At 44.5% G+C, this 71683-nt stretch overlaps 4 protein-coding genes across 6 annotated transcripts; 1 reads left to right on the forward strand and 3 right to left on the reverse strand.

Moving 5' to 3' along the window:
• The first annotated feature begins 12440 nt into the window (after positions 1-12440).
• LOC120711959 (transcription factor IBH1-like 1) lies at positions 12441-14388 on the forward strand. Of its 3 annotated transcripts, none has more exons than XM_039997636.1 (2): positions 12441-13353; positions 13884-14388. In XM_039997636.1, exon 1 carries the CDS (start codon positions 12670-12672, stop codon positions 13327-13329), a length of 660 nt encoding a protein of 219 aa, XP_039853570.1. In that variant the 5' UTR covers positions 12441-12669; the 3' UTR covers positions 13330-13353; positions 13884-14388. The 3 variants fall into 3 exon arrangements, with proteins under 3 accessions (XP_039853570.1, XP_039853571.1, XP_039853569.1); XM_039997637.1 differs by lacking the exon at positions 13884-14388 and adding an exon at positions 13459-13658; XM_039997635.1 differs by having other exon boundaries at positions 12447-13353; positions 13880-14388.
• Positions 14389-19119: 4731 nt separating this feature from the next.
• On the reverse strand, positions 19120-24077 carry LOC120639122 (tetraspanin-8-like). Its single transcript, XM_039915158.1, has 2 exons — positions 23565-24077; positions 19120-19612 (listed from the first exon to the last, which is right to left on the reverse strand). Exons 1-2 carry the CDS (start codon positions 24075-24077, stop codon positions 19307-19309), a joined length of 819 nt encoding a protein of 272 aa, XP_039771092.1. The 3' UTR covers positions 19120-19306.
• Positions 24078-25229: 1152 nt separating this feature from the next.
• On the reverse strand, positions 25230-27971 carry LOC120711960. Its single transcript, XM_039997638.1, has 3 exons — positions 27723-27971; positions 27424-27620; positions 25230-25737 (listed from the first exon to the last, which is right to left on the reverse strand). The coding sequence occupies exons 1-3, from the start codon at positions 27834-27836 to the stop codon at positions 25449-25451; spliced, it is 600 nt and encodes a 199-aa protein (XP_039853572.1). The 5' UTR covers positions 27837-27971; the 3' UTR covers positions 25230-25448.
• Positions 27972-40878: 12907 nt separating this feature from the next.
• Positions 40879-42270, reverse strand: LOC120711961 (xyloglucan endotransglycosylase/hydrolase protein 8-like). The gene is made up of 2 exons (XM_039997639.1): positions 41806-42270; positions 40879-41698 (listed from the first exon to the last, which is right to left on the reverse strand). Exons 1-2 carry the CDS (start codon positions 42106-42108, stop codon positions 41120-41122), a joined length of 882 nt encoding a protein of 293 aa, XP_039853573.1. The 5' UTR covers positions 42109-42270; the 3' UTR covers positions 40879-41119.
• Between the last annotated feature and the right edge of the window lie 29413 nt (positions 42271-71683).

Below are 71683 nucleotides of genomic sequence, written 5' to 3' on the forward strand. Positions count from 1 at the left end.
AGCTTGCATGTTTATGATAACCTTAGATTTCTTGTCTCCACTCTACGTTTGTTTTTGACTATCACACATTCAGGAGTAAGAAATATTCAACTTTCAGTTGTACTTGTTGAGCTCAACCGTGTTTTTTACTGTTTGTCTGACTCATTTGGATCATGGTGATGAAGTCATACGAACTTGACATGCCATCAGAGCCCTCACCTGCCTGGTTGCCTTGCTTTGCGGGACATCTGGCTGCCAAAAGCCGTGTTATGTGGATATTATGCTGCGCTGTACTGCCACCGAAGTTTACAGATCTGCAAGAGTTGATCGATGGCTAGCTAGTTGTTTACCCAGGAACCAAATTTGGCTTGGCTTCACTGAGGTGCTTGCTGCATTCAGAAAGTTCTTTTTTTTTCGGTCTCTATTATTTTGTCATTCGTAGAAACACTGTTACTTATTTACTAACGGGAATAGGATAGATACCCATAACTTTTTCTTTCACGCGCGAACCATCAGGTTGAAAGTTAAAGATTCTACCTAACCAACAGGTTGAAAGTTGAAGATTCTGGAACGTGCAGGCAGCACAGAAGTTCTCGAGAAGCGCTGCTCCGTCCAGCAGCCGAGTAACTAGGGTGCAGTACATGGCGCCGTACCCTGAGTTCATGAGGGCACAGTGGTGGCACATGGATGCATGTTCGCATGCGCCCCCTGCCCTGATATCTTGGTGCCTGTTACTTATTCAGATTTGCATGTACAGTCTCTTTGGTTTTTACCTTTTAGTGTCTCAGAGAAAGAATCAGGGCTCAGGACTTGGATTGTCCTGGAAGTTTCATTAGGGCACTTATTAGAAGGATTTTTTTCTTTGATTTTCTAAGAACAACCTCAATAAAAGTGTCATGAGCATTAAATTTGCTGACATAACAAAAGAGAGAGAAATGAGGGTGTCATAAAATGTGAAAATGAGTGTCAGCATCATGATATCCTTCCATCTCGGTTACCTACTTCACAATTTTGGTAACTGTACGATGATACTCCTCACTGAGATGGGTCTAAATTGCATCATCTGTTTTTTCTACAAGCAAAAATCCCCTTGGCTCATGTGTGGCCCTGACTCACTTGCATTTGAACTTTGGAGAGCATCATCCCCATCAGGCCATTACTTCCAAATAGCACTGGTCTGCCTAAGACACACTGGCACGATCACACACTAAACAACTACAGCTTTGTAAGACGACCGGAGATCAGATCCGGTTGACCGGCGATCACCGTGACCCAGAGGTCAAATGACCTGTACGCTGCCGAGCTTAGCGGCCGCTGCCGCCTGGTCCAGTCCCCAAGCTCTCATGCAGCAGGTGGCGACCACAAGCCCATGATGGTGGGCCACGGGTTCATTCGACACGCCCAGCACGAGTACAACACGACGGCGGTCGGCGGCGAACCGCGGCGAGTGATGTCGTCGTCATCGTCGATCGAGCTCCTGGGGCCGGCCGGGCCGGGGCGCTACTAGCTGATACTTTTCCTTCCTTCCTATGCGGCCGGCAGACGCTTGCCGTCGCGATCGGCGGGGCACGGGCTCCGAGAGGAATGATGGCGCGTCGTGCTCGGCTGCTCGCCGTCGTCACGCATGCATGGTCCAGACCAGAGGTCCAGGGGTCCAGGGCCCTGGCCGTCCGTCCTATGCGTTTACACATGGAGGCCGGCATGGCCCTTTCTTTCTCGTTCTCTCAGCTCTCACGGACGGACGACGCCACAGCCCACAGGTAGTGGTGGCACATGCCTGACGATGATGGGACTTGGGAGGAGCCGGGCACCTGCGGCTGCAAACCATGTCAGGCGTGGCTTTCAGAATTCAGATGGAGGCCGGTGGACCGGCTGCATCGGGCTGGTGTCAGGGAATTGCGCCGGCTTTGGTGTGGGCAATCAACAGTGTCTGCATGAACTCAAAGTCTGAAACTCGACTGATGCTGCGACAGGTTGAAGAGGTTCAGAGCAAGGAACAGTATGAGAGGCTCCAGCACCCATACGGCAAACGTGGATCGGAATTCGTCTCGCCGATGATTCGAGATTCAGTTTGTGACTTGTGAATGAATGTCGCCGATCGCGTTGGACGTGGCGAGAAACCGCATGAATAGCCGACAACTTCCCACAAAAACACAGGGCTACTGCTCCATGTTCACGTACTTCTTCTCAGTGTTTACCAGATAGATGGTCCCGTCCGGTGATATATATAGTATGTATGTAGTGCCTCGTGATGCTCGAGACAAGTAGCAACATGCTGGGATTTGATCATAACACATCGTAGATACGACGAAAGGAAACAAAATAATTGAAATGGGTAGCAACGTTTGGACCTTCCTCGGATCCCTCTGCCTGCGGCAATGTTCTCTCTCTTCTCCCAGGATTCAGAGGAAGCAAGCTCCAGTCGCATCGCATTCAGCGGGCGCATAGCGTCTTTGTGCACCTGCTGCAAAGCCGTTATCAATCTGCAGACAGGTTGCAGACACAGGAGGAAACAAGAAGATGATGGCTCACCAATCCTACAGCAGCGCTAGCTGCTGCGAGGGTGAGTGGCCGGAGTGACACAAGAGTAAGGCTAATAATTTAGCTCATTGCTGACTGCAAGACTCTTTGCAGCTCATCTCTCAGCTCATTTGTATATTGATTTAGCTCCCCGCCATTAATATATGGCCCACTTGTCTATCTCATAAACTTTCTTGGTTCTTGTGTCAAAGCTGGCTGTAAACTTACAACCCACTTCCTCTCTCTCCTCTTCTCTTTCCTCCACGTCATCATTTAGCCTGCTTTTAGCCCACCATAATATTTGCTCTAAAGGGTGTAGGCAAATAGAGCTCTCGGGCCGTGATATGGCTAGGTGTGTGTCTTGTTGGAATTTGTGCTAGGCCCAAATGAATATTTCACAAATTTCATATTAAATCTCAAAGGCCTCATGTGAGCATGAGGAAGTGAAGGAGTGGTGCAAGCCTTTGATCCCAGCCATAAGGCTATTCTTGCCTCTCCAAGCTATGTGTGTGGGAGAGAAAAAAAGTTCCACATGCACGCGCTTGCCTCACCAGGTCGGGCTGGGGCGAAGGGTTCGGGCACGCGACATCCGCTTGAATGGTCCGTCGAAATCCGGCTTCTCGCCTTGCGGGGGGGAGGGGGCTGCTTTTGCTGTTTTATTTTTGGTTACTTGGCCATTAAGTTTACTAGATATAAAAAGTCTAATCAGTTTCCTAATTTGATCTCCTATATATACAATTTATCTGCCTTCACCAAAATTAATCCAATCTGAGTTAGGGTTTTGCCTCTTCTCGCTGCTGCGCCGCCACAGTAGTCTTCTCCATCCCGAGCGCCGACGTGCACCGGCAAAATGTTCACGTGACTGCTCAAGATCTTTACGGCTCGTCCTCCATCAAAGTCCGGCGCTGCGGCGTATCGTCTTCTTCAACGCCGTTTGCTGCGCTTCATCAGCAACACCATCGTCACTCCTTCCACTTCGCTAGCGGTCACTCAACATCTCCATGTGCAAATGCTCAGTACGTGCGCTGTGATCGGATTCTTTCTTTAATCATGTTTTCTGAGATCATGGTCCCACTGTGTCTTGTTACTAGCTTTGCAATGATGTGGTGGTGAACCTCTCATTCGTCTTCAGTGCTCTGAACCGTGCGGGAAGGTTTTCCATCACACGGCTCACCAGCTTGAACCTTATACTTATGTAAGAACAGGCAATTGTCTAATTATTCAACATGTGTGTGTTCTCGCTGATGCTGCAAATGTGAGGCTTCTGGTTCGGTTCCGTGCAGTGCGCAACAGAGAGTCAGTGAACGTTAAAAGTTTATTTGCAAGAAAATAGAGGGCTTAATTGGGTTTTGTGTGTAGGATTTCTGAATATGCTGAGTTCCAACAAATATATAATTTCTCAACTGTTGGTTAGGCATATGTTATCTGCTAATGTATGCTTGCCATACATAAGAGCATAAATAAGGTTATACACTACATGCATGCATTTCAGGAGATGGTTTATCTCCGTTTCTTATCTCGGATTGTAAAGAGGCTCCAAAGAACCCAAGGCACTATTGATTATATTGTGTTTGCAGAATTAGTTGTGTAATGCAATATATAGTCGGTTAATGCAATAATAATAATAATAATAATAATAATAATAATAATAATAATAATAATAATACTAATAATAATAATAATAATAAGAAGAAGAAGAAGAACATGGTGAAAAGTTATATATGCAATGCTTAAACAATGAAAAAATTATAATAATTTTTAGATATGAAATACGTAATATGCAAAACTTAAGTTTGATTGCGTTGGTAAAAATAACAGATTCAAAATCACATGAAATATTTAGATACATACAAATGAAGAGAAATATTATGGGGTGATTGCATTCTTACCCTCTCACTCCAAATTGCAATTGTAATTTTACCCATTTTTGTCCGCTTTATGATTTTACCCTACGTTTTAAAATTGAAGACTGAGTTTGCCCCTACTCCGTGAACAACATGTAACAGTGTCAAATAAACTGAGAATAGAACAATTTTCCCTTATGAATATGACCCTAGTTTTATGAGAACACAATGCTTTTACCCCTGTTCGACATTAAATATTTGGACCACATTCCAACATATCTAAAAAGAAATTTGCCAACCAATAGCTTACTTTTAAAATCCAAACAAAGCAAAATTTGCTGACAGAATATGTCCTTTGCTAAAAAAATATTTTTGCCCGAGGATATTGCAAAACCATGTATATTTGCTAATTGTAGTTAATAGAATAATATTTTCAACTCAAAACATTTCAATCTGGACAAGTATACTCTTACTCTTCATTATCCATGATTTTGGTAAGAAAAATAAGGTAGAAGAACAAAAGCAAGATTATCCCACGCAGTTCTGGTGAGTAGACGGGGCAGCACCGCAGCACCACCGGGCGCGAGGGAACAAGCACCGCAGAGCATAGCAGCGGGCATCCCTAGATGCTGCACGCGCATCGCCGTGGCTGCAGCACGGCGGCGGGGAGAAAAACTAAGAAACGAAAAAAATGGACCATGGCTCACTGAGGTCACCGGTGGAATCCTGCCACCTCGAGCACCATCACACATGCGCCCCTGACGATGCACTTGCGCCAACGCCGCTCACCTTGTGCCTCTGCAGTGCGCCCCGCGCCTCGCACCTTCAACACTTGGTACCCACGGGCAGGGAGGGTAGCCGGGCTGACTTAGATGTCAACCTCCGAAAAAGGAGGGTTGGAGTTCGAATCCCGGACGACGCACCTCGCTGGGACCGGGAGTGAGGGCGTCGCCGTCCGGGCGAATCATAGAGAGAAGCTGGTTTTCCGCTTAAGCTTCCAAAGAATCTAGGGGCTAACCCAGCCTCTGGCCTTCGAACACTGTGGTGCCTAGGGATGAGGGGCATTCTTATCTTTTCGCTAGGATTTTCTCTTTTTTTCCTAATTTGTTTATTCTGTGTGCAACTAACACATTTAAGAATAGGGGTAAACCGAGTCTTCAATTTTTTTCAAAAAAATAGAGATAAAATTACAAAGCGAATGAAAATGAGTGCAAAATCACAATTACAGTTCGAAGCAAGGGCAAGAACACATTAACCCCAAACATTATATGAAAATAGCAGCACATGATATGACAAATTTTCCATTTGAACTCATATATACCCCAATGGTCGTCCAAAGTTTCAGATACAGGGGTCCAAAGGGAAAACTCTTCATTTTTCTTATCTTTTTTATTTGTCCATTTCTATAACTATTATCACCGTTTGGTTCTAACCATAAATTAATTGTGATAGTGATTATCAATTCTTCACCTGATTATGATAATCTGGATTTCCACACAGGTAATGTCGATTACAAATCCGACGGTGGAAATGCTCTAGGTCGAACCGACTCTTATTGTATCTATGTGCTAGTGATTCTTGGTTGGTCAACACTTAACACAACATCTGTTTGAAACAATACCAAGGGAATAAGTTGGATGCAGTGCCATCTATTCTATAAACCATACACATGTGCTGATTCATCACATTCCGGGCATGGTCTTCCCAGTTTTCTATCGCTAAATCCTGGTTTGCCGCTAAGACTCAAACTGTAGAAGCATGGATAAGAACAACAGCAAGCGGACAGAGGTGACAAGCCTCTCTCCATGTTTCAAGGAGGGTCAGCATGCATGAGACTGAGCTTGGAAACTAAACAAAAGCTACCTGGCCATTGCTACCTTGGATAACACCAAGGTTACCTTTTTGAAATCAGAAGCAGGCATGTGCGTACTGCTTACTCACTGAGAGCAAAGCATGCTTGGATGCAGATGCAGTCAAATGCAATCCGCCACTCCAAGTCCAAGTGGACAGGTCTGATAGGCATGACCAATCTCTTTTGCATCTGCACCCAAACTAGGGGTATGGAAAGAACCTAGTAGGGCTTCCCAAGGTGCTCTTTACATCTCAATCATCTAGGATGACATGCCTTTTTTCAAGAGAGATCTGAGGTGAACAGCATGTGCTAAATTTTTCTGGACGAGAGGTTTCATTAGGTGAACAGCATGTGCTAAATTAAAATAAAATTAGAAAATATCGATCTAAACAACGGTTTAAATGAAAAAGGTAATCTTAGCCTTTTGAAATAGATGGCATGTGATGCAGGGGTTAACAAAGGTAGGATCAGGCAACTTAAAAACAAACCCTAGATTCCCAGGAGCCCAAAACCAAGAAAAGTGAGCAATTTGACAGACTGATCCTGTCAAGTTGCACCCAAATTTTGGGCAGCCGTGGGAGGCCGCATGGGTCCCTGTGACAGACGGGCTGCCCTTCAGATCTCTAATAATTCTTGAAAGGAGCGATGCGTGGCTTTGGCTGGGCAGGAGGAGCCCATCCATGTGTCCGCATGCCACGGGCACCTGAATAGCGGCATGTGGTTTCCAGGGGACAGCCTCGCCAAAGCATGGTACAAACAGTACTCGCCAGCGCCCCCATTGACAAATGTGTGTTGCTCTCAGTGCTTCAAGGGGCCACCTTCCAGTGCACCTGGCACTTGATTTTGATGCTAATATAGTTGGGATCCTGTGCTACCATATAGTGTGAGGAGAGGAAGTTGCTACTCCCTCTCATAGCTATTAATGCTATATATGTGATGTTGGAGTACTGGATCATGGCTTGTGGTTGATAAAAAAACCATTTGGATTATTTGCATTGTGTTTTTGTTATGACCTTTTGTTTGACAAAGTTATCAAGAAACTCCTACAATGTAGGTTCATTGCAGAGGGACACTTGAACATTGGACAGAAAACCAGTAAATGTCGAATGCTGATCTTGGTGTGCGTGCCATCCTCCAAGTACACCTAAACGAATAATATGGATATGGATGCCGAATGCAGAAAACAAGTGAGTTAACAATATATCCTCTCAAAAACTGTCCAAATGGGACTAATATCCTGGGCCACATGATAAAAAATTGTGAAGAACAATAATAACTCGCGATCACTTGAAATAAAACACACTAGGTAAATATCTGATGTCATGTAGTGTATGAAGCTGCTCCACGCCAGAATTTGAGCTGCTATGTGCTAACTTTATGTAAATTAGATATATTAGAGGCCAAGAATATAGATGGATATGAAAAAGGCGAAATAGGCTTTTGGTCCCTCATCTTTGCCCCGAGAGTCAAGTTGGTCCCTTAACTTTTATTTTTAGGTCAAACTCATCCTTTATATTGATATAGCTCTTCATGGTAACACAAGACCGATGTGAAAATTCATTCTTTTTCGCCCTTGGCTGCTTCTTCCAATACTCAATTTCCATTGCTGTGTCGTTATGACTAATCAAAGATAGAACACAATAGATGTATTATTCTCTTTCCCTGCTCTCTGTATCCCATATGTGCTGGAGTGCCCTTTTGTATCTAATTTGATCTACGTTATACAAGAACAACATGCAAATTGAGGAAGGAACTAAATAGCCAAGGGTAAAGCGGACTTTTGGCATTAGTCTTATATACTATTATAGAGCATCACATTAGTATAAGGATAAATTTGACCAAAAAACAAAAATTGAGGGACTAAATTGGACTTCCAAAAAGTTGAAATACGGACTTGACCCTTAGTGTAAAGTTGATAGACCAAAACACATATTTTGCCGATAAAAAACTCATCGACATTGGAGTTGTCTCCGGTCCTACGAAGCATGTTTGATAACTGAGGCCCACTAGGTTGAACAGAACTATACTTCGACTATGGAATAAGCACTTCATGCATGTCTCCCATGTTATTTTGTTTATTATAGTACAGTTTCACAGGAAGAGGTTACATATCCCTATCGAAATAGGTACTATCATCTTGCAATATTCGAACACGAGTTTTCGGAACAGAAACCGTGTGTGTACACGTCCAGAAATTCAATGCAATGTGATGACGATACTGTTCTTCCAACTTGATTTGAGAGAATTATAAATTTTAAAGAAAAGAATATATCTGTCTAAAGGAACTAGATTGGTTATGGGTACTTATCAAAAGGACGACTGGCGGCATATACATACTATGGGTCGGTCCAGTGATTCTGTTTGTAGTAGTGATCAAGCCTAGACTACTAGAGTTGATATGGACATATTAATTTACACAAATATGCCACAAAAATTCTGCCGGGCTCAAATTTGTCCACAAATGTAATGTAGCTAATTTATTCAATTAGGAGCTGACCTTCGCTAACTAGGAGATAACCCCAAGGCATTAATGAGGGACATGTGAGTCTTTTCTTATCCCCTTGACTTGTTCTGAAAATTCACGATCTCTTGTATTTGTGGATGTACAGCACATGCTTTTGTGCAGTGGCGAATCTAGCAAACACATCTAGAGGGGGCTCATCTCCCTTCTCATCTTCTTCCTCCCCTTCTTTTCTTCTTCTTCTCCCCTTCTTCTTCATAATTTCTTCCTAAAAATGAAAGGGGGGCTTAGGGGGGGTATCCATTGATGTTGGGGAGGTAGAGGGGGCTTGATCCCCCCTAGCCCCCCCTTTGGATCCGCCCCTGCTTTTGTGCTTACTAGTTATTGTACCTAGCTCTGACTTGGAAGCAAAAATATTCATACACTTCTCAGCACACCATATTTTTTTCCTCGTAATTAAACTACAAGCTTCAAAAATATGTTGCACGCAATAAGATTAAACTAAACTAAATTGCTCTTAGTAAACACAAGAACTAAATTTAGTATATATGGAGAACCAAAGATCAAGTTAGCCACTTTATTCATTTTATTTTTGAAATTGCAAGGAAACTACACGCGTACACAGACATCCACGAGTGTGCTGCGAAAACACATCTACCAATTTTGACTGCTCAAAGAACTCAATAGTTTACGGAAAATGACCATGCTTTTGAAGCTTCCTTCAAGAGCATATTTTTCATAAAATTAGCTGCACATTTAGTTTTTTGCTCCCTACAAGACGAGTACACCCAGAAAAATTGAAGATTTTTTTTCGTTTTTATGGAATTTTATGTAATATATACCAACAAAAATCCGGATGGAATTCACATGTAGCTTTTATGGGATTAGTAACCCCCATGTGGCTACCATGTGAGTGCCCTTCTTGAGTTTTGGCGCTAAGAGGAAGGGGGATGGTGTGGAAGAAAAGGCACTGCATGGTGGGCTCTGCCATATGCCCCCACAGCCACAAGCTATCATGCTTCCATGTTACTGTCTCGCTGCCGCTGCACTCAAATGCCCAGCCAACACAAAGTCAAGAGAGCCTCTTGCTAATGGAGATACACATGCAAGGCTGCTACAGCAAGAATCATACGATCCACATGCATACTACTCTTGCAGACTTCAACACTGTTTTTGCATAATGTATTTACTATCGTGGAATTTGAAGTTTTACTTATGTTTAGATTTAGTATGTTCACTGATAAGAAATATAAGGAATTGAAGTTGGTTTATAAACAGTGTTGCATGAATAACTTCTTGTACATATACATGTTGTCTATTCTACTCACGGTGTGTGTTGAACGCAACAGCAGAGCGCCGCCCAATCCGATCAGTCCATGAAAATTCCGCTTCCATAAAAACAAAAAACTTTATTTGATATAATTATATATGATATTTTTTTGCGGGTAAAATTATATATGATATTTACTTTAACTGGAACAAAAGTGGCAATGTCACGTGAATAATTTGCTATAATCATGAAAGCTGCACGTGTTTGTTTACAGAACTGAATATGTTCCGTGATCATTCTAGTAATGGGAAGTAGAATCTCCAGTTACATATTTGGATTGCATGATGTGCAATATGGAGGCAAACAAAAAGAAGGGAAAGGTATACACGGATCGAGCTGTACAGGAACAATACTAATGGATGGTCAATTCACTTTATTTCTAAATTATCACACTTTTGGTCAAAAAAGTATTCAAGAACTTAAAGTATGCCCTCTCGATGCACTCCGCAATTTTAGTACAATGATTTTCAAGTCTTCTCCTATCATTCTTTCTTAATTGCTCGTTGTGCTTTGATGCAAAGACTCAACTTTTCTTTTCGTGAACCTGCATTAATGCAATGACACAACTTGTATGATATGTTTCACTACTAGAAAAATAACATTTTGTCACGCACGTTAGTACCAGACACAATTTGGTCCGGTACAAAAGCTACTACGGAGCCATTTTAGTATCGAGTGTCCGTATCAAAACACCACCCAGTATTAAAAGCCACCTTTTAGTATCGGTCGGTGTCTTGACCCGACATTAAAATAACTCGGCCATTTAGTGTTGGTTGATAATTCCATGCGATACTAAAGGGTGACATTTAGTAGCGGATGATATTTTTTACATGATACTAAATGATATTCTATAGGTTAATTCAAAATGAATGCTGCATCTCTCCCACTTATATGTGGTGTTTATATGGAATGGTAAGAGAGGCTCGCGCAATGCTTGAGGTCATGGGTTTGAGTCCCACAAAACGTGCACGTTCATTTACATGTGAAAAAAAATCACGTGACTTCGGATGTACACGTGTGCGAGCCACCTGAGAGTCTGAAAAAAAATTCTTCATTTTTATAATGTAAAACATTTAAGCACCGGTTGGTATTATCAGCCGGTACTAAATATCTTATTAAATACAGATTGCACGTTAGTAGACCAAGCAGTACCAGTTGCCACGTGTACTAAGTGGGTTTCTCACCTAGTACTAGAAGTCAGTTATCTAGCTGTGTGTGCATCGTAACGATACCAAGTATAAAAGCCGCAACTACAATATGCTGAAATTAACGTTACAATAATCGTCTAAAGTTGATAATGATCCTTTAATTTTATATGGAAATACATTGCTACTTTGATCCAGGAAAAAAAGAATCGCCTAATAAAAGGCTTGCTTAGTCAGTTTGCTTTGGCGAATGGACACGTCCTCCGTTTCTCCGGAAACAATATTTAGCATTGATTTGTGAGGACTATTTGGATGTTATTACGGTCCAAGTGGGGCTGGTCCAGCATGTGCAGGCATGTGCATGGTCTGCAGCCCATCCCCTTCCCTCTTCCCAAGTCCCAACCCTCTTCTAACATGCTGTCCCCTCCAGAAAGTGTACTCTTTCTCCTCTTCTTTTCCTTTTCCCATACCATCTTTCATATTCACACCTTTTGTTTCTTACTCACTAAGTTTATTTAATAGTGAATATAAAAACTTGGAAAAAAAATGCACACTCCAGTGGAAGTTACATAACTGCTTTTGACGGTTAAAAAGACCGTTCGAGATGGGGGGTCCCTCTATCTGTCTAAGATATTTTTCTCTTTGTGCATACCATTATTATTTTTACTTTGTTGAAACAGAATACACACTGACTTATGAAAATAATTACTACCCCAATCAAAAGTTCTGTAATGAAAAGGATGAGCATATTATCCAAGACTGGTATTTTGAAAGGTCTCATCCTACGATACTTTAAGAATCTAATTTTTATTCTCTACCAGGTTTAAAAATCAAAGCATTCATATTTGTAATCACCTGAAAGTAATATTTACCTAATTAATAATTTATTTCATACAAATAACTCATTATCTGATCATGTAAGTAAGTACAACATCTAGGCCTTGTTTAGTTGCCTTCAAAATTCCAAAACTTTACAAGATTCCCCATCACATCAAATGTTTCAATGCATGCATGAAGTATTAAATGTAGCTAAATAAAATAACTAATTACACAGTTTGTCTATAATTTGCGAAACGAATCTTTTGAGCCTAATTAACCAATGACGGGATAATAATTACCAAATACAAATGAAAGTGCTATAGTACTTTACGTCCAAAAGTATTCGCATCTAAATAGGGCCCTAGTCGAATTTACTCATTGTTGAGGCAGATAAAAAAAAGGAAACAGTACAATGCGTATGTCCCAATTAACAGGGCTCTTTCTTTTACTAAATCCAAATGGATGGTTCAAACAAGAACAATATACCCTGCACGCTGCACAATGAATAGCAGCTGAGCAAGGCCACATGCAACTTTCTTGGGCACACATAGCTACCTGCTTTATATTCACATAAACCCCTCTCCCCTTGCAGCTCCTACAACAACACAAACCCATCACCTTCCTCCTCTCCTCTTCATCTCCTTCCATTTCCTTCCAAAAAACAATCGAGCAAGCAAGGGAAGCTAGCTAATTTCTTGTTCCTTGCGTGGGGGACACCAATGCATGCCCCGAGGAAGTTCAGGAAGGCCTTCATGGCGCAGCTCCTGGTGAGCCTGCGGGCGGCCGGCCAGGCGTCCAAGTCCATGGGCCTCCGGGAGCGCCGCGATGCCGTGCGGCTCTCCTCCGACGTGGCCATGGCGCTGGCGTCCGCCCGCGCGGCGCCGCGCACGTGGGCGCGCGCCCTCGTCGCCAGGCACGCGGCGGAGCGGCGCAACGAGGCGCTCATGCGCCGCATCATGGGCGGCGCCGGCTACGAGATGGCCGCGGCCGCGGCCGCGGCGAGGAGCAGGAAGGAGGCGCGGAGCAGGAGGATCGTGCGGAGGTCGCGCCGCGTGTGCAGCGGCAGCGCCGGGAGGAAGAGGAGGAGCTTGCTGGCGGCGGCGGCGGCGGCGGCGGCGGCAGCGAGCGGTGGGGCCGGCAGATGCAGCGCAATGGCGGCGGCGGCAGCGAGCGGTGGGGCCGGCAGATGCAGCGCAATGGCGGCGGCCAAGAGGATGGTGAAGGCGAGGCTGCAGGTGCTGAGGAGCCTGGTGCCCGGAGGGGAGGCGCTGCGGGGCCTCTCCCTGCTGAGCGAGACGCTGGACTACGTCGTGTGCCTGAAGACACAGGTGGAGCTCATGCAATGCCTGTGCAAAGGATCCTGTCCCAACCTGGGTTGATGAGGCCAGTGATCTCATCTCAGGGTAAGTGGCTTTCGTGTTATCTTTTGTCTTCTTGTAATTGCTTTGTATGGTGTTTGATCTAGTTTAACCTATATGTAAGTTCTTGATTCCTTTATTCATTTTTAGGTTTGGCGCACCTGAAAGTTTTCGAGCTATTCAGGATTTTTAATTGGAGTTGAATTTAACTGAGAGTTACTAATAATTCGTACTGTACCCTGTACCCTCCTGTCAGTGACTGAAACGTCTCTCTTCTTTTACACTAGTGTGATGCTGCATCTGTGGTACACTCCATAAGGCATTGCTCTGAACATTTAGCTCTCCTTCCACTTCCATCTCATACAACTTTTTCTTTCGAAAATAGAAAAGTTAATGCCTTTGCTTTCCAATGGAAATGAATGATATTATATGCAACTTCAAGATACTACATATTAATTTTCATAGATGCATCTTTTTAATTTTACTCTGAATACGGAAGAACATCGCCATGACAAACAATTTCCCAAAAATACTCACTTGTCATTCAGTAACATTTTACTGTTCATGGCAGGCAGCAGCAACTGCGAGACTGCACATCTGCAGACCTGCATGAGAGGTGTGGGAGGATTCAATGAAAATCCTCTACCACCAGACTGCTCATGCATGCACAAAAAGCAAGGACCGCAACTGAAGCCGTCTGGATGGGAGAGCTCCAATCAGGGATGATGTCTCAGGGACCCAACTTACTATAGCCAGCTACTAGTACGAGTGGTACTACCGGTGTAACTATTGTGCAAGTACATGTCAGGGCCAAGATGGGCCTTGGTTTTAATAGGTGCATCTCCTAGCTGAGAGCTGTTAGGACGAACAAAGCCATTGTCCATTTTGTGAAAGAAGTTTTGGTGTTTAAGTAACTACCATTTTTTCCCTTTTCGGTGATCGAAAAATCTGTTCGTCGAGTCTTCAATCTTGATGAAATGGGGATCTTTATGAAGGCTTTGTTTCTGTATGTTGGCATATGACACGATATCAGTGGTCTGTATGTACTGAAAATAAAAAAGACGGTGTTGGCCAAGCTAATTTATTGTCTTCCTTTATAACATGACCAGGCACGAGAGTACGAGTCGCGTAAACAGATTGTTGAATTGTAGCCTTTAGTGACATACTGACATGTCACTACCCTAAACAACTAATGTCATGTATAAGGTGGCGTAGTTACCTTCTTAATGAAAAACGTGCTCAGGCACGGTCGCGAAAAAAAATGGCGTAGTTACATCCTTCTCATTTCAGTATGATAACGTAGCTAAGGAGCTAAATTTGCAGCTTTGGCTTAATGTTTTGTGAGACCGACTTCAGATTGCCCGGATAAGCTATTCTAGTCAGCCTAGAACTAGGAATAAGCACTTAAGCAGTGCCCTATGTCTTTAAGCTTCGTTTATTCTCACTGCTGGCTTTTCAGGTTCAGAAAACTGTGCGACACTGAAATCCAGTTTAACATTGGGATCAAGAAAACAAGCAAGACACATAGTGTAAAATAGTTGTGTATTAATTATGAATACTTTCAGTAGGCGTATGAAAAGGTTGAACCCAATTATGACAATTGTAACTGTCTTGCATCTAGAGACCTAGGATTCGACAGCACTATTGCAACTTATTTGTACACACCACTGAGATTCTGAGCAATGATTCAATCCAACGAACAGTCACTAGTACCCCCAGTCTATACTTCCTATTTCGTGCAGTGATATTGCCAACAGAACACTGAGCAGGTTTGGTTTTGAGTAGCAAATCCTTTTTTGGAAATGCACAATCAAATGCCCAAGAACAATTCAGGACACTATGTTTAAGAACAATTCACGACACCGACATTTCTATGAATCAGCTGTAACAAACTCAATAGTTTACTTCAGCAACTTATTTGTCAGAACGATAATACTGAAATTGTTGAATAGAAACTGTCAAGACTATGCAAATTGCCTAAAGGAGTTGTTGCCGCCAGACCTCCACAAGTTTTTGATGAGTTCAAAAGGTTGTGCCTTCTGGGACCTAGTAGCAGAGTGTAAGGAACACGGCCCCATTAGACCAAAGTTTTCTTGTTCAAATGTCTAGTTGTGCACTTGATTTCCACATTATTATTTGGGTTTTTTGGATCTAAGCCATTACAATTCTTCAAGTTTGGAGAAATGCCATTATAATTCGGGTATTAGGAGAGATGCCATTACAATTTTTGGTCTCTCTGATCTGTGCCATTTTCTACTATAGAAGGAACTCGGGTCCACTGTCAGGCCCGTATACGAGCAGAGCAAGCCACGGCGTTAACTCTCCGTGCCGCCCGTTTGCTTTCCTCAGCCTCTCACCTCTCCCTGTCTGTTTCCCACTGGCGCCAAATCAAGCACCGCCGTAGCCATCGCCGGAGGCCCGGCCACCGCAGCCGCGACGGCGAGCTGCGGATCTGCGGCCGGACACTGTGCTCCTCGAAGGCGGTGCGGAGGTGGCCGACGAGCACGTCCAGGCTGCACCACGCCTACTTGAGCGGGCACGGGCACGGGCACGGGCACGGCGCCGGCGGGGACGGGTGGCCGAAGAAGGGGCACCCGGCGCGTGCACCTTCGAACTGGTCCAGGTAGGGGAGGAATTCGAGCACTGCGCGCCGCTGCACCCAGCCAGCTCCAGCGGCGGCCGGTGGTTGCGCAGGTCTCCCCGAACGTCTGCGACTCGTACCGGCTCGGCCGCGCCGCCGCCGCCCCCGGGTTGTCCGCTGCGGTCGCCACGCCGGCCATCTCCATGGCTCGCTCGCCGCCTGTCCACGCAGGCCAACCCAAATCTGCACCAGGCAGCTAGAAGAAGCTCGACCGGTGGAAATGGACGGGAGGTGGCCAGCAAATGAGCGAGCTTGAGGAGAGTGGTGGGGAAGAAGATGTGGCACTCGCACACTTCCTTCCATTTTCCCTCTCTTATCCAAAACTCGGCTCCTCCTCTAACTACTGTCACCTCACTCGTGTGTCCTTCTCACTCCACCAGCGACCACCCGCCCACAAGTCCGGCGATGGGCAAGGTGGCGCGGTGGTTCCGCAGCTTCCTGGGCATGGAGCAGACCAAAGACCAGAGGCGCCAGCGGCAGGACCAGCTGCCGCTGCCCCCGCCGGCCAGGCGCCCGTCTTGGCCGGCAACGCGGCGGTCGCGCGCGTGGCCGAGGCCGCGTGGCTCAGGTCCGCGGTCGAAGATCCCCTACCATCTCCTTCTATCAAAGCAGACGCCGCAGATCTGCAGCTCGCTGTCGCAGCTGTAGGACCTCCTCCGGCGATGGCTGCGGCGGTGCTTGATTTGGCGCCGGTGGTGAACAGAGAGGGAGAAGTGAGCGGCGAGTAAGAGAGCTGTCGACCGTCGGAGCTGAGGAAAGCAACCGGCGGCACGGAGAGTTAACGCCGCGGCCTTCTATGCCTGTATACGGGCCTAGCAGTGGGCCCAAGCTCCTTCCATACGTAGAAAATGGCACAGATCAGAGAGACCAAAAATTGTAATGGCATCTCTCCTAATACCCGAATTGTAATGGCATTTCTCCAAACTTGAAGAATTGTAATGGCTTAGATAAAAAAACCCTTATTATTTCGTGCAAATACTTTGTGGAAAGCTTTACTCATGTCATGCTAGTTTCATGATTTTGTGATCCACCTTAGTATTTTCAAGTGGTGTCTTCATTGATATCATACGAATTAGATCATGATTCATGAAGCCAACTTTCTTGGCTGTTAACTTTTCCCTTTGAGCTATATTTTTTTTGCAAGACCTTTTTAGGTGATTTGATTCCAAAAGGGAGGGGAAGAAACGTCGAGTGAATCAAGTCAACATATGGGGAGAAGTTGCAAATATACGGGAGAAATAAACAAAAGGGGTAATCATGAATGTAGGGGGAGGCCAAATCAAGAATGGATGGCGGTAAGCATCCAAGTAAGTGTAAGTGGTTTAATTTATCAATTCTTGTAAATTTATACTTGTTTTGATTGTGTTGTCATCAATCACCAAAAAGGAGGAGATTGTAAGGAACATCGCCCAATTAGGCCATAGTTTGTGATTTTGATGATTGAACACAAACATGATCATGGGACTAACAAGTGCATCAAGTGAACCATATTAGGTCCCAAGAATGAAGTACAAAGCCCTAGCAAAGCAAGAAAAGAAGAAATAGCCCAAAGAAGTGTCGCTGTCTAGTTATTTTTGGTAGAGTTTTAGTTGTTCGCAGCTACTAACTTAAGTTGTAAATCCTTCCTGTAGTGTTGCTTATCCACTTTGGACCTTCCTTCTTATTAATATAATCGGGAGCTCTCTTGCTTGATTTGTTTAAAAAAATAATGGAAACTGTCAATTGCCTATATATCTGTTCCACAATACATAGCCACACATGGATTACTGGCTCATCTCGATTGGGCCTTGGCACTTTTTTAAAAAATTAGAAAACTCCAAGAGAAACTCCTAAAGCACAAAGGCGCGTCACCCAGGGTTCGAACCTTGGCGAGAGCACTCCACCGTGAGCACCTTTGGCGGCTTTGGCTCTTTAGTCCTTGGCATTTTTCTAATTAAAAAAATGAATTTTTTTACAGACTCTCATGCCCGTCCTAATCCTTACTCTGGTAAGTAGACAATTATTTAACACCCTAAACAATGAACTAAAACCAGCAGAGCATATTCGTGAAGGTGTACGTTCTGAAATATGGATTAATGTGCCTTCACATAATCAGATGCACTATACGAGGGAGCATATGTGCAATATCTTATCCATCCAAAGTTTGCACAACTGTGCATTTTTTTAGATTATGGAAAAAGTTCTAATCTTGATTATTCACGCGAGAATGACTACAACCAAAAGAGTTACAAGAGTTCTTAAACTCTAAACCTCAATAAGAGATTTCACAAACACAAGAAAAACAGCTATAAAACAAGGAAAGAAAATAAGAAGACTAAGCTTCAATCTTCTTCTTCGTCCCCGCTTCAACCTTGAAATGTATTCACGCAGCATAACTCCACATCTTTCGTTTGCTTAGAAAATTGATGTCCAGATTATCTATTGCTCATTAAATCTTTCGCATAAATCTCCACCTAGCGTATGCATGCGGGGAGATATTGACATCGCCTCCAGAGAGGTAATGACATCAAGAAACGTCACCAATGTTGACACCAGAGTAATGCCGACAACCGTGCATATTTCAAGATTTGTGAGAGTACACAGCTGGGTAAGAAAACTGTTGGTTGGTCTAAATCATTCATCAGAAAAGCTGGATTTGGCTATTGTTATATTTAAATTGGTAAGGAAGAGGAATAATAGGTCATAATCTGAAGCTAGACCTTACTGTTCCTCTTTGAAGTTCAGAAACTGTGGGACACCAAATACTCAAGATTGGTCAAAGCAAAGCTATGAACGATAATCATTCACGTGTTGGCTCTGCAGGAAAGCATATACCTATATCCTCAGACCTCAGCACTTAGTAGGTTTATGAAAAGGATAGACCCTTTCTATTCACCAATTCCAGTTGGTCCTTTTAGTTGCTACTAGTGATCTAGGATTCCTAAGTCTCGTAGGTATTATAATGCCTGCAGAATATCCAACAAATTTTGGTTGTAACAAAAGCCTCGAAATTCCACAATCTTAATTCCAGTTATCATAGTCTGATCACAGTGTTATTTCCCTGCAAAGAAGTTTCATAGTAGTACTCTGTTTCTTGTTTTTTGGTGACCTACTCTGTTTCTGTCAATCAGAAATTTCAAGAAAAAAATTGTTACTTGAATAAATTGCATATCCAAAATCCATGGCTCCAATCCATGTTATTCTCACTTATATGATATAGACAATAACCCCACCATGAACCATGGCACATATGCTAACCGTTACATGGAAGACTCATCGAATAACATCTTCCATAAAACCATCAGAAGCAATTACATGGGAAACAAGAGAACACATATACATGGCACACATCTTCAGAAGATCCAACCTAGACTCCATCTACTTCCCAACCAGCGTGTACTTGTGCCGCCGGTTGTTCCGAAGCATGCAGCACCCAAGGGAGTAGACGACGATGAGGAGCATGATAAACGCAGCATTGATAATGGCAATCTTCTTCCAGCTGTTCTTGAGGTTCCCCAGAACGCCGGCCTTGCAAGACTGGCAGCCATAGCAGAGCTCCGACTGGTCATTTGACCAGGTATTGCAGTCAGGGTTGGACGAATTGCTGGGGCTAGCGGGCTTCGTCCAATAGGTCTCGTTCAGGTATGTGAAGTTGCATTCAGTTGGGGGCTTGCAGCATCCAGACTGCAAATTGAAGTTGAACAAGTTCAGTTCACATTGCCATTAAGCTCAAATCATCCTGATTTATTTACATTTCTTTGTTAAACTAAATGGGAACGAACCAAGTTTATTAAAATCTGAATGGAAACATGTTAATTTCATGATATATATCTGGAAAAGGATTCTAAGTTTTGCAAGAACACAAATGACCAGATTTTTTTGGCATATTCATGATTGCGGCTAAGTCAAAGTGTGTATACTTGACCCTTTTTTTTTGTAATGCACTGCAACTTGCAAATATGATAACTGTTTGTGAGAAAGCACATGTAGAGTGTAGACACATGCTCTTTCAAGTGCACATCTAAGACCAAATCAATATATGTAGATTGTAGAACTCACGGTTGCCAACTCGCTATCACCATCTTCTAATAGCAAGTTTGCATTAGTTTACAAGAGTTGTTAATGCTGATGAAAATCCTACGATGTGGATAGCTGGCTTGTCCTGGTCATCATCTAGCCATTGTGCACAAGACTTTGATGAAGTCTTGATGATAGCTAAATATCACATCGAGTGATGCCGGGGGAGAGGTTCTAACTTGGTTACTCTAGTTCCCGGTTCTATAAGACTAGCCACAGTGGTGGGCATCGGCTCCAAATCAGACTCGTGTTTCAGGCATCGAGGTTCAAACCGTGCAGTGGCCGACTCTCCCTCTCTCTCTCTCCTTTTACTGACACAAATATTCCTTTTACTCTCCCTCTCTCTCTCTCTCCTCAACGCACGGGTAAGCACCGGGGAGGGAAGGAGCCTCGATGGCAAAAAAAACTTTTACCCAAGCATCGGTGCTGCAGTGGTTGACTCGATGCCCCAACACTCTCTCCAGATTCAAGCATCGATGGAAGCCACCGCTGTGGCTAGTCTAACATCCTTGACATTTCTGTACATCTCAAATTAAATTTAGTGCTTTCATCATCTCGCACATACATTTGAAGGCAACATATTGTGATTTTCAAAGTTGTTTACTGATATTAAGGTCTATACTATCTGGACCATGGTTTTTCTCCATATAGGTTATCTTCACTGGGTCAAATGATTTCAGTTCACCTCTATTTAGTACCGGTTGCTATAAATCCGGTACTAATATCAATTTAGTACCGGTTCTACAGCACAGTACCCCCCGGAGCCATTTAGTACCGGTTTTTAACACCACCCGGTACTAAATTTCATCATTTAGTACCGGTTAGTGTTACAACCCGGTACTAAATAGCTCCTGGCCCCTCCAACTATTTAGTACCGGGCCATAACACCACCCGGTACTAAATGATGACATTTAGTACCGGGTGGTGTTATGGCCCGGTACTAAATGGTCATGGCTCGGTACTAAATGGTACATCCTGGTTACTTCAAAAGGATAACATTTTCAATGCACTCACATATGCTGTGTGGGTGAGATGGTAGATGATACTACACGCGAGGCCACAAGTCATGAGTTCGAACCCCGGCGCATGTGCATTTATTTATTTATGCATGTGCCCCGTAATAATGTAGCTATTTCTTGTAGTGCACTGGGTCAAATGATTTCAGTTCACCTAGAAATTAGGTGGACATTAACAATTAGACGATACAAGCAGGAGTACTAGAGTATTGAAGGAAATGGAAAAAATTGTGGGAGAAAAGTTGGAAGAATAAATTTAACAGTGTAACAGTTGTGTTCACAAAACTGAAAACAATACTGTGCATGTAAAGAAGGAAAAAACATAAATATCAGGTCCTGCATTCTTTCAAGGAAAAAACATGTAACTTTCTCGAGCAGGTCAAAAAAGACAACACGTAGTTTAGAAATATGAGATCATAGCTACAGCATAAAATAGTTCACCATGCTGTCACCAAGCTGCGTTTTGTCTACAATGGAGTAGCTTTCTTTCTGGTGTAAACAACACTTGATCAAAATAAGTAACTTTACCAATCCAATGGATCACTAGAACAGGTCAAGAAAGCATTTATTTTTCAAAAAAATATCTAAGAGCAGTTCAGGTAAGATGTCCTATTGACTCTAGGATCCATGCCTTAGGTAACATTGACATACGCAACTGAAGAACTTATTCCTTGCAGAACAAAATATCACAGAACAGTCCACAAAAGATTACAACCACAGCAACCAAAATTTTCTTCCATCAATGAAGTAGAGTAGCAACCTGTTCAAGAACTCAGCCTTAAAGCTACTTTTGCCATCTAGTGGACTCAAAACCACAGTTAGCATATCAGTAAAGCAGCCCATTGCTCCACCAGTGCAAAGTCAGAATTATGTGAACGATTAATCTATACCTATTTCTAAAACACGGAAGCAATCCTTCATACGTTCTGCCTTTGGTTCGTCCGTCTCGTGGTTCTGCCTTTAGTTCGTCCGTTCCCGTGGACACCGATAGGATCCCGCGCACCATAAGGCAAGTCGAGCCGGACTCGAACACCGCCCACGTGGATATAAAACGAGTCCACGCTTCCCTGCCTAGCCTTAATGAATCACCATTGCTGCCCATAGTAATCGCTGCCATCATCAATCGATACCCTCTCCTTTAAGAAGTCGACGCTAAGCTCTAATTGAGGTGACGAAGCTTCCCATCCAGCCCCATCTTCTCTCTCGCTCTGCTTCCACACAGCACAGACCAGCGACGAGCTCACTGGCCGCAACCGAAAAATAGTTTGATGCTGTTGGTGAGTGAGGATGCCGTCTTCGTGGAGGGATCAAGGTTTCAGGCTTTCAGCTCTACTCACCAGGGCAGTTGGCTAGAGACTAGAGAGGCGCATCCTACTCCGGATCATGTCAAATAAAAAATGAGCTAACCAGCCTCCTCTGCGTCATCATCGATTCATTTGCTCATCAATCGTTACTCGCAAGCACCACCGCGATCTTTGCTGCCGTCATGCTGTGTCACTCCATGCATAGATCCACGTGTGGCCTGCAAAGCTGTGCAAGCTGCCGGGCGCAATGCCATGCCCCTCGTTGCCACGTCGTTCTCCTATGCTGCATGTGCCTCTTCACATCGTCCGCTAGAAAAAAGGAGACCAAAGAGAGAGGAAAGATCCAGATCGATACGAGAGAAATCACGCACGGGAGAAGCCTGTCAGAGTAATAGGAGAGATTTTTTTTCATTGGCATTTTTATAGCCCCAGCCTTTCCCAAAGATATTTTTAACAAAAGGTCCTTTCAGTAGGCAATAAGGATGTGAAATAAAATACAAAATTACAATGCAGTCATTCCGATAGGGTTATACTCTATACACAATGTATCTTTCTGAAAAAAGCTCAAAATAGCATACAAACATTAAATTTGTGATTGATCCATGCGCATTTTTATGTGTGCTTGGTTTAATCTAAAAGTCCTGCCAATAAGATAGCTTCTTATTTGTATTTTTCATCCATCGGTTCACATATTGGGTCCCTATATGGAATTTCCAAATAACTTTGCTACATGAATCTATTCACACTTTTGTGGTGCATCGTTGGGTATCTCATTTCATTATCACATCTAAATTTGAACTAGAACTGACACATATTTCTTGCAGATGGCTTCTTCGAACGGATATGAGAAACACACTCAAATAAATGACCAAAGCACCACCACCAACACAAGTAATATTAATCAATTATCTTCTACAAATGTTTATTCCACCTCATATTCCAACTAAAAATGAATAATACTATTTTTCAGATGACGACAACATTAGCAATGATAGTGGGCCCATGATATCCGGTGACCAACCATCACTCACACATCCTAAAGAACATAAGAGGAAGCAAGAAAGAGACCGGTATGCAAAACTATCTGACCATGAAACAAAAAGTTAATAGTATTATATATGTCTATTATATTATTACCCGTAGGCATAGCAACGCACGGGCACTATGCTAGTCTAAGCATATTATAGCAAAAGGAATCCTTTTTTCATCCAAAAAGAAGTGGCAAAGCCAATTGCAAACCTGCACCGGCGAGAGGTGGTCGTTGACGAACTCGTCGAACGTCCGGTTTCTCTGCAGGCTCCGGCACACGCGGGCCTCCGCGAGGCAGCTCCTGATCCTTCCCCATGTGCGGCCGTCCTCCACCCTCCGCCGGAGCCAGCTGGAGTAGTCCCCGAGCCGGTACTCCTTGAACCCTCTCCCCGACACGGCCCGCCCGGCGCCGGCGTTGGTGACGGCGAGCGCGAAGGCGGCGAAGCAGAGCGCGGCGAGGATGAGCAGCGCCGCGAGGAGGAGGTAGAGCCAGAGGAGGAGCGAAACGCGGCAGCAGGCGCCCGCGATGCCGGCCGCGGAGACGACCACGATGGCCGCGCCGAGGATGAGCGCCGGCGCGCGGAGGAAGCGCTCGCAGTCGGTGGCCCCGCGGTGGCCGGGCGCGCCGGCGTAGATGCCCCCTGCGAGCACGGCCGCGCCGAGGAGGAGGGTGAGGACGTTGAAGGACGCGAAGACGGCGTTGCTGCAACGCGGCCGCGCCATTGGCGGTGGACGGTGGTGGATTCAGAGGAGAAGGGTGCGGAGAAGCAGGGGAGGGGACAGGGGAGGTAGTTATAGAGGAAGATGGAGGGAAAATGTTGAAGTGGGCAACGACCCAACGAGACCACCGGGTGTTCGCTAGGCTTCTGGGCCGTGTTCAAAGTTAATGGACGTCGAATGTTTCTATTCACAAAAAACTGGTAATGTGGGCTAAAAGCTAAAGCCCAATCTGACCTCTCGAAGCACAAACCAGCAAATCAGTCCCAGCAATTCAAGGAGCTAGCAGCTTCGGCCCAAACCATTCTCCTTTGAGGCCCCCTTCAGAATGGAAGAAAAGTAGAATAACTTTGGAGGATCCGATTCCTCTAGGAAAATTCCCCAGGAGAACCTTTGATAGAACATTGTGTCTCATGTGTTGTTTCTGTGTAGCCTTTTCTTATAATAATTTGATACACCCTAGGTTAGTAGGTATATGACCTTTTAATAATGGAATAGCATTTTCCTTTTTTTAAAAAAAAAAGTAATGCCAGAGTATCCTTGCTACTTTTGCCGTTACTTTTATAATTACATCACCACTGGGTCATCTCTCACGGTTTGCAAGGCCCCATTTGCCATAGTTTCGCAATCACAAGAATAACTCCGTTGCAGGTGATGTAACTTTTTCTGCCACTGATATGAATTTGTGAAGGTCCGTTACAGGATAAATTTCTTAGAACCAGGAGTGATACTTCGCGGTTGAGTTCATGAAATTAGCTAAATCTCAAAACATGCTGCCAAACACACGCACAGCTAAGTGGAGCCGCCAAGTGTTACGGCTTCACTTCCTCCGCGTTTCTGCTAGCTGTGTGCTGTCCAAAGATTTTTTTTTTCCAAGTGTTTCTGTCCTGCTATGCCACTGCAAGTCTGTAACTTGCTTCAGTTCAGCTCGGTATGACCCAGACTCAAAAGGACGAAAGCACTTCCTTTCGGTGGTGAATAAAGATCCATTGCAGTTGGTCCTTACATGTGTAATAGATGCCATTCAAATCGACGATTTAATGGACATTTAGTACCTCTACCATGCTGTGGAAACGATGAACATCAAAGTGATGTACAAGTACAACTGCAAGCCTGTATGTGTGACGCAAGGAACTCTGAGCATAAGAAAGCATGCCATGCACAACAGAAAAATAATACTGAAGGCTACCACATCTTCACAGAGAGTGAGAGAGAGCTCGTGAACCATACAATAACACTACCAAACTTTCACGCGTATTTGAGTACAGTTCTGGAGTCGTTCACACAGTGTAGAGCAACAACAGAGCTTCAGGCACAGGATATAGGAACAGATATATGGCGCTAGTGCACAGACAGAGCAACAAGATGCGAGCTCACTCAGGGCCCAGAAACACCCATGTCAAGGCCGTAATCCGTCATGCCCACCCCAACCTCGTTTTGGTGCTTCATGAACCCACCGGTTGCAGCTTTTGAGTAACTCCAATAGTAGACAAGGGACGCCACGAGGTTGATAAGCATCATCGCAGCAGCAGCTGCGAAGACCCCCTTGCGAAGGGTGGCACAGGACACCAAATCGTGCTTCATATAGTAACCTAAATATTTGGTGTGTTTTGCATTCCTCACTGATCCTCCTATGAGGCAAGCTTCCGCTATAAGGAATGTTGTCCTGGCAACCAGGAAAACACGACAATGAAAAGGGTTAAAAATTCATCCCAAATTGCACTTTCAGAACACATAATACCCAGCATCAACATGAATATTGACACGCAAAAGTTAGATCTGATCCATCCAGGAAATCCAGAACGTGGCAAATTGCCAAACCAAACTAAATAATGGAAATTCAATGTCCTCAGTTAAGGACTCAAGGGACTTAACGGGCTGGCTGGATGCAGACAAACTTGATTAAGGTAGATTTTGAAACTTTTGAGGTCAGGCAAAACCCTCAGATTCAGTTCCACTAGCTAAGCAGCTTGGGATATTAACAAACAATGGTCATTAATCAGCAGGCATCACCACCAATCTATGGCCCCACAAGAAAAGGATTGGGGCGTAAACGATATTTTGTTATGGAAAAGAATGCTCCTGAAAAATAGCGCATAACTTGACTGGAACTGAAATACCATAAAACAGGATCATGTTGATCTGGCTTGAGCGACAGAGATTATTAGAGTAAAAAAAAGACCACTGTTGTGAAGATTGGCAGTTCATAGTTTCCACATAGAGATGCATGTTAATGGATATATTAAGTTTCTCAAGAAAATAATTGCAATTGAATACTGAACATTGAAATATATTTCTCCATGTTATCAATTCAACTATGGCAAGGCACCTTTGATATCAGATTAAACAATCCTCACACATTTCAGGCACTTGAATCACATATAGCAACGAAAAAGACCTATCTGAATGGACACCAAGGGCAGCCAATAATATGCAGACAATAAACAGACATGTCGCATACATATCAAAAGCATCTGTTAGGCAAAGAAGCTATCTTGGAAAATGGAGATAATTTGCAATCCAGATAAATTTGGATGCAGCAATAAATGCTAACCACTCTACTGGAATATGATGCCTGATATAAACATTCAGCATTTGGGTCATAGGAAGTTTAGCATACAGGTCTATATAATTCAACAAGCAGAGTGGGACTTATCCGCAGACTGAATTAACCAAATATCAGGTCGTTATGTATAAGCCATTGCAGGATTTTGAAACTACATTTACAGTATCATTGAATGATTATGTCAAACTTGCTCATCATTTGTGAAGGCTGGCCATACAAAAGCTGCATAGCACTTCCACTACCTTGCATTAATGAAAGGGGCCAACTGGTAAACGACACCACACCAAGGTCGCCAATCCTTCCATCCATAAGCACATTACAGTTGTTCTAGTATATTGAAATATGCAGTGCATCCTTGAACTCCCACTAGCAAGTATTCAACCGAAGCATGTTGTGTCTGAGTCTTATACAAAGAATAACAATTCTGTCAGTTAGCCGGGCAAGAACAACCACTGCCGAAAACATCCAAAATCTCCTACCCTTCATCTCTTAAAAAATTATAGGACCTATATGCGTCCAAATCAAGCATCCAAAAGGCAACCATGACGGCTAGTGGCTACTGCACAAACAGATTCAGATTTGAACACTCAAATTCGCAAGCGTCCGTGCCTATTACCAAACCAAGCCCCAAATGTACCCAAAATTGAACCAAATCCACCAAGCAATCCACAAAGCGTGTCCCTCATCATCATCCCATGACGCCACAATCACACAAAAGAACGAAGCAAGAAGCAGAGAATGCGGGGTTCACCCTTAGGCGCGGGCCTAGGGTTTTAAGGCACGCACCAGGAGAGGACGAACGCGGCGACGGCGCAGCCGCGGGAGGAGAGCGCGGGGCCGAAGCAGAGGCACCGCGTGGCGGCGGTGACGATGGCCTGCTGGAGCAGGAGCACGAACAAGGCGGAGACGCCGTACACCGTGGAGGCGTCGGTGTCGTAGAGGCAGTAGGAGCGGTCGTCGTACTCGTCCGGCACCACCTTCCCCTGCGTCCATCGAGCGAGCACGAAGATCTCAGCGAGGGGCGCACCGCTGGGCGCGGAGGAAAATGCAGAGGGGAGAAAGGGCGAGAAACAGGGCGCGCGTACGGTGCTGCGGCGGCGCTCGGCGCCCACGGCGAGGAGGAAGGCGAAGAGGTTGAGGAAGCTGAGAAAGGCGCAGAGGCCTATGGAGGCCGGGCGCGAGGTGGCGAAGCCGCCCATCGGTCTCGAGCTCCGGCGGCGGCGGCGGCGGCGCTCCGAACCGGAGGGTCTCTCTCTTCACTCTTCACTCTCAGTCTTCAGAGCTGTGGTGGGAGTGGGAATGGTAGTGGGAGTGGAGAGTCCAGCGGGGCCCGCTCGTCAGCCACCGATATCATCAATCCGCGTTTCAGGGTGGGCTGTCTCCTGTGCGGCCTCCGGCGTGGTACTTTTCTTCGCGCTTTGCTGTTTTCTTAGGCAATTCAATTTTTTTTAGAAACACAGTGCAGATGCAGACCCTCACAAACACGCACGCACACTCATTTTTATAAATACACGCACGCAATCCTACTCCTATGAGCACCTCCGAGAGACTGAGCCGGCAAATTCTCGAGATTGACAAAGTCACCACAGACGCTCCGCTGTCGACAGAAACGACACTTTCCACTTTTATTTCTTTATTACCTTTTTGACTATCTTGTACTTCCTCCGTCTTGAAATCGAAGTCATTCTATAGTTTTTAAGGACAGATTATGGCTGTGTAGAAAAAACTCTTCTTTCTCTAATTATTAAATATTGGGAATGTGCTTATTAAACTAGCGTGCACCTCCTCCATATATATCATCCCTTACATAGTTGCATGCACATCTTTCTATTGGGAAAGATTCAAAAAGATGCACAATTAAGATAGTTGGGTCCACTCTCAACCTAGAATGACATATTGAGGATAAATTTTAAATTCCAGAATAACTTATATTTGAGAACCGAGGGAGTAGACCTTATTGACTGTCTTATTGACTGTCTTTTAATGGATTTACTCTGATAGGTTTAAGGAAAAGCATTAACAATTACAATATAGAAACAGACTATAAAAATATACCTTTTATGAATATAGTGAGCATTATCGATGCTAATTTGATCAGATATAGAATGCTCTGAGTTAGAACAGTCTCATAAATCCTTATATTTCCGGAAAATGGAATTGACTAAAATATCAATGGACATAGATCATGTACATATATAGAATTAAATAAAATTACATTGAATAAAAGAAATTGTGCACGGACAGAAAAATATGCAAAATTTTCTATAGATGAACTTTTATATAAAAATCGCCTCAATCTAAGTTCGTATTCAAAAATTATGGTTGTTTTACCGAATAGCATGTTTTTGCAACCTCCCCAACCTGGTAGCATGTCTAATCGGCTACCCATGCATCATATGAATCTGATGATTAATCCCAGGTTTTGATTCAACCAATCTCATTGATCTACACCTACTTTGACTGGGTTTACGAGTATCACATAACTCCGAGATGGCATATTTCCGACCGGTAGGAGTACATCATTATACGACCATCAAAGCAATGGCACAAATCTAGATTAGGATTTTATCTACATCATACATATCTCTATATGCACACATTTCGAATCTATAACTTAATAGCAACGGCTCTAATACCACTGTAGGGATATGGATAGCAAAAACAAAAAATTTCTACCCCATAAACCAGGATCACTGCTATTATAGATTATGAGATTACCACAAGAAGCACGGGTGCGGAACTTCTTGTAGCACGTCCTATGAACATTTGGTCCAAGTGTTATAGATGCAGCACCTCCAAAGTGTCCACACATGTAAGGAAGAAGCGTTGCACACTGGACTGCTAGATCCAAGGGTGTAACCTGGCGTGGACGTGAGAGGCACGGTGGCTGGTTAAGCAGGATTGCTTGACCTAATCTGGACGTCCCACCCCTCATTATATAGTCGCTCCTGATGGGCCTCTGGGTCCGAGGCCCATTAGTGCTCCTAAGTCTTGTCTAATTCGGATCTCATCCTCATTAGGCTTCCAGCCCCTGCAACCCCCATAAGTTCATGCGTGCACAGATATGATCCGAGTACTCCTACTCGGCCCAATAATTAGCAATGGCCTCTTGCAAGACGTGCCAAATCCTATGCGCACATAAAGATCGTATCATACGAACCATCACAACATCATGTAAATGTATTCTCTTTGCTTTACGATGTTCGGCCTAGCTCCAAGCTGACCTCTCTTTCTCCATCCCATGATTCGAAATCCTTTAGTAGGTTAACTATTTAACCTATGTAGCATGGCCATGTTGTCAGATCCAGACCCATGGGACTGTGCACACCGCATAGATGTGAGTAAAGAAGGAACCAGACTTCTACTATGATTCCTTTGTAATACTAGTAAAACTCTACCTTATAATCCTTAGTACTCCTACCATATAACTGATTAGTATCCCACCTCCTAGACTAGTAATCCACGCATGGCTGTGAGAATGACATGATCTAAAACTTTGTAGTTGATAACATTTTCATTCAAGGTTATTTATTTGTCCAAAAAATTATTATAAGTTCTCTAATAGCTATAACTATATATTATCTCATATACTCAAGTCATAGTTTATGGTTTTCACAATCTTAACTTTTATATATACTACAATATACTTGGCATGCTTTTTAGTTTCTATATATCACAGTAGCCATAATATAGAAGTTTCACTTTTTTTTTATTTTTTCTACATGCAAATATTTGAATGAATTTTCAGATAAAATAGAAAAAAACATTTTTATGGGTGGGTCCCTAGAAACAGATTTGCAGGGGCGAGTGATAGTGTCACCTGCCCCTACAAATCAATTTCAAATTTAATGTAAAAGAATACCATATCAAATATAGTCACAAGTGACTGTGTAGTGTGGTGGTAAGGAAGATACGGTGGAGGTTTGAGTTAGGCGGTTCAAATCATTGGTGATGCAGGCATGCATATTTCGTCAAAAAATTGTAGCTCAACACTGCAACGCTGGTTGGCTAAAATATTTTCCATTTTTATTTTGCTGTTTTCTATTTTTTTGAATTTTTATTTTCTGGATATGTATTTGTATATAGGGGCCGGTCATGACTTGACATGCCCTATAAATTGATTTCTAGAGACGGGCACGTTACCGATCTCTAAAAATAATATTTTTAGCTGTGAGAATTAGGTACAAGTACCATACTCGTACCCGCACATAAAATACGTTGTACCCGCTCCTAAAAATTACTTTTTGTAGTAATGATGGCAGCGTTAGTCTGGGGCTGCCCGTTGCCGGCCTCTCCATCTTCAAACAGCAAGGGTGAGATGGCAACGGAATCGAATGGCCTTGAAAATTTCCGCTGGGTTTCTCCTCCACAAGTTAATTTGGCATATAGCTCCTAGACTAGACCCTATTACGGAAGTAGTGCTAAATAGTTAAAATTTTGAGGCTGTGCAAAGAAATTATCTTGAAAGTTTATGCATAAAAGCTGTGTGAAGGCGCTCTCCTAACAACATTCTCATAGAAGTTTCCTTGAAAAGTCATTATCAAGGAAATAACTAGAGAAGCTATATGGTGAAAGTTTTTTTTTGCGACTCCTATATGGTGAAAGTTGTGTATGCAAAGTTTATGCAAAAAGTTACACGTAAAGTTTTTTTTTTGTAAAATCATAGCTTTTTAAATTGTAAAGTTGTGGAAAATCAGACTCTTCAAAAAAGAAAATTGCCCACTAGGAGCCTCCCCAACATGCACCCGCGCCAATTAGCATGGCTCACTACTACAGAGCAGACCTTTAATCCCCCACATTTATCTCGGCTGCCAATAGACCCGGGACCAATAGAGGCTTTTGTCTCGGGTCCAACAGGTAGCCGGATGGCCGGGGTTGCAGGAGTCTTTTATCCCGGTTGGTAGCTCCATCCGAGACTAATGCACTGCTTTTAGTTCCGGTTGGAGCCACCCACCGGGATAAATAATTTTGTCCTAGTTAGTGACTCGAACCGGGACTAAAAGCTGTGCATTTAGTCCCGATTGGATCCACCCACCGAGATAAAATTATTTGTTCCGGTGGATGGCTCTAACATGGACTAAAACTAATGCTTTTGATCCCAGGTTGAGCCAAGATCCGAGACTAAAACCTGCACTTTTGTCTTTTTCCGTGTATCTCCATCTGCTTATCTCGTCTCACGAGCTCTCCCAACCCATCCTCTCTCCTTTAGAGTGTCCGCAATGGTAATATCTAGTACTAGGTACATAGTCCGCTGATGTGGAGGTGAGAGATAAAAGAAAAAACTAGAGTAAATTCCACTATAGGTCCCTAAACTTGTGTGCAGCTCTCAACCAAGTCCAGGTACTCACAAAGTGTGTTATTTAGGTCCCAGATCTAGTTTAATGTATCATTCTAGTCCAAATGTTCCTTTGACCGCATCTAACTGCCACCCTGGCTGTCCACCGTGGCCTGGGCGGGAGTTTTGCCGCCATTTTGCTGCCACTGCCACCTCCTTTTTATCAATTAGCCCCCTGTAATGTTGTCCATTTGAGCTCTCCATCTCCTTCATTCTCCTCCTGTCCACCTACACCAGCTACCTTGCTCTGGCAAGGAAGAAGCCGCCATGGCCGGGTCCTCAAGCTCGGGCTCCGCTTTTGCTCAGGCAAGAAAGAGGCCGCACATTCCCCTGATCTGGTGCAACGAATGCGGACAGAGGCAAGTGGTGGAGCGAACCTCGAGGACACCGAAGAATCCAAATCGCATCTTCTTCGTTTGCCCCAATCACAAGGTGAGTGTATTCGCTGCAGCTGTGATTCTAAACGGTTTGGATTGATGGAGTTTGGTTCATATTATTTCAGAGTGATGGATCTGGGCGTCCATTTTTTCATTGGGAAGAAGAATATGTGGATATGTTGAGGGATGAAGCATGTAGGGTTCAGCCACAAGTGCGAGGAAAAGGAGTGCAAGCAGAGTTGAGATCAAAGGTTGAAGTTCCTGAACATGATCTGTGTGCCCTGATTGATGTGTTCATGACAATTGCAAAAGGAGGTAGTAGCTTTGTTGAAGTCTCTGTTAGTAGTGGGTGGCTGTGGTGTGTGTGTGTGCTAATCCTCATTCTCATAGCTGTACTCATGAAGTGAATCAAAGTATGTACTCGTTAATGTACCGAAAAATTGATCTGGAATGAGTAATATTCTGTTGTCAACTTGAGTGAATAATTTTCTATGAAGGATAGAAGCAAACCATAATTTCAGAACATGATTTCAGATATAAAGCATGCAGCCATTGTTTGGTGCAATATTACAGCATAGTTGCCATCAGGAAGCAGGCGACATGGCACTGCTCTGTTTCAGCACAGATCTTGGTAGCCAGACATGCATGCATGTCATAGTTTGTGGCATTTAGATCTTACAAGCTCTGGTATATATCCAAAAGCTATACCCAAAAGTATTTCTAAAAGCTATACTAGCTGTCTTGTAGAAAAACAGCAGTCCTACTTCTTCCTTGCTTTGCTTGCTGCTGCACTCTTCTTTGGTGCACTTCCATCTGTCTTCTTAGCAGGAGCCTTGCGCTTTCCCATGGCTGCCTTGCCCTTCTTGGTTGTTGTAGTTAGTGGTGCTGGTCTTGCAATGGGTTGGTTATTCTCAACGAATGAGCAGTCTGGCAGGGGTCCATGCTCTTGTGAAAGGTTACTTTGGGGTGGTACCTACACATGGAATTGTGTTAGTTTGTCAAAATTTATCACAAATGGTTTAGCATACAAGACCTCCATGATTAATTCCAGTACCACAGAAAAAACCTCCATGATGGATTTCTAGAGAGAACTCTGACGAATCAACACCTACATTTTCCAAATGTACTTTAGATTCATGCCAAATTACCACCAGTCCTTATGTTTCACCATAAATTCCATCAACAAAGTAAACCCTAACTACTGAAAAGAACTATCTTTTACTCCAAAACACTGGATATTAGGTACTCAAATCAGCCATCAACAGAATCTAACCACACCATTAGAGATGCAAGGAGCTCACCGTAGTCTGGTGGCGGGTTGCCTTCTGCGCGGAACCTTGGGGCCATCCTTCACGGGCCCAAGCGTTCCAACCACCGACCCCGCCGATGCGGGTCTCCCCTCTCCTTCTCTTGTCTTCGCGCTTCCCGATCCGAGCTCGCTGACCCAGCCGTCAACCTCGTCGCACGTCCGTCGCCCCCTCCCCTGCCGGCGGCTTCTTCCTTGCTGCAAGGTAGCTGGTGCAGGTGGACAGGAGGAGAACGAAGGAGGTAGAGAGCTCAAATGGACAACATTACAGGGGGCTAACTGATAAAAAGGAGGTGGCAGTGGCAGCAAAATGGCGGCAAAACTCCCGCCCAGGCCACGGTGGACAGCTAGGGTGGCAGTTAGAGGCAGTCAAAGGAACATTTGGACTAGAATGATACATTAAACTAGATCTAGGACCTAAATAACACAGTTTGTGAGTACTTGGACCTAGTTGAGAGCTGCACACAAGTTTAGGGACCTACAGTGGAATTTACTCAAAAAATTATTTTATACTATTAGACCCACACGCTCCTCTCACATGTTCTTGAACTACGTGAAATAGACTATCTATTTGCTCGTTGCTAGTGACTACTCTCTCCGACTTTTTCCTTGCCACATCAGATCTAGCTAGCCATTGCGGACGCCCTTATTTCCTATGATTTATCCTCTCACTCTCCCTCTCGACTCCCTCGATTCCTCTAATCCTGTCTCTTTCGTTCAGGAACGCCGGAGCGGCGGGCAAGGCCGGGGGCTGCGCAGCCGGCCGGAGCTAGCCACCTAGTCGGGCCCCTGGACGGCGAGCTCGGCGAGCGGCGGTGGCGCAAGGCCGCAGCAAGCAGCGCCGCGCAGCGGTAGGTCAGGTCTGCGGCGAGCCCCACCCGGGGCGAGTGGAGGTGGCTTGGGCCGCGGCAAGCAGTGCCGCGACGGCGGCGGGTCGGGCCAGCGGCAAGCCACACTCGCGGCGAGCAGCTGCGGGTCGAGCATGCGACGAGCTGCGGCTGGGGCGAGCGGCGGCAGGTCGGACTTACAGCGAGCAGCGGCGGTTGGCCTGAGGCGAGTTGCGCTCGGGTGAGCAGCGGTGAGTCAGGCCCGCGACAAGCATCACGGAGGTGGCAAGCTCAGGAGTCAGGACGGCGACGCCTGCTCGGCGCTAAGCAAATAATTTGGTTTTCTTATCTTTGCTCAGTTGTGGGATTGTGGTAGTAGCAGTGTGTTTGTGGTATTGTGATATGTTGTATTTTCTTGATGATAAGTTTGTGAGAAAACAAAGAAGCTTGTATGATTTCTCAAAAAGAAAAAGAAGCTCGTATGATTCTCATGACGATGGAAAAGGCAACACTTAGCTTATATGACTTCTTTTTCTTCTTCTTCTTCGGTTGAAATGAAAAAAAATGAATGGAAAGGAAAAGAGAGAAAAAAAAAAGACCTTTGGTCCCGGTTGGAACTCCAACCGGGATCAAAGGGTGTGCCCACCACATCGGCGCTGGTAGCCTCTTTAGTCCCGGTTGGTGGTGTTACCAACTGGGACCAAACATCCTTATTAGTCCCGGTTGCCAGACTCGGGACTAAATGAGTCCTTTAGTCCCGGCTTGGTGGTCTCGGTTAAGAAATCGGGACAACAAGGATTTCTCAACCGGAACAAATTAAGCGTTCTGTAGTAGTGGCTCAATTACCATAGACTACGGTTGGGATAATTGATTCCACACACCGGTCTCTCTTGTGCTTTCGTGCTTAACAAAATCATCAATTTTCACGTCTTTGACCACACATGCAGGTTGTTAAAGTCTAAAATCATTTAAGAAGTACTAGTAGGGTGCACGTGCGGCACGCTTGAATAATTATATTGTGATCAGAAATTGTGTGTAAATAAAGTAGCACACACAACATTCATTTGTGACTCAGAAAATTGAATAAAGTTGCACGCACAACATTCTTTTACGATCCTTGCTGTCCCTACAAATCTTATCTTGTTTCGAAATGTCTGATAATGTAGCATATCATCTCCTCTCTCGCTCCCTCTTCAGCTCCTTAGGACGCGAGTCCTCGGTGCAAACTGCAACGATCATTTTATGATAAAACACCATCTAGAAGAAGAAGAAAACTACTTTCGTTGCATAAACTCGTCCACCATGAAATAAGAAACTACCAATATCACAAGAACTCCTATTAGGTATTGGTGGAGTGGCCAATGCTTTAGCTCGAGCCTTCCGAAGATGATAGTTTTCCCTTGCCTTTGCACGCTTCTTCTCCTTTTTGTTTTTCTGTCAATTCGTTTATTTTTTTACTTATGGTTTGTCTCATGTACGATCGGCACAACATCTGCAGAGTCTTGACCTATTAGCGATTTCAAAAAGACATTGACATTATGACATGTTGCCCCACATGCTAAATAAAATAAATTCAAACACATCGAAGTTGAAAAAGAAACCAAAAGTTGCATATATTAAACAAACCAAAAGTTGCATATATTAACCTGACGCTCTTATATTTCCTATGGTATAACTATCATTTGTATGGAGCCAATCATCGTCATAAGCATAGGTAGGACCATCCTCGTTTACTAATCCTATACACATACATTAAACACATATCATTATGATGTATATATATATAATTTGAACTTAGTTATATACCTATATACATTAAATTACCACTAACACATAAACTTGAAATTGGCCGTGATGAAGTAATTCCAATCTTGGTACTTTTAAACTGGTTCCCGGGTAATGTACTTGCTTCGATGATTTTTGTGACCCCATTAAATGGAGTAGAGACCAAAGAACCATATTTTCAAATCTTCATTTCAAGAAATATGATGTGATATGAAAGTAAACCCCTTTAAAAATATGACAGTAAACACCTTTCAAAATAACCTCATACCATCCGAGATTATTTCTTTTCCTTTAGTGGCCTTCCTACGCTGATAATTTTCTCTTGCCTTTGCACACTTCTTCTCCTTCTGCTCCTCTGTCAATCTGGCATATTTTTCTCTTTTCTTTTGTTGTATTCATTCTGTTGGGTCAATGTTTTCTTTGCCTTCAACACGTGCATAAGTTATTATTTATAAATGTATTAAATTACCACTAACACATAAACTTGAAATTGGCCGTGATGAAGTAATTCCAATCTCAGTGCTTTTAAACTGGTTCCCGGGTAATGTACTTGCTTCGAAGATTTGTGTGACCCCATTAAATGGAGTAGAGACCAAAGAACCATATGTGCCTGCCAATCGATTCAAATCTTCATTTCAAGAAATATGATGTGATATGAAAGTAAACCCCTTTAAAAATATGACAGCAAACACCTTTGAAAATAACCTCGTACCATCTGGGATTATTTCTTTTCCTTTAGTGGCCTTCCTACGCTGATAATTTTCTCTTGCCTTTGCACGCTTCTTCTCCTTCTCCTCCTTCTCCTCCTCTGTCAATCTGGCATATTTTTTCTCTTTTCTTTTGCTGTATTCATTCTGTTGGGTCAATGTTTTCTTTGCCTTCAACACATACATAAGTTATTATTTATAAATGTTAGATATATATTAGGTGAGTCTACAACATGGAAGGAAGGAATATAATAAAAAAATATATTGCTCACCACAATCATCAAAGTGTGCCCTTGGTCTCTTACATCCAAGTGTTGTGTTCGTCGTATCATCAGTTGGAACAATCCATGAGGATACAAAAACCAAACCTCGAACTGATTACCTACGAACCCAGTATCTCTCTAGGTTACAAACTATTTAATAGTGATTATTGATTTAAAAATTAATGACTAAATGTTGGCTACAAATTATTTGACTTCTTTATTTATACATCTACTTTGACTAAATTATTTGGCTAAATATATGATCATGCATGCATCTAGTTTATTTATACATATAACCACGAGATGCATATGGGCACCAAATTCTGGGGTTGACCGAGGCACAATGCAGTTCATCTACTTCACAATGCAGATCAAAGAATGCATTACCTCTCAACGGCGGCGATGATGATCCGGCCGCCGGCCAAGTGCTTCACGTAGAACCGGGCTGACGCACGATGTCCTGTTTTGCCATCACATAAGCGTCCATGGCCGTGCGCAATTGCTCGGCGATCCCGGCACCGCGGGTGGCGGCAAGCGAGGCTGCCTGCTAGCGTCGCCGATCTCGGCACCGCGGGTGGCGGCAAGCGAGTCTGCCGGCGTTGTCAGTGCTTGCTGGCCTGTTGTGATCCCGGCGCACTCGGGCGTGAGAACCAGTTCAGCCTGGGAACCTGGGATGGTTTACCTTGCTAGCACTTTTGGTAAACGCAAGAGGGGCATGCTGATCGAGGAAGGTAAGACGTCACTTTTGGAAAGTGAGGATGAGGATGATCACGGTAAATTAGGCCGCTGGAATTGGAACTTGGACGCGTCAAAAAATCTGATGTGGGTACGTGGGCGGGTAGGTAAAATTGATGGTGAAAAAAGTAGAAGCAAAGAGGCAGAAGTATTTAGAAAGTTCTATTTTCTTCAACACCTCAAAGCTTTCTCCTCATCCCGACTGCGCAGTGGGTCCATTGTGAGGGATAAGGGAAAATTATATGAGTGAGAGATGTTTTTAATTGTTTTGGTTCTTTATAGTGTAGATAGAAGATAGATACTCCTAGTGGACTAGTGGTAATAATATAGGACACTTATTTTGTCAGATTTACTATTCCGATCCTTTTCTTTTCCAAGCGGCGTGATAATCTCTCTCTCTGTCCACCAAAGCATGCATGCATACATGCCAGAGAATGGCTAATTCCTGACTGCCAAAAACCAAGATGTGATGCTAAAAACGTCAGGAATGTAAATACAATCAGCTGACAGGACATGCTAGTCAGGAAAGGGCAACCTCTCCCGACAGCTGACCGTCACGAAATATCTCCTGACGCAACTCCTGACGGTTGAAGGTTGACTAGTCGAGCCTTGATCTTGTCACTAAAACCGTCAGGAATAACTAAGTCCGTGTTTTACCAAAAAAACATCACATCGAATGTTTGGACGCATCACATGGATGGAGTACATGCATGGAGAACGAATTTAATAAGCCTACTTAATCCATGATTTGCAACAGTGATGCTACAATAACCATCCACTAATTATAAACTAATCATAATTAGGCTCGTTAGATTCATCTCGCGATTTACAATCCATCTGTGCAAAATATTTTATAAATAGACTTCATTTAGTACTCCTAAATAGAAAGATTCTCTTTCAAAATTTTTATAGGTAAAGATCTAAACAAACCCTAACAGGAGAGTAATACTGACAGGAATTGTGTAGTATTCTCCTGACATATCAGCCTACAGGGAAAATGTTCAGACCGTTAGGAACTTACTGTAGTCTGTAAACCATAATTACATTCAATAAATTAATCCCAGCCATATAATTTTGCAACTCTATTTAATTTCTTGTTCAGAACAGACAAGAAGTAACAAGACATTTAATCACCATGATGTAGCCATCAGGGCAACTTTAACGTATATCCCTTAGTCAGGGACAAAGCTAGACAGCTCAGCGGGTGCTCTGAAAGTAAAAAACCTCCAACGTTTGATTTGCTGAAGAATTCCGTAGTAGGGATAAAATATTCTTCCTATGTTAGCCATGCGCACTACCCCTCTCTCTGTTTGCATGTTGCAGTGATTCCGGTGCTTCGTTAGGTCCATCCGAAGTAAAACGCGTATCGCACCTCCTTAAACATTTTCTCTCTCTTCTTAGAACCTCCTTAGATCGCAGCTGCAGCTGCCCTCACAAGAGATCCATAAATAGCATGTTAATTCATGACAATTCACGTGTTCGTCCAGGCGGCGCTGCATATACTATTTTTGAGTTCAGAGCATCATGTCATATCATACTACACAAAAGGAGAGGCATTTTCACTTCAACATCATACTAAAATACTAACGTATGCTGTGATCAGAACCATATGCACCATTTGCAGCAAGACTTAGATGACTCAGTACTCTATGTTGGGACCAGGTGTGTGATCACCGAACAGAGAAAGGAAAGCGAAAGTAAAAAAAGTAAGCCACTGGAGGAATCAAATGCACAATTGCAATTGCACTATAAATTTCTCAATGTCCAACCCCATACAATGTTCAGGTAGGGGGCTATTTATACCCTCAATCTTATTACAACATTCCAAAAATGCCCCTCCGGGTTTCCCGGAGATCAATTGATTACAACAGGGGTATTTGGTAATTTCTTTAGTAGAACAGTTCAATTTGTTCACTTCTACCCGAATCACATGTTTCGCGATCCCATGTGACCTTTGGAGTCGACCTTCGAATTGCCTCCCGGAGCTTCTCACCGGAGGTCTTGATCCTGAACCTTCGGTCAGAGGCTCGAAGGTTTCCGCCATCTTTGGGAGCGCGGGCAAGAATGACTTTCTCAACCTTCGGGAGATTCAAATTCCGAAGGTTCTTCATTTCTTTCTGTCCTGTTTAGCAAAGATGATGGGACTGTTTAATTTGTTAGTGATAATCCACTACCTTTGGTCATACCTTCGGTCTTACAGACCTTCGCGAGGGGGCAATCCCCAACACTCTACAAGCCTTGTTTAGTTCGCGATTTTTTTTGGATTTTGATACTGTAGTATTTTCGTTGTTGTTTGGCAAATATCCATTCATGAACTAATTATGCTTAAAAGATTCGTCTATTTATTTACAATTAAACTATGTAATTAGTTATTTTTTCCAACTGCATTTAATGCTCTATGCATATGTCCAAAAATTCGATGCGATGGGTACTTTAGAAATTTTTTTGGAAACTAAACATGGCAAAATGGTTATTTGGTTAAAACTTATTGGAAAAAAAATGCTTCTCTGATTCTCTTGGCTAGTGGAAGCACACATCCTCCGCGACCACAGCAGCAGCAACCCCCGGTGCCCGTCCAAACAAACCATGTGCTGATACAGTAGCAGGGAAGTGCTGGGGAGGGAGTGGGCTTTCGCTTGTTCTAGACGCTTGGCGTTGTGGCACATGCGTGTGATGTGCGCCTGGCTGGATCCTTTTGTCCACTTGGTGTTGACCAGCTCACCAACTCACCCATGAGGCCACCAACAACCATTCTGTGCTACAACCTCATGCCACGGCGTGTTGTCGGCGAGCGCACATGAACCCGTGAAGGCTCGACCTGGCTCCAAATAAAACTGCGCCCGCCATTATTCAGATCCAAAAGATCGATGCTCCCATTATTATTCCATGTAGTGCCAGAGACAAGATTCATAAAAACATTCAAATCTATTCGGTTTCTAACTTTCTATGGTGAAAATTGAATTTATATTACTCGCTGACCAAAAAATGATTCTCAGAAGTTACATAGCTATTGCTGTACCAAAAGAACAAAAACATAATTATCCAAGGGAGAAAAAAAGAATTTGATCTACAAGAACAATGGTGATGCCTGCCGGATGGACGGACGGACCAGACGCAGGGTGAGTGATGAGTGGTGACGGAGACGGATCATTCGCGGCTGCACTCGCCGGGGAACCCCTCCGGGAAGCGCCACCCGTCCTCGCAGTAATTGTACTGCAGGCAGTTACGCCGGGCCCAGGCGACGGTGAGCCGGTCGGTGTCGTCAAGCTCCCTGTCCATCCACTCGTTCCGCCCGGCGGGGCACGACGTGCGGCCGCCGCCGCCGTGGGCGACGCAGGCGTTGGCGATGTAGCCCCGGTAGGAGACGACGAAGGGCGCGGCGGCCCAGTCGATGGGGACCTTGCCCTTCTCCGTCGCCCAGTAGCTCCCGTCCCAGAGCGTGGCGTGCACCGCCATGGGCCTGGCGTCCGGGTAGGGGAGGTCGGCGTAGCGGCGGAAGGCGCGCACGGTGACGTCGTCGACGCGGAAGATGATGTTCTTGGCGTTCCAGATGATGGTGTACTTGTGGAAGTCGGCGGAGGGGTCGAACCAGAGGTAGAACTGGTGCTCCTTCTTGCCGTCGCCGCTGGCCCACACGTTGGTGTTGAGCACCGTCGGCGCGCCGCTCGAGTTGCCCATGAACTCCAGGTCGATCTCGTCGTGGTCGTCGCCCTCGCCGGACGTCAGCTGCAAGCAATTGCCAGAGAAGGTAGACATTGTTTAATTATCACCGCTGTCCTCTGGAGATGGAATCGACCGAAAGGACGACGAATTGAAGGTGATGGCTTACGTACGTAGAAGGAGGTGACGGTGCCAGCGGAGTTGCCGGGGACCAGCTTCATCTCGACGCTGAACTCGCCGAAGAGGTACTTCTCCGTGGAGTTGAATCCGGCGCCGGAGTTCTCGTCGAGGACCAGCGACGCCACCTGCTTGCCCGAGGCGTCGAAGTCGGAGCGGACCTCGCCGTCCGTGCGGAACTCGTCGAGCCAGGCCGACTGCGCCGAGGCGGGATGGAAGCAGAACGCGAGCGCAACGACGGCGGCGGCGAGGGCCAGCGACGGCGGCGGCGCGAGCGGAGCTAGAGACCGGCGCGCCATGGCTGCTGTCGCCTGTCGGTGGCTGCTGGCACGCCTGTCCTTGCTCGGCTTCTGGAAGGGAGCTTGGTCAGTGGGGTTGGGGATGGTTGGGTGCTTCGAAGTAGCCAGCCGGAGGGGGCGCGGCTTTGTAGTGAGTGAGTGTGACGGGTCACGGGCTGTGGTGGTGCTAGCGCAGGGCGCGCCGCACAAGTTGCATGCGTTTTGATGAGCGCGGCGCATTTCACTTCTATTGTCGGCACGTCAACCGGTTCCACTGCAGCAAACTCGATCATTGACGCGGTTACTTGTTCCGTGGCGCGTGGAGCGACCAGTATGGGTCTGATTGGTTTGCTTCTCAGCACAGCTGGTTCGTATTTGTGAGCCAGGCTCTCGCTGGCTAGGCTCTGCAGATGCAAGGTAGTTTGATTGGTGATGACGACTTTTCTGATCAACACAAGAACACGCTAGATCGCGCGGTACGAGGAGAGGCTCCTTACAGCGCCTCTTGTGTGGAGCGGTCAGACCGGTCAGAGGGACCGGTCAAACCGGTCGCTGTGCAGAACAGCGACGATCCGACGAACGCTCATCCGGGAGGGACCTCGTCAGGGCAAGTGCGCGTAGGGTTGCCCTAGGCTTGGCAGGCCAGCTAGGACGTTTTCAAATGCTATGGAGACGAAGGAAGAACAACATGCTGAGATTAGAAAAGCTAAGGTAGAGATAAAAGGTAAAGACAATGAAAAATAAATATATTTGATAGATTCGATTGGGTTGGATCACTCAATCGGCTGTGATCCTTTAAATTTATAGGGTGGAGAGGTCTGTACCCGTGGGAGGTCGAAAATACATCAAAAATCGGCCTATAATCAACTTACAACTCTAATTCGGACTAAACTGCTAAAAACCGATCAGACCGGTCACCAAATCCGGTCATGCTACAGCGCACAGCAGCTAAAACCGGTCAGACCGGTGACCAAATCCGGTCAGACTGGATTTACCCAGACAGGGAAACTTCCAAGTGTTATATCTCCTATGTCTGGACTCCAAATTAGGCGATCCATATATCCGTTTTGATCGTCTCGACAAGGGCATGATCTTGGTGCACTCAAACCCATAATTTGACCTCATCTTAATGCTGTTTTGAATCATTCTTTATATCATTGATGAAATCATGTCCAAAATATCCCAAAACAATCTTCATGTCCTGCACAATAGTTATACATGCCAAACTTGCAAAATAATAGGAGTTAATATTGAATTGGTTATTTTGGCCTTTATCATGCTTCCTTTAGGTCATGCCAATTTTGAGTGTCAACGTATGCCTCCCTGTTTCTTGGTAAAGCTTGCGTACCAAGAAACATTCTCAACGATCAAAATTGCTTAAGGACGATAACAAATAATACACCGGCCATATATTTGTTTTCTATACTTGTTATGCATGCTAATATAGCCAAAATAAGGAAACAGGCAAATACAACAATTTATGGTTTAAAATCAGCAAACTATTTCGGCTTTCAAATTCCTTAGCATGTGTAATAACAGAAATCCTGATACGACCAATGCAGCCGATTATTCAAATCATGGCCCCTTGGTAAGGCATAAGTATGAGATTGATAATCATAACATGGCAACTAAGGATTATACCAAAGCCATGAATTATAATTGTGTATACCTAAATATGCATTCCATGTCACATGCATCGATGGAATAAATGATGAAGACCTATACGATGACCGTTGATGCTTTCTTGATCTTGGTGGTGAAGAATTCCTTTTTCGTTTGCCTTCCAATTGATTGCTTTGTTTTTTGTTCAGATGTCTTCTTGTATTTATCCAGAAGCTCGTCAAAGGTCGGCTTGGTTCTATTTTTTGCATCACCTCAATTCCTAGGTTCGGATCGGTCGGACGAACCGGCTAGACCAATCCTGTCAGAACCGATATGATTGCTCTTATCTTGCCCCCCAGCCGAACTTAAACATTATTCGACTATATTGTTTGAATCATGATCATCATTGGGGACAATTTTACCAACTGAGCTATCCGATTGCTCTTTAACAACCGGCTTTTCTTTATCTAGTGTCAAATCTGAATTTTTATTTAATCTACCATCCCTTTTGACACAGTAGACTTGTTTGATCACCTTATGTCTCCTTTTCTACACAGGACAATTTTTAACATCAAAACGGCCATTATTTGTAGGTGATGGCTTACTAATTGCCGGCTCCCTATAGGTAATATAATTTGTGCACAAATACGTAGGGAGAGACGGCATATGTGAATTATGAAACCATGGTGCACAAGAATAAGGCAAACTGAAATCAGCACCCCATGGCATATTCATAGGGAATCCATATGACGGAAACGGCATTGACATAGGAGCATAATTCCATTACCGATTCTGATTATAGAATTTCTATTTTGGAACAGATTTTGGTTGCTTGGAATTTTTAGCCTGACTAGCATATTTGATATCCTTTTGTTTTGAGGATTTAGCCGGAAGCTTCTTATTTGGCTTCGGCATTTTTTTCATACTTATGACGGCTTTTGGATTCAACAGTTTTCCAAACACCAATCTCAGGTTTCTTGGGTTTAATCATCTTTGGCTTTGATTTATTCTGCGAAACTTTGGGAGTGGCGGTTAGACCGGTTGGAGAACCGATCAGATCGGTTGCGGTACAACTAGCGCCTTTGCCTTTGTTTTGTTGCCCCCCTGAAAGGCCCTTGTTTGGTTTTGGTAATTGAGTGACAACTTAGGTGGACTAATAAGTGTTTATGTTGAGATACACAGGAGATTAGTCCACACGAAGACACTAGTATGAGCAACATGTGCCATGGAGGAGAAATGGCTAAGGGTTGATGCTATGCTCATATAGTGTGATCGAGGAGTTCATTGCATATGAGACATGACATGGAGTTATGTGACTAAAGTGGAGAAGATCAAGACAAGACTTGGCTTGATGGACCGGTTGCAATGGAGAAGGGCAAGTCAAGGCTCTGAAGCGAGGGATCGCGAGGTGGTGAAGCTTGGGCAAGATTTGGCGCCGATGGACCGAGGCAATGGTGAAGAGCGAGCAAGGTCAAGATCGATGGACCAAAGAGGTCATGTGATGATATGGAGTGGATCATATCATTTAAGAAAGATCAAGCCAAGTGTTGACTCATAATGATGATCAAAAGGCTTGATGGAGTTTGGTGCTTGTGTGGCATCAATATTTGGGAAGATGAAATGGAATGCGCAAGGCAAAGGTATGACTTGTAGGGCATTTAATTTCACCGGTCAAAGGTTGTGTAGAGAAGTATATGACCGGATTTAGGATAGATGGCCGTACTATCAAGAGGGGCAAACTTGTTTGCATATCGGTCATCTAGTGCCACTTGAGCGATCTAACATTGCGATGTTGCTAGGATCGAGTGGCGTGGTGAGATCAAGTGAAAGTTCTTTGAAAATGGTTGTGAAATGCTAACACACATGCACATGGTGGTTCACGTGGTGGTGTTGGCACATTTGCAAAGGAGAAAGAGTTGGAGTTGATGTTTATCAACTTGGGGAAGCAAGAAAGGCTTTTCGGTGTTCTTCGAAGATTAGGTTGGCTCTTGGAGTGAAATACTGCTTTGATCCATTGTGTTTTGGATCAAATATTCAGTTGGGTTGTGTAGCTCTCTGAATAAGCTTTCCATATAGTCCAAGATCACCAAATTTGGACATTGGAGCTAAGAGTTATGGCCGTTTTACCGAGGTACATTTCTGCTGGAAATAGACCTTCGGACGGTCCGCTCCTTGGGGGCGGACGGTCTGCCGTTATCTCGGATGTGCTCGAACAGAACCGTTTTTGGCTCTGTTGGTGGTCCAAAACAAACTGCGGACTGTCCGGTCCATGGGGGCGGACGGTCCGCCTTTAAAAGCTGAAACGGGCGCAGAAACTTGGTAGTTCTGTCTTGGGTGGCAAAATTGTACTGCGGACGGTCCGGCCCTTGGGGGCGGACGGTCAGCCTCCTACTGAAAATTTTGGGACAAAAACACTGCGGTGTCTGTGTGTGCTGACCTTTTGAATGGCGGACGGTCCGCCCCTTGGGAGCGGACAGTCCGCCGGTCACTTCCAGATTTAGTCAGAGACATTTGCAAATCAGTTGGTTCGAAGTTTTGAACCATGGACGGTCCGCCCCAGGGGTGCGGACAGTCCGCCCGGGGCTCTAACGGTCGACTCTGACACATAATCATTGCAGTTCTAGCCATTGGTTTTGAATGGCGGACGGTCCGGTCTCTGTGAGGCGGACAGTCCGCGAAAACTCTGTTTTCACGGGATTTGAGTGTAACGGCTAGTTTGGGGCCTCCCTCTATAAATAGAGGGTGTGGCCGGCCATTTGAGGTGGCTGAGCACCTTGGGGACTTGGTGTCCATGTGTGAGAGTGCTTGAGAGCCCTCTACTCATTCTAACTTGATAGTAATCATCCGATCGAGTGAGAGAGCGATTCTAGTGCGATTGCTTTGAGAGATTGCATCGAGTGGCACTAGGTGATCGTGTTGCAAGCCGGTGTGCTTGTTACTCTTGGAGGTTGCCACCTCCTAGACGGCTTGGTGGCAAGAGGCTCCGTTGAAGCCTGCAAGAAGATTGTGCGGTGCTCCGGAGAAGAGATTGTGAGGGGTATTGCGCTCACCCCGCGGGAGCCGCGAAGAGCAACTCTAGTTGAGCGAGACGTGAAGAGCAACAAGTGGTTCGGCCGGATCATGTGCTAGAGCTCGGTGTGAGCACTCCACATGGGAGAGTGTGACTTGAGAGTCACCACTGGCAAGAGGATCGGCGGCAACCTTGGAGCTTGTCTCAACGGGGATTAGCTTGGTGGCAACCAAGTGAACCTCGGGATAAAAATCACCGTGTCAATTTTGTCTACTCTTCTCGGTGGTTTGCATTCTCCAAATCACAAGCCTTGTATTTACATTCATCTATATCTTGTGCTTGTGTAGTTGCTCTCTAGTGTAACTAGTTAGCTTGTGTAGCTTAATTAGTTGCTCTTGCTTAGATTGTGTAGCTAAGCAAGTTGAGCTCTTGGATTTGGATTGTGTATCCTTGTCCTTGAGCATCTAGTGAGCTTAGGTTTGGCTTTGTGCTTTTGCTCATTAGAATTGTGTAGGAGCTCCCCCGGTTTGTGAAGTACTAGTGCTTAGACTTGTGTGGCTTGGCATTAGAATTGTTAGGAGAGCTCTTGCTAGCTTGGCACTCCATTTGTGTTGTGTAGGATCTTTTTGGAGGTGCCTTAGAGTTATAGTTAGAGGGGTGAAGTCTTGGCTAAGCGAATAGTTTCAATTCCACATAAGTTTCGGTTAGCCGGCACAATTAGTTTTAGAAAGGACTATTCACCCCCCTCTAGTCCGCCATCTCGACCCTACACCCCCGAGCGTAGAAGTACTAGAATTAATTTCTGTGTATATGCTAGGGGAATTTGGTTCGACAATTTTGGCTTGAGACGGTCGAATTGTATTTTGAGCAGCAACACAGGCAAACTTTGGCAAGGATTGTTAGCCGGCTTTTCAATAACCGACTTGTGAACAATAGGAGCTTGAATTGAACTATATTCTTGATCAATCAAATATTTATTAATACCAGATACAACATCAGATAAATTACTTGAGGATCGCATCTCCATCAATACTTCAATGGTGGATGGTGTTTGCCACTTATTTATCACCTTGACTCCTTGCTCTGTTGTATGGCAACGGGACAAGAATAACCTTTTGACTGACCCATTGTGTTCTCGCTTATACTCCTCAAGTAGCTTATCACGCATCACCATATTGCTAGGGTTTGACAAATCGGCCATGATAACCTAATTTTCGTCCCCAGCAGAGTCACCAATTTGTGTTGACGCCTTTTCTGATCAACACACGAACGAGCTAGATCGCGCGGTGCGAGGAGGGGCTCCTTGCAGCGTCTCCTGCATGGAGCGGTCAGACCGGTCGCCGTGCAGAACAACAACGATCCGATGAACACTCACCCGAGAGGGACCCTGTCAGGGCAAGTGCGCGTAGGATTGCCCTAGGCTCCGCAGGCCAGCTAGGACGTCTTCAAACGCCATGGAGACGATGGAAGAACAACATATTGAGATTGCAAAAGCTAAGGTAGAGATAAAAGGTAAGGACAATGAAAGATATATGTATTTAATAGATTCGAGTGGGTTGGATTACTCAATCGGCCGTGACTCTTTAAATTTATAGGGTGGAGAGGTCTGTACTCATGGGAGGTCGAAAATACATAAAAAACTGACCTATAATCAACTTACAACTCAGACCGGATTTTCTACAGCGCATAGCAGCTAAAACCGGTCAGACCGGTGACCAAATCCGGTCAGACCGGATTTACCCAGACACAGAAACTTCCAAGTGTCATATCTCCGATGTATGGACTCCAAATTAGGTGATCCATATATCCGTTTCGATCATATCAACAAGGGCATCATCTTGGTGCACTCAAACCCATGATTTGACCTCATCTTAATGCTGTTTTGAGTCATTCTTTTATCTCATTGATGAAAACATTTCCATAATATCCCAAAACAATCTTCATGTCCTGCACAATAGTTATACATGCCAGACTTGTAAAATAATAGGAGTTAATATTGAATTTGTTATTTTGGCCTTTATCCTGCTTCCTTTAGGTCATGCCAATTTTGAGTGTCCACAATTGGTTGCTTTTATTCATTCACCCAGGTGTTGACGGCCATTATTTCCCATTTTGCTCGTCAACTTCTCGGGAATAAATTGAGCTTTGCACCATGTTCCATACACATTTTATCTAATCCTAACAAATTCCACAAAATTTGGTAGTTTGAGATGTTTTGCAGGATTATGCTCAGAATATGCAAAAAACAACACTAAATGGAGCATCCATGAGGATGGTGAAACATGGATATAAGATGACACCATTATAAAAATTGTCAAATGCCAAATTTGACATTGCCATGTTGAAGATCTCGTCGAGATGATCGAATTGGACATTTGGTTCACCCAATTCAGAGGGCGGACGCAAAAGTTATGCAAATTACAAGTTTCGGACTCGGGTTGTGCAGAGGCTGCAGGCCGGCCAGCCCGGCACCTTTGCCAAACACATTCAGCTGGAAATTGGAGGGGAAAGAAGATAAAATGTTTAGAGCATCTATTGGCGCCTACCAACGTCACCACCGGGAAAGCAGTGATGACGCCCGCAGACACCAGTTTTGGGGTGGCAGTATTTCATGAACCACGAATAAATCCACAAGTGCACGGAATACCGCTATAGCATTTTACCCGGTAGTATACCGGGGTGTCATTTATATTTCCGCAGGAAAGGCGGTGAGTGAAGAGATATAGACTAGTTGATGAACTTTATATAGATTGGATATTCTAATGCATAAACAGGTGTAAGATATATAACATGGTAGGAGGTAGTGTGACACACACACAAACTACCCTCTTGGATAAATAAACAAAACAAAAGATAAAAGGTGCTCTAGGCCGGGAGCAAGGCAGAAGTCAGAGCTCGAGTCAACTGTGCTAGGCTAGCTATATCTATACTATCTCATTGGTTAGATCATTAGAGATTAAACTACACAACAGGGAGACCGCTATCGAAGCAACGGGAGGAGCCCGTGCACCACGGCGGCTTAATGTACCTCCTACCCCCCATACTGAACATGGAGGATTACTCGGGCTCGGACAGGGTGTTGGCACTTTGTAATGTCACGAATAAAATCTGCAAGCGCACGGATACCGCTGTAGCTTTCACCCAAGAGTATTCCAGGGTATCATATCCATTGGGGAATGTGAGTACACTATCTACGTGTTCAGACAGTCCAAGGACACACACTAGTGTAGGAGGATAGGAAAGAGAGGACTTTCTAAGATCTAGAATCTATGTTTAGAAGAAGAGATCACGTCGCCGTTATACTTCGAGCTACCGGTTTCGACCGGCTTATACAAGCCGATAGCTCCAATAATAATGCTCTATTTGATATCCGAACGTGGAGGATTAGTAAGGCTCGAACAGGGCTGTCACCACCTGCCGGCTACCTCTACAAACTGTGGGACTATCAGACAGCTGAGTGGTATAGTCCAGCCTAGACACCACATCTATGTCTTTCCCTACTAAATCTAGAGGCGTACAGGGTTATCCTTTTCTATCCGGAGCCCACTCTAGAGTCAAATGCTACTCGCTAAGCATACACATCAACTAATATAAGGCAGAGATGATAATTTGCGATCTAGACTCTAATTCTAAATAAACAAACAAAGAAAGTCTCGAACACTTACAAATGAATAAGCATCCGCCGAGGTACAAGCGGAGAAGAGCGCCGACAAGCCCGGCACATCCCCGACTATCTCCCTCACTCTCATAGAGGTACAATTTGGAGAAGAGCACCATTGCCGGTGCCCCTCCTGAGTACCTCTACTCCTAAACTCCCTGAGACTACTCTCACTCAAGTGAGAACTTAAGAGAAGAGATGGTGTGGTGTGTGGTGTGTGTGTGTGGGTGTGTTCAATTCTCACCCCCTCCCCTCATATATTTAGGGGGAGCCACGGGCTAAAACTCCTGGGACCGACCTAAGCAACCAGTGAGGAGGCGCCACGTGTCGAGGATGAGGCGGTGGGGCCCATGGACCAGGTCGGCCGACCTGTAGGTCGTTCGACCTGCCAGGTGGGCCAACCGCCCCCAGCTTCGTCCAGCAGGCTGTCCTGGTCCTCCTTGTCCTAACTCAGTTGGTCTTGGCCTGTCTTGAGTGGTCTGAACTGGGTTCTTGGGCTACACTTGGTCCATTTGAGCCTGGATCAGTGCTCTGATAATTTTTGTGATTTTATGTCGGACCAAAGTGTGCTTGCAACCTGCAAAATTAGCTCAAAACCACCTGCACACATTCTCAAGCACCATATGTGGAATTTGTTAATAAATAAACCTATCCTAGCATTTATTCCACATTTTGGTTGAATTCGGTGCAAGAGTTGACGGTCAAAATGGGTCGTTAGTGACCGTCAACAAGATCCCCCACACTTAGTCCTTTGCTCGTCTTCGAGTAAAGGCAAGAACTAAGGCGGACCTGACTTCACATGATATGACCCCTATATATAAATTATTCTAGGCCTTACCTTTGCTTGTGAATTTTGATGTGTCTACCATGAATTGTTTGGGAAGTTGAAGAGCGGAACGGTGTTGACTTCAGTCTCCTCCACTTTCCTGCTATATGTCTGGGGTTTTGGAAATATTTTTCCAAAGACCAACCATAGCTTTACTTCTCCATAGGATCTCTCATGTCTCTCACTGTGTATATATCCTCACCAAGGCATTGCCTCTTTTCACCCTGCTTCTAAGGATAGCATATGTGGAGCTCATGGTAGGGAAATGGAAGCACGCACTTGTGTCACATGTGTTGCAAAATCAAACAACGGATCCATGGAGATGACAAATCACACAAGCTGATCAAGATTGTGCACATATGTGGCAGGTGGATGGTGGAAATGGAATGAAACACTCCTTTTATGAATCTCTCTCTCCTTTATTCGGATAACATGAGGGCACGACTATATTATTGTACATCTCTTTTTTTTCTTGGACCTTGATGTGTCCATTTTTTTTCCTCTTTTTTTTGGGTCATGCTTCTTGGCCATGCCATCTTTCTCTCTTTTTTTTAGATAGCCCATGCCTCATTTTCTCTCTTTTTTTAGATAGCCCATGCCTCATTTGAAGGATACTAGAGAGAAAGAGATCATTAAACATGGAGTTTTATTTTGTAGATGGATGGAATGGCATAGCTGACTTCCAGTGTAGAAGTTCAGCTGGTGGAGTGCACAAGATCTTGATCAAACAAGTATGAAATGACATCTCACTAGGGTCACAAAATTTGAAGAAGCTCATTGTAACAACAAGGCACATATGTGTAAAGATTTGTATCACGAAGGTCAACATATGGCTTTGGTAGGACAAACACGTGGAGTTATAAAGCTATGAAGGTTTTCTTTTTGATAAAAATTTCCCAGACACATAAGCAGATAAAGCAAGGGTTCTTCCACCAAACCATATCTCACTATTCAACAACTTAACAATTATGGATTCCCTAAGATATGATTCACAAGCTCAGATTCAGCAAAGAATAAAGGATATGCAAGCCAATCATTGAGAAGCACAAAACCAGAGGATACTCCTTGAGTTTAATTTTAATGATTGATCCAGATTTCATTTAAACTAATAAGTTAGGGAGAGTATGAGGGGTAGAGTGCACAAACTGTCACGATGAAGATGATCGGAGCTAGTGCTAGTCAGCCAAACCTGAGGTTCCACTGCCCAATATGAGCTCTGATTCGTCTTGGCCTTATGCATTCTGGTTCATTCGGTATTGTGCATGTGTTGTGGGAGATCTCGAGTGTATATGCATGAAAGTTTCGAGAGATCTCTCCCACACTTGTTCTTGTACCTGGTGCTTGTTCAAAAACAAAAATTTGGAAACAATCTAATAGCTCTACCAGTTTTAAGAACCAGGGAGCTCCTAAGATTTATTGAAACTAAAATTTAATCTCACCAAGATACTTACTCAAGCAAGGCTGAACTAAGATTGCATCAACATGAGAATGCCATGCAATATTAATCCAAAACCTCTACTTACCTTTTCATATGAATTCAGCTCACTGACTCACCCAATTGGATTTGATTCTCCTGCAGGGGTTAGTCCACCTATGCAACCAATATCTATACAAGTATTAACTCTAGGACATCAATCAAACTTGACACCATGTCAGTTTGATTGAAGAAGACATTTTAACCCAAACACCATGCATGATTTAAAATGACTATGAATGTATTTGCTGTATCATACATTCAAACTAGAGCATATACGAATAGATAAAGAAAGCATGAAGCATGATTGAGCTTTGTTCAAACAGAGATAAGCATGAGTACGAACCTGGTGATCCTCGGGCGACCTCCCGGCAGGGCTTTGTTTAATGTCAAAAGCAGGACATTGGGAGTACTTACCATGATGGTTTGTTGATGAAGACTCAATGTTGTCACCATGGCAACTCCTCTCATTTTTTTCTTTTTTTTATGGAGCAAGAAGCGAGGATATACACCAATGCCAAGACAAGATACGAATTGGGGACAAGAACTTACTTTGGGGTACTCAAATACCTTCCCCCACACTTGGAGTTTGCAAAACTTCAAGTGTATGAAGTTCAAATCTCCTTCTGTAGTTGTTTCTTTATCAAGGCATATCAAGGTGTTGTAGTCGGTGTAGCTCTCATGTTCCTAGGTGTTGCTTGTCCATCATTCTTCTTGATCTTCCCCTAGAAAGGTTAGCGACCAAAAATACCCCAAGGAAAACTATATCCTAGAACATGCTCTTGCTTTTATTGAAAGGGAAATAAAGAAGTAAATAAATAAATGATAGTCCGGGCTATCTCCCGGCAGTGCTTTGTTTCTAGTCATAAGCTCGACCATGATAACTCTTGCAGCCATCATTGGTGATGGGTCATTGTTTCACCACCAATCGTTGCAATTGGCTACAAGGTTAGTGCCATGATGCACCCATGAAGTCTGCAATGTTTACGACAAACGTATACATCTACAACCAACCTTCTGACAATTTTGCAAAAGAGGACCTTAAGTTGCTTGTAGTCCTCGTGTGTGCACGGTGCACTAAGCATGCCTGACTCTGGAGTTGCATTGAATGAGCATGGTTTACGTGGTATGTCAAAAGTGAAACTCCCATGCTTATTTGTGGAATCCTTTTCATTGGACTCCAGAGTCAGCGCCTCACAAAATTCCATGCCCCATTGATTCTCCATCTCAAGAGATTCATCGTGAAAGCTTGATGTTGACTCTCGATCATGATTGAGAACAACATAGTCTGGGCCAGCGGGAAGAGGCTCAAACTCGGTCAAGGATGATGATGATCGTTCATCTTCATGAGAGTGAGGGCTATCTTCCAAGTCGTATTCTTCAAAGGATTCTAGAATGGAGATGTATGCATCATCTTCTTGAGCGGGTTTTGCTCGGGGAGAGGCTTTGCTAGAAGATTTTCTAAGCAAGGAGTAGCTGTGGCAAAAGCAGTTTCCCTAAGCAGTTCAGCTAGGCTCCCTTGATGAGATGTGAGTGAAATTTCAAGTGGGTAGCCTATGAGAAGATCAAAATCAAGGACATCGAAGATATGAAAGTCTAGGTGCACCTCGATTTTGTCTAAGGTTAGCAGCACAGCACTTGCTACCCCCCGACATTCAATAATGTGTCCAAAGGGACAACATTTGAGTAGCTTGTCGGATGGTCTTAGCGTAAGGTCGCCCAACAAAGTGTACGCTAAATGCCATGGCCTGATGTTAACCTCCATGATGGGGTTAACATGGGCTTCTACGGTAATTCCTCATATAGAGCATGGAAGGATCATAGAGGGTATACTCGTCCAAACGTATTCAGAAAAACATCTCGCTCCATCTGACTGTTCCACCTCTACGACCACCTTGAGAAATTGTTCGTGAAGAGGATCGGGAGAACAAGGAGGTTGTAGGGATCACCGGGGTGTCCGACCCTAGAGGGTGAGGGGTGAATAGGGTCGTTAATTCGCTTTCTAACCTAAGGCTCAAACTACTTGCATAAGATAAACCTAACACGTCCTACACATGTTAGTTATGACTAAGGTTTATCTATGCTACTCTATATTTACCCCAAAAGACTTGCAGCCTATAGCCAATCCTAATCAAACTATCTAGGAAAGTAAAGGCACGCAAGATAGAGTAAATGCGCAAACATAATATGGTAAGTAAAGAGGTAAGGGAGAGAATATGCAAACTCCCATGAAGACACCAAGACACACGATTTAACGTGCTTCGGTTAGGACACCAAGTCCCTCCCTACGTCCACGGCCACTTGGCCAACAAGAGCAAGTGTGATGCCGAGTCTCTTCGCTTGATCACCGTCTTGCGTTTGCCACCAAGGCTTCCGGCAAGCAAAGGCTAAGTGACCCCAAGTCACCAAGACAAGGCCACCGCCACCGTCTCTCTCGAAGCATCACCAACGGCACCGTCTTCACTATCGGAGCTTCTCACCAAGAGGGGTCTCCTTCCCCGCACAAAGTGTCGTTGCCTCTCCACACCAAGTCGGAGGGTCACATGACGAGTACACAAGATGCTTGCCACAGCAAGGCTTTCACTCAAGCTAGTTCTCTCAAGAACCAAGCCTAATCAAGCACTAAGCACTCTCACAAGTGTGCTTAAGCCAATATGATATACAATGAGACTCTAAGGTGGTTGGACAGGATCTTCAACTCTTTTATGGTTCCTTAGTCTCCAGCACTCACAAATGAGGCGTGGAGTGGCATATATATAGCCCAACCCCTCAAACTAGCCGTTGGGAAAATGGCTGACTAAATTCCTTAACGCCGGTTGATCCGACGCTCAGTTTTTGTCATCACCGGTTCAACCGGTGAATGCCTTTTCCCAGTAACTAGCCGTTACTGCTCCAACGACTATTTGATCAATTGCACCGACGCTCTTGAAAAGCACCATCGGTTTAACCGGTGTATGTATGCTCAGAAACCCCCAAAAACGGAGTCTCTGGACAACTGCACCGACGCTTGTCTCCAGGCATCATCGGTTCATTGTCTTTAGGCATCGTCGGTTCAACCGACGCCAAACCCTACCCTCAGCTTCTGGGTCCATTGCACGGACACCATCATTTTTCCCATCGTCGGTTCATCCGGTGCACTCTACTGACTGAGTCTTCTCTGAGCCCATTGCACCGGTGTGTGTAATTTGCCTCACGTCGGTTTAACCGGTGAGTGCAAATTACCTCTGTCTTGGTCCTTTAGACCTGATTTCTTCGGGGTTTTGTATCTTTTCATCCCTTGGACCTATAAGCCTGATAATGATCATCTTAACACATATATTAGTCCAAGTGTTGTGTGTGTCATCAATCGCCAAAACATTATATTGAAATATGGAATGAGAGGCCATTTTCGCTACAATCTCCCCCTTTTTAGTGATTGATGACAACACAACCAAAGCAAGCAAGATGAATTGCAAGAATAAGAAATTGGTACCAAATTGAAAAGTTAGAAACTACTTAGCTTGCTCAGATGACATTTCAATGCTCATTTTAAAAGCCACCGGCATTTGATTAGTCCATAGGACGAGATGCTTCCGGCTTGATAGCAATTGTGAAACAATGGCTTGTGGCCAATGTAAGACAATTGTGTGGTTTGAACCATATGAGCAATGAAAATTTTTGTACCTTAGTCTATGGGATCATCAAATTGCACTTTTCCCCCATATTGACTAAGTACCTCCCTGACTTCCCCTATCACCATGCATCCTTTTGCTTTGCATTTTCCATTCCTCATATTGACTAAGTACCTCCCTGACTCCCCCTATCACCATGCATCCTTTTGCTTTGCATTTTCCATTCCTCCCCCTTGCTAATGGCATCATTTACTCCAGACTATTGGCTTGCTTTTAGGGTACATTTCTCTCCCTTTGTCATCAAACACCTAAAAGCTTCATAACCACTAGCAACAAGGAGCATTAGTAGCAAAAGAAATTTACTAGTGATAGAGTGTTACACCAACTAGATTTGGCATATCTCCCTTTGTTTGAATAAGCTCCCCCTTTTTCAAAGATTGTCGCACCTCCTATCTTGACACCAATTGTGATGCCAATTGTGACTTGTAGGGGTAGTATTCAAAGGAAATTTGAACTCATAGAGATAGCTCTAGGTGACTACAACAAATAGTACTTGTAAAGCATACTAGTCACACAAACACAAGCTATAGAGTTAGCTCCCCCTAAATGTGTGCATTAGTGTTTGAATCACTCACAAATGTATGCACTTGTATTACACATAGTGGGATTTAACTTTATAACTTGCTAATCATGGCATCATAAGCAAGCAATTGATATCAAAAGCATTTTTACCACGAATATGAGAGATATCAAATTGCAAGATATGCTATGAAAGACATATGCCATGTGAGAGTATCAATTAAGCTCATGTAGGTTGCAACAAGATATGATAAAGCATAGACAACCTACCATATGAAATTTCTAGGAAAGCATATCAAATGAAATATGCCAATAGTAAAGATAAGATCATGCTTTCCTAGATAGGCATTGAGCTACAATGATGCATGAAGGATATCAAATGAAATTGAGATCATCCTTTTACCTTGCTCATTACCTCATATGTAGGGGAGGGAAATTTGGGTCACTAATCTTTAATCCATAACTTGGCTTTAATTCAACTTTGCATGATGCATCCCTACTCATGCATCCCAAACCTTGCCAAGCCTCCAAATTCCCCGTTACCGCTCTCATCTTCTAAATCTTTGGAACCCAAACCCTTTGGGAGCCATCCATGGTATTGATTGTTTCCTTAGGCACCCAAATAGGCCGGTTCCATCCTTGATGTCTCCACCCCATGGCATGAGCAACCACTTTGCCATTTTCCTTCTTCTTGAGAATTTAGCGGTCGCTCTTTTGCTTGAATTTGTGGGTGGGCTTGGTGTACACCAATGAGACCTTCAAGTATGGAGATGTGTTTTTCTTGATCTCCTTAGCCTTCTTGTGGCCCTTCTTACTCTTGTTCAAGTTCTTGGGCTTGCTGTTTTTTTTTGCCCTTTGCTTAGCCCTCTTTTTCCTTGCATTGGTAGGACTTGTGGCATTCTTTGTGACACTTGAAGCAAGTCACGGTTTCTCCCTTCTCAAGCTTCTTCACGCCCGCGGAGGTGTTATCTTGAGAAGGTTGGGCTTGCTCTTGAGTGTACTTTCCTTTGAGCCGCCTCAAGTCCGCCATTAGCCTTTCTACCTCTTGTTTGAGCTCATCATTTTCCTTAGCAATGAGATCATCACATGTTTCTACAATCACATCCTCATTGCAAGGGGTTAGATCACAAGAGGTAGATGCATCTACCTTGACAATGGGAATAGCACAAGGAATATTGCAAGAAAATGATTTATCTGATGATGATTCACTTTTAGATTCAAAACTCTCATATTTTATTTTAAGTTCTTTATGCTCATTGTCTAACAAATTGAATTTTTTTAGCAAGTTCTCATATCTTGAGACAAATGAAGCATGAAGTTTTTCTTTAGCCTTGAGATCTTTGATTTCTTTATTTTGTTTAGTGGGATGTTCTTGTTGATTTTGAAGAAGTGTCATCATCTCACTAATTTCATCAGTTTCAACATCGGATTCATCATTGGAGGAGGAATCATCACTTACATCGTTATTACCTTGTACTATGAGACACATGGGAGGTGGTGATGATCTCCGAGGGCGATGGGTGGTGGAGCTCTTGGAATTTTTCTTGTGACTTGAGCTTTCACCACTTTTCTTGGGCTTGTAGATGGCGGAGAGAGCATGAGTTCTTGATTTGTTCTTTTTCTTCGCCATCTTCTCCATTCCAACCGCACTCCCTCTAATGAGAGTTTTGTACCCAAGCTCATAGAGCTCATGTACATGCTCGGCAATCTTGCGGTGATGGTATAGCACGGCCCTTGGATATTCTTCATCGCTTGAACTTGATTCATCATCACTCTCATCCTCTTCTTCTTCTTCACTTGAACTTGATGAGTCTTGTCGCCTTGGTTGATATTTGCATGAATGCTTGGCGGCAAGACTTTTGCGGCTTGAAGAAGAGGTGGACTCTTGCTCCTTCTTTGTCATTCCCATACTATACTTATGGGCAATGATTTGATTGATGATTTGGTTGGGTGTAAGCTTGACCAAGTCTTCTTTTTGCAAGAGTGAGTTGATGATGTCATAGTCGGGCTTGCGAAGGCTTCGGAGGATCTTTCGGTTAATCTCCCAATCCTCAACTTGATTGAGACCTAAGGCATTAATTTCATTGACAAGAATATTTAATCGTGAGTACATGTCATGAGCATTTTCATTTGGAAGTTGTTTAAAGCTACTAAGCTCCTCGCTGAGAATATGATATTTTTGATTGGCAACATCCTTTGTGCCCTCATAATTCTCGACGATTTGCGTCCATAGCTTATGAGCATCTTCACAAGCATAAACATGATTAAACACACTATCACATAAAGCGGACAATAGAATTGATTTAGCAATGGCATCATATTGTCGCTCAGCCTTAGTCTCATTTTTCTTGCCAACCTCGGTGACACGCCAAACATCAAACCCCCGGGCTTGAAGGTGTGCTTGCATAAGCACTTTCCATCGTGGAAAACCCGTGCCATCGAAAAACGGAGCCCTATCGGTACTCATCCCTTCCCCGGACATGATACTCACTCGACGGTGAAGTCGACGGGTCTCCTACGAGCTTTCTCAAAAATTTACCAATGAAATTGGCTAATCCTCGTACGAGATGTGAGACCAGGCTTTGATACCAATTGTAGGGATCACCGGGGTGTCCGACCCTAGAGGGGGAGGGGGTGAATGGGGTCGCTAATTCGCTTTCTAACCTAGGGCTCAAACTACTTGCATAAGATAAACCTAACACGTCCTACACATGCTAGTTATGACTAAAGTTTATCTATGCTACTCTATACTTTACCCAAAGGACTTGCAGCCTATAACCAATCCTAATCAAACTAACTAGGAAAGTAAAGGCACGCAAGATAGAGTAAATGCACAAATGTAATATGGTAAGTAAAGAGGTAAGTGAGAGAATATGCAAACTCCCATGAAGACACCAAGACACACGATTTAACGTGGTTCGGTTAGGACACCAAGTCCCTCCCTACGTCCACGGCCACTTGTCCAACAAGAACAAGTGTGATGCCAAGTCACTTCGCTTGATCACCGTCTTGTGTTTGCCACCAAGGCTTCCGGCAAGCAAAGGCTAAGTGACCCCAAGTCACCAAGACAAGGCCACCGCCACCGTCTCTCTCGAAGCGTCACCAACGGCACCGTCTTCACTATCGGAGCTTCTCACCAAGAGGGGTCTCCTTCCCCGCACAAAGTGTCGTTGCCTCTCCACACCAAGTCGGAGGGTCACACGACAAGTATACAAGATGCTTGCCGCAGCAAGGCTTTCACTCAAGCTAGTTCTCTCAAGAACTAAGCCTAATCAATCACTAAGCACTCTCACAAGTGTGCTTAAGCCTATATGATATACAATGAAGATCTATGGTGGTTGGAGAGGATCTTCAACTCTTTTATGCTTCCTTAGTCTCCAGTACTCACAAATGAGGCATGGGGTGGCATATATATGGCCCAACCCCTCAAACTAGCCGTTGGGAAAATGGCTGACGAAATTCCTTAACGCCGGTTGATCCGACGCTCAGTTTTTGTCATCACCGGTTCAATCGGCGAATGCTTTTTCCCAGTAACTAGCCGTTACTACTCCAATGGCTATTTGATCAATTGCACCAATGCTCTTGAAAAGCACCGTCGGTTTAACCGGTGTATGTAAGCTCAAAAACCCCCAAAAATGGAGTCTCTGGACAACTGCACCGACGCTTGTCTTCAGGCATCGTCGGTTCAACTGACGCCAAACCCTAGCCTCAACTTCTGGGTCCATTGCACTGACGCCATCATTTTTCCCATCGTTGGTTCATCCGGTGCACTCTGCTGACTGAGTCTTCTCTGAGCCCATTGCACCGGTGTGTGTAATTTGCCTCACGTCGTTTTAACCGGTGAGTGCAAATTACCTCTGTCTTGGTCCTTTCGACCTGATTTCTTCGTGGTTTTGTATCTTTTTATCCCTTGGACCTATAAGCCTGATAATGATCATCTTAACACATATATTAGTCCAAGTGTTGTGTGTCTCATCAATCGCCAAAACATTATATTGAAATATGGCATGAGAGGCTATTTTCGCCACAGATGTACCGTAGGACTAAGGGAAGGTTCTGTCAGGAGGTTGTGTAATTGGTCTATACTGATGGAAGAAAGTTCCTCCCTTAATTGGGCGTCATGGAGATTCGAGGTGTTCTAGATGTTTTCTGAAGGATCATCCTCGAATCGGGAAGAGAACTCCGAAGGTTGAATTTCTTCTTCGTTCGGTGTTCGTGGTTCGGGAGAGAGCTCAACAGACGAATATTGAGATGTGAAAGATGAAAGCTCAGATTCGATTGTTGAGAGACTCTCATGGCTCGACGCGGATTCCTTCCGGTGGGGTTCTCCTTGGTCGGTGGGAAAGAAAGAGTTTCCTAAGAAATTATCTAAGATTGCTCTCCCTTTTGCTGGAGTTAGGTGTGCAAATGAACGTCCGGTGGTGAAGTCGAGTTTAAGGGCAGATTCCATGCCTGAACCCGAGTAGAAGATGTTCAATGATACATCCTCGGGTAGAGACAAGTCTGGGCTAGATGCCAAAAGTCGAGGATGTCAATCGGTAGGGAGTTTATGCGTTTAATGAGAGAGAATGAGTGACAAAAGTTGGCTCGAAGCTCTTCCCAATCACCGTTCATGCATCCTATCATGAGGGTGTACCATTGTTTCGCCCTCCTAATGAGAGAGAAAGGAAACAATTTCCATCGCAAGACTTCCTGTGTTATGCCTGGGATTACCAAGCTCGAACACAGTTTCTCGAATTCTCGCAAATGGTCAAGGGGATCATCATTGATCGCTCCAGAGAAGAGTCGTTTCCGAACCATGGCTATAAAGCCTGGGTCGAGTTCATAGCTAGGTGAGGAAGATGGTGATTACTCAAAGAACATGCCCCTTGGGGTAGAGAGTTGTAGAAAGGATAGCTGCTCCATGTGTAGCGGGGGTTGAGGTAGAAGGAAAGAAAAGGAAAAAGATATGAGGACGACAGAGTCTGAAGATAATGTGGCTGCCGTTCCCCGGCAACGGTGCCAGAAAGCTTGTTGGTACTTTATAACATCACGAATAAAATCTGCAAGCGCACGGATACCGCTGTAGCTTTCACCCAAGAGTATTCCAGGGTATCGTATCCACTGGGAACGTGAGTACACTATCTACGGGTTCAGACAATCCAAGGACACACACACTAGTGTAGGAGGATAGGAAAGAGAGGACTTTCTAAGATCTAGAATCTATGTTTAGAAGAAGAGATCATGTCGCCGTTATACTTCGAGCTACCGGTTTCGACCGGCTTATACAAGCCGATAGCTCCAGTAATAATGTTCTATCCGATATCCGAATGTGGAGGATTACTAAGGCTCGATCAGGGCTGTCACCACCTGCCGGCTACCTCTACAAACCGTGGGACTATCAGACAACTGAGTGGTATAGTCCAGCCTAGACACCACGACTACGCCTTTCCCTACTAACTCTAGAGGTGATCAGGGTTATCCTTTTCTATCCAGAGCCCACTCTAGAGTCAAATGCTACTCGCTAAGCATACACATCAACTAATATAAGGCAGAGATGATAACTTGCGATCTAAACTCTAATTCTAAATAAACAAACAAAGAAAGTCTCGAACACTTACAACCGAATAAGCATCTGTCGTGTGTGTATGTTCAATTCTCACCCCTCCCCTCATATATATAGGGGGAGCTACGGGCTGAAACTCCTGGGACCGACCTAAGCAACCAGTGAGGAGGCGCCACATGTCGAGGATGAGGCAGTGGGGCCCATGGGCCAGGTCGACCGACCTGTAGGTCGGTCGACCTGCCAGGTGGGCCAACCGCCCCCAGCTTCGTCTAGCAGGCTGTCTTGGGCCTCCTTGTCCTAACTCAGTTGGTCTTGGCCTGTCTTGAGTGGTCTGAACTGGGTTCTTGGGCTACACTTGGTCCATTTGAGCCTGAATCGGTTCTCTGATAATTTCTGTGATTTTATGTCGGACCAAAGTGTGCTTGCAACCTGCAAAATTAGCTGAAAACCACCTGCACACATTCTCAAGCACCATATGTGGAATTTGTTAATAAATAAACCTATCCTAGCGTTTATTCCACACTATGGTTGAATTCGGTCCAAGAGTTGACGGTCAAAATGGGTCGTTAGTTACCGTCAACACAGGGCTATCACCACCTGCTTGCTACCTCTACAAACCGTGGGTATAGTTGACATCCAGCAACTGTTAGCAAATCTAGACACCATGTCTACACTAGTAAGGGATACTCTAGTGTCCCGCGCGGGCCCCCCTCCCTCTGGATGGACAGACATCACACTACAGCAAACATACGAATACTGGAGCAGTTGATAGAGTTCTAAGAACGATACGATAACCATCTCAAGCACAGGGCGATCATGCAATGCAAGCATTGAATAATAACGCAACCATATCAAGAAGCATATATCCGATAGCTCAGAACTACTTCAAGTAGATATCGGTAACCATAGTCTAATTCTATTACAATCAACCGAATATTACAAGAGAGAGCTAGAGATGAACCCATACCAGACTCTCGAACAGATCCGGCGACTCGAAGACTCCTAGACTTCTTCTAAACTACACTAAGCCTAAAGACTAGGCAAGAAGTGCAAGGGAGGAGAGGAAGTGTGGTGTGTGTGTGTCATAATCTCTACCCCCCTTGTATTTATAGCAAGGAGCCATGGGTGAGATCTTGCAGAAACAACTTGAGCAACCAGTGAGGAGGTGACATGTGGCGAAGTTGAGGCGGTGGGGCCCACAGGCCAGTTCGGCAGACCAGGTAGGTCTGTCGACCTGCCCGGGCCGCCAAACGCCCCCATCTTCTTCCAACAGGCTGTCTTGGGCCTCCTCTTATCTGAATGCTAGGGCTTGCCCTGTCTTGACTGATTTTGGTGTGGTTCTTGGGCTACACTTGGTCCAAATGAGCCTGAATCGTTGCTCTGATATTTTCTGTGATTTTATGTCCGGCCAAAGTGTGCTTGCAACCTGCATATTACCTCAAAAACACAACTTGCATTTTCTAGAATGTCAATTGTGGTTTAGGGACTTTATTTGATAAAGATGCGTGTAAGAAATGCAAAATCTCATAATTTTCTGATCAAGTTTACGCCTGGAAATGATCATTAGTGAGCGTCAACAAGATCCCCCAAGCCGTCCTTTCCTCGTCCCGAGCAAAGTAGGACAAATCAGGTTGTTGATTAGAAAATCACTTTGACTTGTACCTTACCTGTCATGTCATAGTCTGAAGCAAAGAGATTCATCTATAAGCTTAAATAAGATGGCTATCATACCATTGCACAATTACCTTACTCCTTCATGGGGCTTTTTAGCTGTCTCCTTGTCTTGGGTTGTTGAGAGTTAGAACGGTGCATAGAGAAGTACTTACTTGCTCATAGATCTGCAATCCATATGGAGATACTTTTCGAAAGATTTTTGAAAACATGGCAAAGTTCCTAGGATAACTCTCTCGAGGCACTCAACTTGTTTTTTCTTACAAGGGCAGTATCTGCCTCTGCTCTTTCCTACTACTACAAAGCCTTTATGGAGCTCAAGGTGGGATAAGAACATAGCATACTTGCATTCTATATATTGTAAAGTCAAAGAGAGGATCCATGGAGAAACAAGTCATGCAATCTCGATCAAAGGGTGCAGGTGTATGAGTGGATGGTTGGATGGATGGATGTGGCTTACTCCTTGAGGTAATGGCTTTCTCTCTCAAATCATCCCTTGTCTCTTTTTTTTGAGACATGGCTACCCCCTTTTTCTCTCTCTTTTTTTTTGGGTCATGCTTCTTTGGCATGCCATCTTTTCTCTTTTTGGGGCAACCATAATCTGACTTTATTTTATTTTCTAGGATGTTCTACGAGAGAGATCATCAAGACATGGAGCATTTATTAATGTGGAGTGGATGGATGATGGTGCTAATTCCCAGTGTAGGAATGTAGCAAATGGATGGGTCGTGTATGTGCTTATGATCGAGAAAGTATGAAAAACATCTCACTAGGGTCACACAATTTGACAAAACTCAACAGAACATCAAGCAGCATATGTGTAAGGTTTTTCTTATGGAGTATGACATATGGCTCTGGTAGGACACTGCATATCACTGGGGAACTTGCCTTTTTAGATTTTTGAAAATAACTCCAGACTTTAAGCATCTCTAGAACAAACTTGCACAACCTTATTTACCATATCTATACTCACAACAACTCAGACTTGGATCAAGCATATGCAACCCACGGAACTTTCAGGTTAATTGGCAAGATATTTGCATAACCAACAGATTTAAACTCAAGATAGCTCTTATTTTCAAACTAGGCACAATAGACATGGTAGAACAAAGCAAAACTCATCCTTTCAACTTATCATAAGGAGTTAAAACATTCTTACCACGTATGATGGAAAAGAGAAATAAAGCAGTAAATATTTATTTTGTTTCTTGAAAGTTTTTATCAATTTTTATTCAAAGCAAGTAAAGGGATACAGTTGACTTAGGGGAGGGAACCTCTCCCAAGCTAGCTCTTGGTTTAGGGTTCGAAAAGCAGAACCTTTCTTCATACCTGATCAGGTTGAGGTCGTTTCGCCCGTACGTGGAGAAGTAGTAGCGGTCGATGACGTCTTGTTCTTCTTTGATGGCGTAGGCGGCGCAGGAAGAGGATCCTCGAATGTAGGATAGACGATCTCTAGATCTTCCCATACTATATTGGTGATGAAATCAGGGATCTTCTGGTCGTCTTCCACTGGCTCGGTTGGTGGAGTATGAATCTCCCAATCCTCCCAAGCTGGCTTGGAAGGGGAGTGATAATCTTGATCATCCCAACCGGGTTCTGCCCATAACCCTTGTTTCTCATTATCCTCATGAATCAGGAATACCTCCCTCTTATTTTGAAGCTTGAATTTCATGGTCTTTCCCATGATGCGGAGACCGATTCTTCCTGTCCCTACATCAATTTTGGCGTTTGTATCCTTGAGGAATGGTCACCCAAGTATGAGCAGAATCCCAAGATCTCCTTCCATATCGAGGACTACGAAGTCCACCAATATGTAGGTATTCTTAACTTTTACCATTAACCTTTCCACAACTCCTTCTAGATATCTTATTATGGAATCCGCCAGCTGCCACACATAGTGGTAGGGAAAATTGATGGATAGCCTAACCTTTCGAATGTTACCTTGGGCATGATGTTGACGCTGGCTCCAAGGTCACAAAGGGCGTGATCAAATTCACAATCGAAGATTGAGCAGCTGATCACTGGGGTTCTGGGATCTTCCCTTATTGTGGCTGCTAACTCGCTCCACACACCTCTTCTTGGGCATGGCTCTTTCCACATAGCATTTATGACATTGACACTCTCTAGAGTTTATTCAGGTTGCTCTGAAATCTTCCCTAGCTCAGCAGCAGGTGTAGCAGCAGCTAGCTGAGCCAATTGAGTTTCTAGCGCCTTGTTGAAACTCATCTGGTTCTTCATAGCGGTGGAGAATCCGTCCATCTTGGCATGGATAGTCTCCATATATTTGTCTATAGTGGCCAACTTCTTCTGAAGGGACTCATTGATCTTCGCTTGGTCGTAGACAAGATCTCTCAAGGTAGGTTGGTTAGGATTGAAAGAATTTGAATATCCATTACCTCCTTGATAGTATGGGCATGGTTGATTCCACCCCTAACCTCCTTGTGGACGAAACCCATTGTTGCCATTGAGGAATAAAGCTTCCTCTTGGGTTTCTAGGCAGTTATCGCCCGAATGTCCAACATTCCTGCAGACCTCGCATGTCATGCAAGTTTCCAAGGCTTGAAGTGTTTGCATTTGAGCCTTATCTTAGGAATAATCCTCAAATTTCTTGAGGAGATCAATCTTCATAGCGAGCATGTCGGCCTCCTTGACGGAGTGCATACCTCGCTGGCGCGGTTGGAGGTGATCATCGCTCCAACCTTGGTTGAAAACCATCTTCTCGATCAATGATGTAGCTCGTTCAATGGTCAGCGAGAAGAAAGCTCCACCCGCGGCGGCATCCACATGATCACAGGATGACTGTGTCAACCCGTTGTAGAAGTTCTGTAGAATAAGCTAATTGTCCAGTCCATGGTGCAGGCACGCTAGAATGTACTCCTGAAGTCTCTCCTAAGATCAGGAATTGACTCATTTGATGCCTGCTGGAAGTTCGAAATCCGACCACAAAGAGCATTAGTTTTTCCCATCGGGAAGAACTTCGGGAGGAACGCCTTGGCACATTTGTCCCAAGTATCCATAGCAGCCTTGTTAGCATAAAACCATGACTTTGCTCTCCCCAAGAGAGAAAACGGAAACAAACAGAGCCGGATTGCATTTTGTGATACACCCTTGATAACAAAAGTACTGCAGGGCTCCAGGAACTGCTGGAGATGAGCGCTGTCATCCTCATTGGCCTTGCCACAAAAAGGGCTGGCCTGCACCATCGTAATAAGACCCGTCTTGATCTCGAAATTTTCCCCTCCAGTGTTAACCTTGGGCCCAGTAGGGATCTGGTTAGCAGACGGAGCAGTGTAATCACGGAGTGTCTTTTGGGCCATAGCTCTAGGAGCTGACGACGATGCGATGACTGGTTCGGCTGCCGAGAGTGATCTCCGAGGTGATACGAGACGATCTCGCGTCCTCTTCAAGAGTGACTCTGGATCAGAATGAAAGTTTTGCAGCAAATCAAAACCGGTCATACACTACCATGTTTTCATATAAACAAAGACAAGAAAACAAAGCCAAATTAGCCTGTTTAGCAAGCGAATACCAATTTTGATTTTGTTCATAACTTAGTCTATAAATTTCAATATGTGCCTTCCCCGGCAACGGCACCAAAAATGCTTGTTGGCGCCTACCAACGTCATCGCCGGGAAAGCAGCGATGACGCCCGCAGACGCAAGTTTTGGGGTGGCAGTATTTCATGAACCATGAATAAATCCGCAAGCGCATGGAATACCGCTGTAGCATTTTACCCGGGAGTATACCGGGGTGTCATTTATATTTTCGCAGGGAAGGCGGTGAGTGAAGAGATATAGACTAGTTGATGAACTTTATCTAGATTGGATATTCCAATGCATAAACAGGGGTAAGATATATAACATGGTAAGAGGTAGTGTGACACACACACACAAACTACTCTCTTGGATAAAATAAACAAAACAAAAGATAAAAGGTGCTCTAGGCCAGGAGCAAGGCAGAAGTCAGAGCTCGAGTCAACTGTGTTAGGCTGGCTATATCTATACTATCTCATTGGTTAGATCGTTAGAGATTAAACTACACAATAGGGAGACCGCTATCGAAGCAACGGGGGAGCCCGTACACCCCGGCGGCTTTATGTACCTCCTACCCCCCATACCGAACCTGGAGGATTACTCGGACTCGGACAGGGCTGTCACCACCTGCCGGCTACCTCTACAAACCGTGGGTATAGTTGACATCTAGCAACTCTTAGCTAATCTAGACACCATGTCTACACTTGTAAGGGATACTCTAGTGTCCCGCGCGGGGCCCCACCCTCCGGATGGATAGACATCACACTAGAGCAAACATACGAATACTGGAGCAGTTGATAGTGTTCTAAGAACGATACGATAACCATCTCAAGCACAGGGTGATCATGCAATGCAAGCATTGAATAATAACGCAACCATATCAAGAATTATATATCCGATAGCTCAGAACATACTTCAAGAAGATATCGGTAACCGTAGTCTAATTCTATTACAAACAACCGAATATTACAAGAGAGAGCTAAAGATGAACCCATACCAGACTCTCAAGCAGATCCGGTGACTCGAAGACTCCTAGACTTCTCCAAAACTCCACTAAGCCTAAAGACTATGCAAGAAGTGCAAGGGAGAACTCTCGAGCAGATCCGGTGACTCGAAGACTCCTAGACTTCTCCAAAACTCCACTAAGCCTAAAGACTATGCAAGAAGTGCAAGGGAGGAGAGGAAGTGTGGTGTGTGTGTGTGTTCATTCTCTATCCCCTCCCCTTGTATTTATAGCAGGGAGCCACGGGTGAGAAGTTGCCAATCCTCAGCAAACCGCCATTGGGAGCCTATGAGATGTTGCCATGTGTCTGGATTAAGGCGGTGGGGCCCATGGGCTGGTCGGCGACCAGGCTGGTCGGCCGGCCTGCCAGTGGCGCCAACCGCCCCAACCTCCTCTGGTAGGTTGTCTTGGGCTGCCTTGTCTGGTCCACGTTGGTCTTGGCCTGTCTTGAGTGGATTTGGTGTGGTTCTTGGGCTACACTTGGTCCAATTGAGCCTAAATCGTCACTCTGATATTTTCTGTGATTTTATGTCGGGCCAAAGTGTGCTTGCAACCTGCGTATTAGCTCAAAAAACACAACTTACATTTTCTAGAAGGTGAAGTGTGGTTTAGTGACTTTATTGGATAAAGATGTGTGTAAGAAATGCAAACTCTCATGATTTTCTGAACAAGTTGACACCTAGAAATGGTCGTTAGTGAGCATCAACAGCAACCGCGGAGCGCTGTCAAGGGTATGGTCAGTAGTAGGAACGGGAGACAAGGAGAGTGGGGGCTAGGGTTACTGGTTGTGGAACTGGAATGGACAGCAAGATAAAAAGGTTAGGTGTGCCAGGCTGACTGAAAATACTTTGGTTGGGCTGCTATTCAGTTTTTTCAGGTAGTTCGGGTACCGTGGCTTTGTTGGGTATTTTAGCATCACGAATAAATCCGCAAGCGCACGAATACCATTATAGCTTTCACCTCAGAGTATTCCAAGGGTTATTGAATCCACAGGGAATGTGTGTGCACTCCTAAGATAGTGCTACTGCTGAGTTAAAGGTCGATCTCTCGGGCACAGTACTCGCTTTGGGTACCGGCTTACAACTGGTCTGCAAGTCGACTCCGGCCAACAGCTCTACGCTATATCCGAACGTGGAGGATTACGAAGGACCAATAGGGCTGTCACCACCTACGGTCTACCTCTACTAAACCGTGGGATATAAGGCAAACGAAGGATAACTCTTAGCCTACACACCATGCCTACGCTACTGATTACTACTGCAATCTAACTATGTATGATATCCCGTAGCAAACTACAGCACTCTGTATGAATACAGAGCGACGAACCCGCGAGGAAGAGAACTAATCTCACTCAACTACAAGCACTACTAGCATATACTATACCAAGTGTAAAACTAGAGATAGGAACCATGAATATTTACTAAACCCGAAGAATGTAGCAGCATCCGTAGAGGTACAAGCCGGGAGCAGAGAGCCGACACCCGGTACTTCTCCCGAACTACTTTCTCACTCTCGTAGAGGTACAAAATGGAGAAGAGCGCCGAAGACCGGTGCCCCTCCTGAGTACCTCTACCCTCTCCCTAAGCTAACACAACTCTAAACACAAGAGGAGGCTTGAAGTTGAGCACTTGGTGGATGTCTTCATTTGGAGCCCCTCCCCTTATATATATAGGAGGGAGCCACGGCCAGCAAGGTCGGTTTCAGTAGGTGATCCTCCCAAAACCGACTTCTAGGACCAATGGGGAGCTACCACGTCGAAGGCTGAGGTCGGTTGGTGCTGTGGGAAGGTCGGCCAACCTGGAGATCAGCCGAATCGGCCCATCTTTGGTTGGGTGACTGCTAGGTGGGCCCTCATCACTAATCCATGAGTAATAGCTCTTTCCTAAGTCGGTAACTTGCTCAAGTGGGCCCATGAATCCATGTGCTGCTGAATGGCGCGCTTTGATTGGTCGATGCCTTTTGCCTTGGATTGAGGAGTGTGTTTTCTCCCTTAATTCTCCTGCATACAAATATTTATCAACACTCGTGGAAATGGTCAATAATAAACCCCTACCACTATGTTGATGTTTACATTTTACATATTTATGCAGGAGTTGACGGCCTAAATTTGGTACTTAAGAGCCATCAATAGGCTTGATACCTGATTTACCCTTAATAATTTCGAGTGTCATGGATTGAAACCAAAGTTAGCATTCGAGGATTTCGGGCTCGTGTTGTTTGGGTACGGGTTGAGGTTTTTCGGATTCAGAGGCCGCGGAGGCTATCATGACCATAGATCTTGCCTTGGGTTGTGGTTCCGGACGCACCGTGCATGCAGCTCCAAGAATATAAAATTGATGTGAGGACTGTCGTGGTCAACCTAAAATGCGCCCGGCGAATGGAAATTTTCCTGGCTCATGCGGCAAAATAAAATTCTACCACACTCCAAGCGGACCGCTCACGCGCTCCTGAGATTTTGCCTCACCTGGATGCCAAAACGAGTACATATTTTGAAGTTGTTGAAAGTTGAAATGTGTTGCACAAACCCTAGAAACACTATTCAGCTCACACCCACTTGACAATGGTCGATCAGCGGTGGCGGCGAGGGGTCGTCAGGCTCGGTGACTCGAGAAGGGAGCTTCGGCGATGGAAGATTTGGGCTTCCGCAACTGTTGGGTATTTTAACGATGCGAATTAATCCACAAGCGCACGGATACCGCCGTAGCTTTCACCCGTGAGTATTCAAGGGTATCATTTCCACCGGGAACGTGTGTGCACTAACTCCTAACTTAGTCGGTCCAAGGACACACCAAGATTAAGTGGCAAGGTTGGAGAGGGATCCTGCGGTAGCACTAAAGATGAGTTAAAGGTCGATCTCTCGGGTAAGACTCACTTCGGGCACCGGCTTACCCCTGAAATGGGTAGGAGACTTCGGCCAACGGCTCTACATTATATCCGAACGTGGAGGGCTACTAAGGACCAACAGGGTTGTCACTGCCTGCGGCCTACCTCACAGACCGTGGGATATAAGGCAAACGAAGGTAACCCTTAGCCTAGACATCACGTCTATACTACTGATTACTACTGCAGTCTAACTACATTTGA

This window comes from Panicum virgatum, chromosome 6K (assembly GCF_016808335.1).
Source record: "Panicum virgatum strain AP13 chromosome 6K, P.virgatum_v5, whole genome shotgun sequence".
In the NCBI taxonomy this organism is placed as follows: Eukaryota; Viridiplantae; Streptophyta; class Magnoliopsida; order Poales; family Poaceae; genus Panicum; species Panicum virgatum.

What these genes read in the sequence shown, in the direction of transcription:
- LOC120639122 (XM_039915158.1), bottom strand. Translation starts at nt 24,077, where the DNA reads ATGGCGCGGCCGCGTTGCAGCAACGCCGTCTTCGCGTCCTTCAACGTC. An exon ending in ACCACCTCTCGCCGGTGCAG is followed by an intron (nt 19,613 to 23,564) that starts GTTTGCAATTGG and finishes TTCAATTTGCAG; the next exon opens with TCTGGATGCTGCAAGCCCCC.
- LOC120711960 (XM_039997638.1), bottom strand. Translation starts at nt 27,836, where the DNA reads ATGGGCGGCTTCGCCACCTCGCGCCCGGCCTCCATAGGCCTCTGCGCC. An exon ending in CCGAGCGCCGCCGCAGCACC is followed by an intron (nt 27,621 to 27,722) that starts GTACGCGCGCCC and finishes CGATGGACGCAG; the next exon opens with GGGAAGGTGGTGCCGGACGA. An exon ending in GCCGCGTTCGTCCTCTCCTG is followed by an intron (nt 25,738 to 27,423) that starts GTGCGTGCCTTA and finishes CCTGGTTGCCAG; the next exon opens with GACAACATTCCTTATAGCGG.
- LOC120711959 (XM_039997636.1), top strand. Translation starts at nt 12,670, where the DNA reads ATGCATGCCCCGAGGAAGTTCAGGAAGGCCTTCATGGCGCAGCTCCTG.
- LOC120711961 (XM_039997639.1), bottom strand. Translation starts at nt 42,108, where the DNA reads ATGGCGCGCCGGTCTCTAGCTCCGCTCGCGCCGCCGCCGTCGCTGGCC. An exon ending in GCACCGTCACCTCCTTCTAC is followed by an intron (nt 41,699 to 41,805) that starts GTACGTAAGCCA and finishes AATTGCTTGCAG; the next exon opens with CTGACGTCCGGCGAGGGCGA.